The sequence below is a fragment of the Malania oleifera genome, chromosome 2, assembly GCF_029873635.1.
Source record: "Malania oleifera isolate guangnan ecotype guangnan chromosome 2, ASM2987363v1, whole genome shotgun sequence".
Classification (NCBI taxonomy): domain Eukaryota; kingdom Viridiplantae; phylum Streptophyta; class Magnoliopsida; order Santalales; family Ximeniaceae; genus Malania; species Malania oleifera.
In genome coordinates this window covers 128765144-128837232 of record NC_080418.1, presented here as the reverse complement: position 1 = coordinate 128837232, position 72089 = coordinate 128765144, and the positions used below count along the sequence as shown (strand labels likewise).

General features: G+C 36.4%; 4 protein-coding genes and 1 non-coding gene across 5 annotated transcripts; 4 read left to right on the top strand and 1 right to left on the bottom strand.

The window, feature by feature from the left end:
* The first annotated feature begins 7713 nt into the window (after positions 1 to 7713).
* On the top strand, positions 7714 to 19647 carry LOC131147689 (leucine-rich repeat protein 1). Its single transcript, XM_058097208.1, has 6 exons — positions 7714 to 8278; positions 14564 to 14635; positions 14828 to 14971; positions 15671 to 15742; positions 15829 to 15900; positions 19313 to 19647. The coding sequence occupies exons 1-6, from the start codon at positions 8046 to 8048 to the stop codon at positions 19383 to 19385; spliced, it is 666 nt and encodes a 221-aa protein (XP_057953191.1). The 5' UTR covers positions 7714 to 8045; the 3' UTR covers positions 19386 to 19647.
* Positions 19648 to 40038: 20391 nt separating this feature from the next.
* Positions 40039 to 44172, top strand: LOC131148363 (uncharacterized). The gene is made up of 6 exons (XM_058098077.1): positions 40039 to 40158; positions 41928 to 41933; positions 42025 to 42302; positions 42431 to 42911; positions 43464 to 43652; positions 43960 to 44172. Exons 1-6 carry the CDS (start codon positions 40039 to 40041, stop codon positions 44170 to 44172), a joined length of 1287 nt encoding a protein of 428 aa, XP_057954060.1.
* Positions 44173 to 44295: 123 nt separating this feature from the next.
* On the top strand, positions 44296 to 58328 carry LOC131148362 (uncharacterized). The gene is made up of 4 exons (XM_058098076.1): positions 44296 to 44505; positions 54060 to 54141; positions 54517 to 54627; positions 57997 to 58328. The coding sequence occupies exons 1-4, from the start codon at positions 44296 to 44298 to the stop codon at positions 58326 to 58328; spliced, it is 735 nt and encodes a 244-aa protein (XP_057954059.1).
* On the bottom strand, positions 53555 to 53662 carry LOC131150010 (small nucleolar RNA R71). Its single transcript, XR_009135397.1, has one exon. It is a non-coding gene; the product is annotated as a small nucleolar RNA R71 (small nucleolar RNA).
* Positions 58329 to 63788: 5460 nt separating the features above from the next.
* Positions 63789 to 69336, top strand: LOC131149010 (L-ascorbate oxidase-like). The gene is made up of 5 exons (XM_058099044.1): positions 63789 to 64249; positions 64408 to 64500; positions 64778 to 64987; positions 65846 to 66040; positions 68183 to 69336. The coding sequence occupies exons 1-5, from the start codon at positions 63959 to 63961 to the stop codon at positions 69140 to 69142; spliced, it is 1749 nt and encodes a 582-aa protein (XP_057955027.1). The 5' UTR covers positions 63789 to 63958; the 3' UTR covers positions 69143 to 69336.
* Positions 69337 to 72089: the final 2753 nt, after the last annotated feature.

Below are 72089 nucleotides of genomic sequence, written 5' to 3'. Positions count from 1 at the left end.
AAGTAATAAATAAGTAGCCCATTTTCTTTAAAGGACGGTGTCAATACATATAGTAAATTTCGAGGATGAAATTTTTATACGGAGGGGAGAATGTAGAGACCCGAAGAATTATAGTAATTAAATAATAAAAGAGATGAGAGAAAAAGATTTTTCAAAAGGATTTTTAGCAAGGTCTCATTGACGAGTGAAGAAGTGCTCGTCAACGAGCAGGGCTCTGGGCTTGTCGACAGGGATGCATGTCTCATCGACAAGAAATTACCGAGAATACTGTTTCCTAAACCTAAAACTCATCGTAGAGGAGAAGGTGTTTGTCGACGAGCTCCCTTCATTGACTAGTCGATGAGGAGTGTGGCTCGTCAATGAGTCCACGTGGACAACACTCTATATAAGGCCAAAAGATCACTTTTTGTGGGAGAATTTCGCATGCAATAGTTTCTCTCTCTAGAAAACCGTCCTCCTCTACCTTCTCTCTAGATTTTTGGCCCGATTATTCACCGATTTGGTGATCAAAAGCCGCGACGTCGCTTGTGGGAAGATTCTTTACAAATTTGTTGGAGTGATTTGTTGATTAGGCCAACTTGGGCACCATCCCAAAATTTAGGTAAGTTGATTATTTTAAGTTTTATTAAGGTAATTGGTACTTCTAGACTGAGGAAAGGTATTAGATGGGTTTATACTAAAGTTTTGTTGGGGGAAATGTAAATTTCAAGGTGTTGGGCTGGGAACACCACGTGTGCAAGATTGGTAAATTTCTGGGCTTTTCAATAAGCCAGGTAAGGGGATAAATTAAGTCAGTATTTTTCATAAAATTATTTACCATATTACAACATTTATTTATAGAAATTATGTATGTATTAGCACAGTATTTGGGAATACTGCAGTGGAATAGGAAAATGGATTTAATGTTATTTATCAGTAAATATGTTTCCAGATCAGGTTATATGCTTGAAAAATTATTCATATTTGTATGGCATGAGTATAATTTCCATGAAATTATGTTATATCATAATATTATGATTTTCTTAGAATAAGCATGTTTTCTCAATTTTTCAAGAAAACCATGAAACCAGTACAGGAACTATGATTTTATGAATATTATGTTAAACAGGACAAGAATTTCATGTTTAGTATGTTATGATATGCCGGTGCAGATGTCGTGATTCATATTGGCTCAAATGCTGTTATTATGTATGTTATGCAAGAATTCATGAAATATTACACATGTAAGATATTTTTATGATTACGAAACAGTCATGTACAAGTATATGAACATACTATTTGTTATCAGAACCCGAATGATTTAGTTTAGATTTCACGAGCACGGTACCGTAGCTACAAGTTCAAGTTCAAGTTCAAGTACAAGTTCATGATAGTGCTACCACACATCTTATGTAAAGTGTGGGAGATGGTAGTCGATATGGATTTATGGTAGTGCAGGCGCTTCCCTGGAGGTCCGGATTTGGTGGAGTAGGCCTATCGTGCTTACAGACTTATATTTGATCTAGCATGGTCGGCCAACTATTACTAGGTCCCACCTTCGGGCCACACAACCTAATCATGTGACGGTAATACATGACATCAGCTAACTATCCATCTTGGGTATTTTTCAAGTATGTATAGGTATATAAGATGATTTTCATGAAAAGTAATCTAGTAGTTACTTCATGTTATGATGTATTATGTTTTATTCAGATACGATACAAATAGTTTTTACTAGATATAAATTGTGTACCAATATTATGTATAACATGAAAATACTCATGTTGCCATACACTGGTGTTAGTTTATTTCCCTTACTGAGAGGTGTCTCACCCCAGCTTACAAAACATTTTAGGGAATCTAGCTAAACAGGCAGACCGAACCCCGCATCAAAGAGGCTGTTTATACTACCCCGGTGGGAGAGTGAGTTACTGAGCTTGGGTCAGTTAGTTTTTGGATTATGATCCTAGATTTATCTTTTTGGTCTTTTGGGATGTATATATATATTTGAAAGATTAGTAGTACTATTGTATATTGTAACTGTTGGAAGGTATGTATGTCATTTATGTTTTCTGCTGCTTAGGTATTAGAGCTATATAACAGGTATATCCCTGGTACCCATGGGTCTAGGTTGATCATAATTATGTCAGTTTAACAGGTTATGGGGATCATTATGTATGTTATTATAATAATAATAATTAAATTATGGTAAAATAGGCAGGTCGTTATATGTCCTCTATGTCCTAGACCCAGTTCTCTACTACTAGTGGGTCCGCTCCTCTAGCAAAAGACGGGGGTCACATAAGCGTGAACTACTCGTTCGTGCAGCTCCGCTCCCCCAAGCTCCTAGCCATCCCAGTGATCACCTATTGGGTGACGCTACGCAATACTGCGTCAGGGTCTCCACCACCCATACTGGAAGGTCCTGCTCCATCACCTCCCGCACTTGTGTTACTGTTCCCCGGATCCATCCTACAAAGGAAACAACTAATCTCAGCATACAATTACTATCACAAAACCAATACACTTACTATAACTCATTAATTACTCTCATACAACTACTTATCTCCACATTCTTAATCCCCATTTAAGATTCAGTCATACCACTCAAAAACAAGACCCAAAGGTAGTATCCATGGTTTTCCTAAAATCGTCACCCTAGGAAAAACATAGAAACAACTCTGGTACTCCTGTCTCTAGGCCACAAGATAAAATCCTAAATTCTCACCTTATCCTCTAACAATCACTAACTCACATTTCAATCTACTAATCTCCTATTTTTCTCGAAATTCATTCCTATACTCTGACATTGTATTCCACTGTCTACTAAAGTCTGCAAAACCTAGCACCCTAGGTTTTGATACCAAACTGTGACACTCCTTTCTTTCATACCAATTTTTTTATATAAACAATATTAAACAATCATATATCGGCCACGTCATCAACTTTAATACCATACACATAACCCGACTTGCATTGGGAACCGGGTAGATAGTCATTTCATTTATACAACCTAATAGTGGAAGACAGTATATACATAACAATCAGAATACAATACCTAAAGTATCAACATACATTATATATACATTACCATCTCATACCCAAAAACAACATAACCTTAGGGAAATTACACCTCCCTAGTCCAAGAACTCACACTGTATATTAGGGTCTCAGCTCCCTACTGTCTCATAGCTCTATCACCTGACCTATTTTTGTTCCCTAAAAAATTTAGATAATTTGGGTGAAACAAATCTCAATAAGAAGGAATAAATTATTTATAGTGTGTGATAATATGAGTTCAGTTATAACATACTTTTCAAATCATCATTTCATCTGAGAAAAAACACTGATATACATATTCTCATAACCATATAGATATACTACATAAGCTTTTATAAGCTTTAAAATCATTTCTTAAGTTCATTCATTTTCAACTCGTATTTATCTGCGAAGTTCCTGAGAATAGAAAAGATTACTCGCCCATATGGGTAGCTACTCTTTGCCTTAACACGTTATGCAGTCAGGTATGACCACCTCTGATACCTATCAGGGCACTTATCTTACCCAGTAAGCTCTCAGGCGGAGAGTTTCACTTTGCCTTAATTATTTATATTATTAACTCATATGAATCCATTTTTCAATTTTATCATTCTCTATTTCTCAGTTTCCATGATTTCTTTCATTTCTCATTTTAACCCATTTTTATCATTCTTTTACTTTCCATTTCCATTTCACTATCTAGCTCATGAGTATCCTTGGTATCCAGTACCAACATCGCGTCTGTAACTCATTATTACCCCGAGGATCTTTCTTTCCACGCCATGCTTCCTCCTATGGTCAAAGTTGTGTGGCCCGAAGGCTAGATTTAACTGTGGTTAGTTGACCCGGTCAGATCAAAATATCATATCACATATCTCAATTCATCTCAATAAAAATGTTCTCATCATTTTTTGTGCACATTTCATCACCTCATAATAATATATATCGTGTTTCACGTATTTCAACATTTCTCAAAATACTCATATCAGTAATTTACACAATCTCATTTTCATAGAAATCATTTCTATTCACATATAAATACCACATTTTATTATTTTCCACTAACATATCAATAATTCTCATTTCATAATTTTCTAAAAAATTACTCATCATTATATTTCACATTTTTTCAATATGCGTTATATGCCACACAGTTTTAATCTAATATTCATAATATATTAATTTCACAAGGAAAAATACCATAGATTTATTTTTCACATATTTATTCAATCAATAATATCAAAATACCGCTATAATTTATTCCCCTTACCTGACTTACTAAGAGTCTCGTCAAAACCCAGATCCTATGCCCCTGGCGCTCGAAACTCAAATCCTGCAATTCGTGTTTTCCTAAGATTAATTAACTCATTTCTTAAAATAATACCCATATAACCTTCCCTAGGTTCCATATACTCCAAATTAACATTTAAACTAATATTTAACACATTTACCTGGTTTCCTAAACTATGCCTGCAGGGTCCCGAAATTACACCCGCGGCGCTTACCCGAATTCTAAATTCAATAACCCAAATTCAACCTCAGAATACCCAATATTCTAGAATTTCTAAATTTAAATTAATTAAATAATAATTAGTCCCTTAATCACCCCTTTATCCTAATTTTGGGGTTATGCCAACGATGACCCCACGAGAAATTTGCTCTGCTAGACTTGTAGAGAATTATCTCTAGATTTTCGTGGTGATGTCTGATCGTCAATTAGGCTTAAGATTTACGAGAAATTGAGGTAAGAGAGAGAATTTAGCTTATCACAGGAGATATGCCTACGCTGCTCTCACGAGAAATTCGCTCCAATAAAAATGACGGTGGCGGAAAATGAAGTCCATCGGTATTTTCTGATCTTCGGCCGGCACCCGTTTGACCGAACAAATCGAGGTGAGAATGACGCGGTCGGAGACGAGCGCGAGAGCCAGAGGGGGAGGGGGCGTCTCTGTCTGAAATCAATTGAAATGTCTCTTGAAACTGAGATGTTATATATTGATATAATATATTTTATTGTATTATAATATAATAATTATTATATTATATTTATATATTATTATGATTTAATTAATTAATTAAAATTAAATTAATTTTTTTTTTAGGATACTACACCCAAATATTTTTGGGATCATTATAGTGATAGTGATGTGGAACTTTTTGCTATGCTATTTAGGACTACCTAAAGGCTAAATTGAGGTGCAATGTTCTAGAGATTGGTTGTATAATAGCTTTCTTCAATTGAAAGTTTGTTGATTGGGTTGGTAGAAACCTTAAGAGCACATTGAGAAATTCAAATTGGTATAAAGTTTGTTGAGTGGGTTAGCTTAGGCAAAGGTTTTGTTAAAGTGAACACTGATCGAAGCTCTTTTGGAAACCCAAGGATTGCAGAGGTAAGCCATCTAAATTGTAATAATGCGGGAGACTAGCCCTCTAAGTTCTTTATTCATAAAGCAAGGAGCTAGTGTGCTAAATTATGGGCTATTCACATTAGGCTTGAGTTTGCTTGAGTTTTCCTAAATCATCTTGAAATTTCATTATGAAAAGCTCAATGGCAAACTTAAGAAGCCAATAATATTCAACATACTTAGCATTATTCTTAGATGTTTAATCACTTATTTAACGATATTGGATTTGTCTTGTTTGCCATGAGTATTGTGAAGGAAATAATTATATTGATTTTCTAGTTAAGGTAGAGGCCAAGTAAGAAGCCTCCTTAAATCAGCCACATTTATACCTCTAACATTTCTTTTGGGTTGTGAACTTAGGATCTGTTTGGCATCTTTGTTGTTTCTTGTTTTCTAGTTTATGTTTTTGCACAGTAAAGAAACCAATTGTAAAAACGCATTTGTTTATATTACCAATTTCTTGTTTCTATTGTCAGTTTTTGGCTGTTTGCGAAAAAGAATTTAAAAAAAATAGATTTTATGGTTTTTAGTTATTTTGGCAACCTATTGAATAAAATTTTAATATCTAGTAAAAGTTTTTTTTTTTGGATTAAATCATTCATTTTATACAATTTAAAATTAAAATTAAAATAAAAGTATCATATGAATTTAAATGCAATTGAAATAAAAATATTCATAAATTTCAAAAAATAATAATAAAGCAAATTACAAAATAGTTTTATTTTTTTTTCAATTGTCATGCCAAGTAAAATTTTAATTATAAAGTAAAAATTGAAAGTATGACAATTAAGTAAAATAATTGTAATAATTTTTTATTTTAATTATCTTATTTTTTAATGTATATTATTTTGCATTTAATTTTTAATCATTTATAAGATTATTTTTATTGTAATATGTAACTCATATGTTAAGTAGAATGTGTGTACAAAAAGAAAATATAGTAGAAAACAAGAATACTGGTTTGCAGGATCAAACCATTGACGATGGTTTTGCTAGGTGCAGAAGAAATAGTCGCCTATTTTTGTCCTATTACATCGACTATTTGGTATCGGTGACGGTATGTCTGAAACCGTCGACGGTTTTGTTCGGTTACTCAGTATTGATTTTTAAATTTTGAATTGGGAAGTTGTATAGGTTGAGTTTCGGAGGGAAAGCTTCTAGGATGGTTATATATACATGTTGTATGATGTAATTCTATGTCTTTTGACAAAAGATAGTGAAAAATCACCGTTGTTTTAGTCCCGTGGACGTAGGCATTGTCGAACTATATAATTTTTCGTGTCATTGTTTTATTACTTTCATATAATCTGCGTGATTGTGTTTTTTGTATATTTCACTGTTGGTTGCCGTATTGTTAGATCGTTTGTTTCCGTTGCGCATTGATTTGCACAACGATTTGATTTAAAGACGAAGATGAACATATTTTTTTAATTATTTTTAAATTTTTTTTAGTTTTATAAATAGTAATCAAACAGGTTACTAGTTTCTAATTTTTAGTTTTTGTTTCTAATTTTTGATTTTCACTTTTGGTTTTCATTTCTCTAATTTTTGACAATATTACCAAACGACACCTTAATGTTGTCAGTGTGAGATATTATTTTTCTTTAAAAGAAATAAAGATTTTGTAGACCAAAGGTAGCCTAAACATTGAGTTACAAAAAAATAATTAAATTATAAATTAAATACAACATGCATAAAAATTAATCAAATTATTGAAAATAAACACAAGATATGTTACATGCATATAAGTTAGGCTAGATTAGCATAAGTACCATTAGCCAATGCTTTATGCAACATGTCGATATAGCTTGCTAGTCCCCTCCATGGACTAGCAATGGTCGAGTAATAAAATAACTGGATTGTCGGTTTTTTTTTTTCTCTTTTTGGTTTTGTTCTTTTTATAAAAAATATCTTGATTTTTTGGTTAAATAATTTATCTTTTATGCATGACAATTCAAACATAAGGCACAATAAATATCATGATCGGCTCAATCCAACATTTACAATTTACTTAGGTTTGGTGTTGCACCAGGGGATCTTAAGGGCTCGTTGGTGACTGAAATTCCTATGTAATTAAAAAAAAAATATTTACAATTTACTTCATTCTCACTCTTCTTAACTTCATCAACATAAATATGCTCTCAAAGAAAAGCATTTTATTAGTGGAGTGTGGCACCGAAAGAAATCGCAAATGCAAATTAAAATATTAAAAGTGAATATTTAGAAAATTAAAAGCTTAGGAATAGCCAAAATGTGTTGAAATGGAAAGCGTATTTTGACTTTTATTTTTGGAATTATTTTAATGATTTGGGGGAAGGAGGGATGTCTTGTAATTTGAATGTGGAAGGAACGGCCGCAGCGAATCAGCTCCCATAAACAACTAAGAGAAAAGGATTTTAAAATACAAAAGCAGTATAAAAAGAACGAAGAACACGATGTGTTGCTTTTTTTTATATTCCCGAAATCGATCTTCCTCTTGCCCTTCTCGCTCGCTTCCCCCGTGAGCTTTGACTCCCCGGCGCTGTTCTCTCTGTCTCCGTAGCTTCAGCAAGCCCTAGAATCTGAACTCCCAATCACCGGCGCACTCTCTAGGACCACAGTTGGAGCTGCCGTCTGTCTCCCATGGCAGCGCCGAGCTTGTTCTGGAGCTGGTTTGCTCCAGTTACCCTAACCCTAACCCTCATCATCTCCGTAGTTTCAGTGGTTCGGGCGAACTCCGAAGGGGATGCTCTGTACACTTTGCGCCGAAGCTTGTCAGATCCCGATAACGTGCTTCAGAGCTGGGATCCGAACCTCGTCAATCCCTGTACTTGGTTCCACATCACCTGCAACCAGGATAATCGCGTTACTCGCGTGTAAATTCATCCTCTTTCTCTCTCACGCTCTCGTGTTTGCTTCTTGTTTTTATTTGGTTATCATTTTTCCATTTTTATTCTCCGTTTGGTTGCTGAGAAAAGCAAGATATATATGTATGTTTTTAAAAAATGGGACCGAGTGTAATAGTACTGTTTGCAAAACGTGAGATGTTTTTATTTTTTTTTATTTTTTATGTTTTGAGGTGGGGGGGGGGGGTTAAACTTCAAAATCATGTACAGAGGATTTGCAATTTTTAGTTTTTTTTTTTTTTTTTAAATTTTCCTCAGGTGTGTCAGCATTCGTATGGGATCACAATTCCATAAACTATTCTTTCATCATGAAAATAAATATTGCAGGAATATTCTGGGACAAAAATAGATATTTCCTGTGAAATTTATTTCTCCCGGATGCACCGTGTAAAGGTTAACAATAAAGGATCATTGAGTTTTAGTTTAAAGCTGGTGCAGACTGTTATTCCATTGGAACAAGCTGACATTAGCACAGATGTGTCTTTGAGGCCATTTCTCCTATCCCTCCAGGGGGAAGTGTGTTGGTTATCAAATTTTATAATTATCTGTTAAATGCATGGTCCGGAAATGTCAACAGCACAAGGATGACTCTGTTTTTAATTTAAAGCTGGCGCCTAGATCCAATGTATCCACTATTTACAGTTTTCTGCTGTTGTTATAGTAGTAATTATGAGGACATATCTTCATCTTCAGAATCTTTTTTCTTTAGAAGAGTTCTTTTTTGCATATCCTAACTGGTTGTGAGGGAGTCAATTCAACAAGAAGATTTTGAGGGTGAAAATGACCTGGCATTGAATATATGTAAATATCACCAGATTCACTGAGAACTGTGGATGTACAAATATTTATCTGGAAAGTAGATGAGCAGAGCACGTGAGGAAGGTTGACTAGGAAATTTTGATCAACTTGCAATTTATTAGACCATGAAGAGAGGGGATATGGAGATTATGCATGTAAGCTTCCAGAGGGTGATTATTATTCCATCTAGTTGTTGGGAGTTGCCAAAGGACTTGGCTTTTGTTGTTGAATCATTGTGGAAACCCATTTCTTCATAGGGCTTGAACATGCATTGCAATAGAGCATTAGCATTAACGGACAATGTGATCTGCTAGTGAATTAGGTATGGAGCATCGAAGTGCTTTTAAGGGTGTTGTACGTTCACAAATATTTTGATGCAGAGCATAATATTAATAAAATAAAATTGAATTTGTTTGGAGGTTTTGAGCTGTCTGAGGTTTTTTTTGCATTGGATTATTTTAACAATGGGAGAGCATGTGGGTTAACTTTAGAGGTTATTATAGTCTGGCATTTGTGTAGGATTTGTATTGGTTAGATTTGATTGTTTCTTGTATAGAACTCGGAAATTATCTTTTGAGTTTAATTAAATCAATCCATTACAAGTGTAGAAATTTTTTATTTTAAATAAATTAATGTTGTAATTGGTTTCTATGTTACTTTTAGGCTTGTTTGTAGATGATTTTGGATTTCTTTAGAAGTTTCTAAGGGCGTAATAAGATACCTTGTATCCGGATGAGTTTTGGATGATTATTAGAGCATAATTATTTAGTTTTTCCTTCTTCCTTTGTATTACCTTCTGTTTAATTTGCTATGCCATTTATTCTCTGATAAATTTACAACCAGTGTATATTTCCTAATATTTTTACGTACAAGTTCCATTTTAACCAAATGCTGCCTCTCTATGTTATCATTAAACTTCAAGCATGGGAAATTATAATTTAGTTGGTATGTGGAAACTTGATGACTTGTTATCCCTTAAAAACCTGGGCTGCAACCTCAACAATCAACTTGCTTCTTCACAAACCTCAAACTTACATCCTGAACCCTTTGTCCACCATTTGAAAGTTGGGGGCAAAACTTGAAAGTATTAAATGCTCTCCTGCATTCCAATTTGTGATTAGGCATTTTTCCCTCTTTTGTGATGCCGTACAACCTGAGCTGTATTCTTTTTCAAGTTTGAGGTAACATTGAGCAAACACTTGTAACTGACAAAATTTTCTCTTAATCTTGTCATCTATTTGCTCCTTAAATTTGAATGGGCCCATATTTTTCCTCTTGTTTTTCCTTTTTGTTTTTTTTTGAAATTTCTATTTTCTTGGATCACTAGTTATTTGAATCAAAATGCTGATTTTGGCTGCTATAATTTATGAGCTGACTCTTTCTTAACTATCAAGCGTTTATAATCATAGAAAAAAATGTAATCTGTTTGTCCAAGTAAGAATGTCTTTAGTGGGTAAACCATTTTGTTTGGTAAGAATATCCTTCTTTTAAATTATTTATAGAAAAATATTTTTGTATAAGTACAATGTTGTACTGGACAAAAACGTATTTATTTTTAAGTTTGTAAATTCAAAGATATATAGGCTTACTCTAATGACAAAACAATGTAATAACTTTTAAGTTTGTTTATGGCTTTATGCTAAAATATCCTTTTGTGGACCTAAGTGCAATATTGTATTTGATAAAAATGTCCTTATTATTATTATTAATTTTTAAAAAATTGCTAATTAAGGTATTCTTTTGAGTTTAGTAGTATAAAATATGCTTCTACTGGCCTAACCTAGGTAACATATTATATTTGACAAAAAATATTCTTACCATCAAATAACAAGGGAGTCAAAAAATGTTAGTAGACATCTCTTTCTGAATAATTCAGCGACACTGGACATGCTGACGCAAAAGCGTAAACATTATTCATGAGAAATCTAAATTCTATAGAAAAATGTTGAAATTTCACATTACCAATATAAAAAATTTATTATTAAAATTCTTGATCCACATCCAACCTATAAAATATTAAAAAGAATGTGTTTCCAATTAAGCAAATAATTATCATCTGGTACATGAAAGTTTTTCAAGATTTTGGTAATAGTTTAAAAATCAGTGCATAACAGTTGCTGTAGACATTACTAATGGTATCAGTGGCTTTCTAGACTGTTGCAGTGGGGTATCTTGGAGGTCCTTCCATTCACAACCGTAACGGCTATTACAGACTGTTACGGGGCGTTACAGGCTGTTTCAGTGTCAGACTTGCTGTGAATGACTAAAATAGCTTTTTGAGTCCTTTTTTGGCAATTTTCTGTCTCTTTTCCTTTTATCGAAGCTTAGAAACTCAATTTTAAGTAGTTTTGCTTCGTGAGTAATTTTTTTGTACAGAAAATATATTTATTTATTTATTTTCCTTGACATCTAGCATGCAGTTTTTTAATAACTAGCTTTCAAATCACCCGATTTTTTTATCATTAAATTACATATGTTTGTATTCTAAGTTCTTTCAATTTTTTTTGGCTTTTTTCTTACACTAATTTGAAGACAAAAATGCATTCTATTGCTACGCATTTTTTCTCTTCTTTAACACATGATCATTCTGTATTTATTTTTTGGGTAACAAAAATTCCATTAGAGGCTAAAGGAGTATAAAAGATGGCATTCTATATTTTATATTTCTTATATAATGTTTATAATTTTTATTTTTGAACTGCATTTATAATCAATAAAGTAGTGAAAAGTAGCAAATGCATGCGTCTTCTCGCCCATAGCAACTAAAGTCACGAAAATGACATCCAGTGCTTGTAGTATATGTTATATTTAAATTGATAAAATTTATTGAAAATCATTTAAAGCATCAATATGTAGGATTCTGGGATCAAAATATGTGAATCTGAATATTTATAACAAGTTTGCTAATGCAAAAAACGAATTTACGGATGCGGTGCCTGTTACCTGTTACATAATGTCTGTGATGGATGCAACCATTGCACCATAACTGTTACCATTACGCAGACTGTTATCGTTATTTAAAACGATAATCTCTATGTGGACAAGACATGCACTTTACTTGAATAATACTCACCTCATTCATGGTTTATTTTTCTCGTGCATCAAAATTTTCACACACTATATGGATATGAATGTATAATTTGTCAATATAAATATTCTTTTAGACAGTTCAAAAAGTGCCCTTAATACAGAGTCTGTTAAAACTATTTCTAGTCAGCAAAGATATTAGTTCAACATGTTCTCTATGGTTAAGAATTGGAATTTAACAATATATTCAGTTTAAAGAACTTTAATATATTTAGTTTAAAGAGCATTATTCATGCTACATGTGAATTAATTACATATACTTTACTTAATATGAATTTGTGTATTGTTCTTAATTGGCTTATTACTTAATATGACATTGTGTACTGTGCTTAATTATGACTTATTCTTATTATCCAATAGAGCATATCAATTCATAAAATTTAAATAATGAAAATTTATTCACTTACAAAATTTAATGCGCCATCCGCATGACAATTTTCTGGTTTAAAATTAATGGAAGTTCTTAGCTGAGGAGGGCAGCAATTTAGGGGACTTGATGCATTTACTCTTATGAGATTAATGCATGGCTTTCAAATTATATTTTCCACAATTTTTTTTGAATCTTATTGCCATTTAAAATGATTCCTAGGGTACTGGTTTGGACATCTAATTTTATTTTTGTGCTTTGTATCTTATGAATTTCCCCCCTTGTTTCTTTTTCTATATTATTTGTATGTTTTTTCCTCTAATCAGCTATGTGGGAAAAGGAGAATCAAGGGAGTTGAGCTTGCTTTACCAACCAGCTACATAAATTCCCTTGCTCTTATGATGTCCACAAATCCTTATATTTTTGATGAAAAGTTTCATTTCTAAAATCTATATTATGTGTTGTTTTGGGTGAATTTTGCCTTGCTGTAATGCAATTAGTTTGCTGATCACTTTGTAGGGCTTAGATTTGTGGTTTTGGGCACATAAACTGTTTTGGTTTTTTTTTTTTTTTTTTTAATAAAAAATATTTGATTGGTGTAGTCAATGTTTTAAAAGGCTAAGTTGTAAGGCGAGACATTTTAACCCTAAAAAGGCGAGGCATAAGCCTTAAAGCATTGGGGCATAAGCTTTTTAAGAATTTATTTTTAAGATTAAAAAAATGTAAATAAATTATATATATTTTAAAAATAAAGAAAAATTAAGAAAATCACAAATATAATGTAATAAAGAAAAGTTGTATATACTTTGCAATTTACTTGTCAGCTATTAAAAAATTGCTAACTTGAATACATGATATAAATTATGACAAGAGATTGCTATACTATTACATAGTTGAAATTATTTTCATTAGCTAAGATATAACTCTATGTTATTTTAGAAAGATTGAGGTTCAAGAGTTCTAGAAATCAGCTCATGTTATGAGATTCCTTTTATACAAACATGTAGTTAAAATTTTTTAACCAATTTTTTACTTGAGAATCACACACCTAAAATGTGTAAGCCTCAACTAAAAAGGTGCAAAAGGCGTGTCTTTTGTAAAAATGCGTTAGCCTCAGCATATAATGCGTTAGCCTTTTTGGAATTTGGTATTTTAGATTGAGCATCTAGGCGTTTTAGGCATGTTGTGCCTTGATTGAGCCTTTTAAAACACTGGGTGTAGTTATAAATTCCTCTCTTGAATTCTGAACCACACTGTGGAAATGGGGCAGTGATTAGTATGTGCTATTTGAGGCACTAATTTCTAGTGTAAATTCCGTTCTATAATTCCTTCATGAATTCTTAACCACACTTCGGGAATAGGGCAGTGACTAGTATGTGTGCTATTTCAGGCATTTGGTAGTGTGAATTGCATCATTTATCTCTGCTGTTGAAGGTATAATGATTTTTCAGAACATTTGGAGAAATATAATTTTTAATGGTATTAAATAAATGATGTCCTTCTACGACATATTCATAATTGATGTGTGAGAGAGCAGGCGTGTTTATATTTCATTGTCATGTTAGTTTGTTAACATTTTGTGCCTGAAAAATTTTTGTAGTTTAGATATACCTAATCTTCCTTTTCATTTTTACTTCATGGGATGCCCTGCTGTGTTTTGGGTTGGTTGTATTGGATTCTTTGAAAATTGATTGAGAGCATTGTTATGCTTTTCTTTGTCTTCCATTTTAGGTTCATGATAATGGCCTTGCCTGAAAGAATTGCTAGCTTGATGTTGTGTTATGTCATGATTCATGCTAATAAATGTACTGCATCCTCTTGTTTTCTGATCTTTCTTTTTTTTTTTGGGGGGGGGGGGGGGGGGGGGACTGGGGCTCTGGTTTTGTTGGAGAGGATTTGATTGTGTAGCTATTACCATTATTTAATGCTTTGCTTTCCAATATTTTCAGGTAAGATTGTTAATGTTATTACATTATTTACCTTGATATTCTACTTCTGTGCAGGGACTTGGGTAATTCAAAACTTTCTGGTTATTTGGTACCTGAACTTGGGAAGCTTGAACATCTGCAATATCTGTATGTTATTTATTTATTTATGCCTTCAATTTGGTAATTTGAGTGTCTATGGATTTAGAAATAATCTCATGTGCTTTGTAGTGGTTTCTATGGATGGGTTTTGTGCGCTAAACTATTAATCAAGCTTGCTGTTAATATTGATTTAGATATCATATAATTCTCGTAATTTCTATTCATTCACTGTTGACGTAGGGAGCTTTACAAAAACAACATTCAAGGAGGTATACCAACTGAACTTGGGAATCTGAAGAGCCTGATCAGTTTGGATTTGTATAACAACAACATCTCTGGAATTATTCCTCCTTCACTGGGGAAATTGAAGTCTCTGGTTTTCTTGTGAGTTTGGACTAATCTAAGTATTACTCTCTTTTTTCATATCAGCCATACTTGGGCCATGCTCCCTTTTCAGTTATTTTCTTTACTTGTAAAAGTCACATCTGAACAACCAAAGTTGACTTGGGCATTCAAACGCGTGCCAATTAATCTATGCCTGTGTGGAGGTGAGGTGTCATCTGGGCTGACTTATGGCAGGGGTTAGATGTTTCCACTTGGTATGTTTCCCTGCGGTCTGAACTCAGCCCCCCTTTAGTTCAGGGACCTGGGAGATAGTAGCTCGTCCACATATTACTCAAATAAATTGCCCTTTTTCTTCTCTTAAGTAGTGCTGCAATTTATACAGATGAACTTTTGCTTGTTTTATTTTTAAGTATATTTGCAACAGGGCTAGGTGTTGAAGGTACTTCTGACTCATTGGAGTCAATAGAAAAAAAATTCAAAACCGTAACTTCTACTGATGAGCTTTTCATATGCACCTATCCTGTGAGTAGAAGCAGATGTGTATAACTCGTCCCACTGACACCTATCTCCTTATTTTTATTTATCAGGTGTTACTTATATTATATAGGCCCCTGACAAATGATTAGTGCACTTTAAACTAGTTTCCCCTCTCATTTTTTCTGAATTAACTAATTTTTTCCTGAATTGCAACATCTTGCTGCATGCTTCTCACTAGTCACTAGTTCTTTGATGTGGTAGACGGCTCAATGACAACCGTTTAAGTGGACAAATCCCAAGGGAACTTGTTGGTCTTAAAAGCCTTAAAGTAGTGTAAGTATTTTTCCTCCCTGTCTCTCTGTATGTGCTTTACATAGAAATCGCTGTTGGCATGCTTAGACATTATTATCTGTTTTCAGGGATGTCTCAAACAACAATCTGTGCGGAACAATTCCAACCACTGGGCCATTCGAGCACATCCCATTGAACAAGTAAGTTATTTATTTTCATTTGGTTATTGTGTTTACATCTGAGTATTCTCCATTTGGTACTATCATTCTGCAACATTTGGAGGATGCCGCCCTAGATCATGGCAAATGGCAGAAAAGGATTCATATAGTTGATCCCTGTAGTGGGAGTTTGATCTTGGTTTTTATGTTTGTTTTATGCGCCATGTGTATGTTTACACTTACCCTTTTCTGTGTTGATGCACTTACATCACAAGATGTGCTTTTAAGCTATCCATGTTTCTATCTGCTGTATTTAATTCCATATTCAATTTTATCATAATTTCCTTTGTATGTGTGCTGGGGCGCGGGCAGGTATTGGGTCCCATGTATGTGATATTTCTTTTTATATTAGGATTTGAAATCCTGAGCATGTAAAGCTAATAATCAAATAAGTTTCCTCACCCTAGTGATAATCAGGATTATGATTGTTTTAGCTCTTCTGCAGTAACATGGTGAACGAGTCATTAAATATTTCTTACTAATAGCTAGATATGAAGGCTGTTCCTGTTAGCACTCTGCATTTCTATATGCTATCAAGTTGGAGTTTTTGCTGGAAAGAGAAGTTGGAGGCTTGTGAAATTTCCTGCTTTACCTAGTCCCTGTTTTATGAGCCATGGTTTAAATCTGCTCTCGTTATTTATCTCTTAAGGGAGAAGTCTTGGCAGTTATTATCTTCATGTCCTTTGCAAATCATATTTATACAGTTAAGATTAGAAGAAAAGTAAGGTAAAGTTAGTATGTCAAAATTTTCTATGTTTGGAGTTAGCAGTCAGTTTTGGAAAAAAATTAATATGTATATGCTTTTACCATTTTTTTTTTAATTATAGATATTTTTGGCAAATTGTGCCACAATACTACTTGGGAACCTGAAATTAATGGGAATAGACTGAGCAACTGGAATTATGTGAAGATTTGGGGATGAGTGGGAGAATGGATTGAAAGAATTTGTTCAAGTAGCATACCTCTGTTTTATTTATTTGTTGTTTTTGTGTGCGGGTGCATGTGGGGGTGTGGGTGGGCATGGGAACATAGGCATTTGCATTGTTGTGCTTTCTTCTTTGAAGCCTTTTTGGCAGTGCAAAACCAAATAAATTTGTCCATTCTTGTTTGAGTTGGTATAGACCTGGAACTTGAATCAGATAATCCTGCGTAGAGTTCTTCAGTTTTTTGACTTATTAATAAGTTTTACAGCTCTTGTTCTTGAGAATTTTCTGTCTGAATTCTAATTATCATGGACTACGTGAATCATCTGATACTTAAAGAAAACATCTGCTGACAATGCCTTTATGCCAACTGTTTGGGTTCAATGCTATATAACATCTGAGACACTGAAGGCATGCAGTGTCTGCTATAGAATTGGTTGATTGACAACTTGATGCGAAGCGTTGATGCCTTGTTCTACCATGATCCATATGGATTGAGCTGAAATTTTTTTTCACGATTAAGTGGCGATCATCCCATTAAATTGATCACAGTTTTATAGAAGTTGGGACTTAAATTAACAGTTCAGTGTCCGTAGGATGATTTTTCATTGAAAGAGCTCCTTGAAGCAAATTCTTTTGTTGCATGTTAACTGTAATTATAGAAAATTGATTGCAGCTTTGCTAGTAGATCCTCAACTGGAGAACTTTTCTGCTCATTCATTCAACAGAATTATTTTAATCTGATTGCAAATATAGTAGATGAAAGGTGGTGTATATTCTTTGCAACTTGTTCATCATAGAATGATATAGTTAGTTGGCATTAGATGAATCATTTCTGTTTCTTTGGTGTCTACTTTTTGTTGCTATAGCCTGCTTGGATGCTTTATACTTTTTGTTGCTACAAAAAATTCCCCAACTTCTAACACCTGTGAAACAGGGAATGGGGGTATTTTGTTATCACAGATATTCTGAAATCATCAATTTGGCATCCATTGTGATATGTGATTGTCATTCTGTCAAAAATGTAGTGCCCTTCATAATTCTCTATTTTTCTATGGATGCCACCGCGAGACTTTGGTGTCCTTTTCAAATACTTGGACCATCAACACACAAAAATATGAAGATCCAAACAAACACAATATACCTGACCCATCTACAGACTAAGTATTCCACTTTCGTATAGACACCAGAAATTGACAAGCTAATATACTGAAGCTGAGAAGAATGTTAATGCAAATCGGAACCTGTTGACATGAGTTACATGAAAATTGGAGTGATTTGTCATTTGTTCCTTGCCAAGTTGTGGTATATGTTTTTTGACATCTATGTCTATGTATCTCTGGCATGTGTTTGGCCACATATGCTAATACGAAAGAGTTCACTTTTTCTTTTAGCATAAAAAACAATGGCGGAAATGTTTAAAAGTTTCATCCTATTCTCAGGAACTTGATCTACAGTTGTCATTTATGTCATTTTTATATTTCATAATTCTTTTACAGTTATTGACACTATGCATGCCCATCTGTTTCCCGGTCTATGGGTTTGAGGACTTGCTGTCTGGCACAGCATGTGGAGTCAAAATGTGAATTTCTTGCCTTTGTTTTCGATGAATCATTGTGTATTATACTTCCCCATGAGAACCTGAAGACTTCCGATATTCTCTTGAATATTGTCAAGACAGGATTTAACTATTCCGTAATACTCTTGGAAAACTGATTTGCATCAAAAGCAGCATCTCAAACTCATTGGCCACCATTTGTTTGTGTGCCACTTGCTGCACCAAAATGGGAGTACGTGGAACAACATATAGAAAATAGGAGTTAGCCCATTCAGAGTGTAGTTACTGAACAAAATATTTAAATGTTAATGGAGAGGATGCATCTACAGGTTTAGGTAGTGCTGTGATGTTTACCATTCCTCAAGTGAATCTCAGCATTCTCATGCTTCCATGGTCCTTCAAACAAGAACCACATGTGGAGTCGATTGGTTTATGATAAATATTGTCAATTGCTTCTTCCCTATCCTTGCCTCGAACACCACAATGCCAATGAGGTCTGAACAATAGACTGATCCCTATGCTTGTGAAGCTGGTGAAAAGATAGGAACCGTTCTGTACTTGGTAATTGGATTGGGTTTGTAAATTACATTCTGCTTGTCATTATTTATAGGTGGATGTTGCATCTGTAGTTGAACAATTGATATTATACATAGTGATTTGCTGATAAATTGGAGTCAGTTTTCTGCATCATAGTGTCGATTTTGGAATGCTTGGTTTCTTAGGACCATTTCTCGGTAGTCAGGACTGGGATTTGTTGTATACCATTTGCTTAGCAACTCCCTGCATATGCATGCAGATGGTGCTTTTGCATCTCCAGGGCATTCACAAATGCAATGTCCTATTTCCTTTATTTAATTTTATTTTCTGGAGAACGTTCAGTGCAAGGTAGTAACATTTATTTCCTTCGATGTAGTTTTGAAAATAATCCTCGACTAGAAGGTCCAGAGTTGCTGGGCCTTGCAACTTATGAGACGAACTGCTCATGAAGTGAAGAAGGGTTCAAAGGTGATACAGCAAAATCTCACATCTTTCTTGGGGGATTAGGTATGTACTTCAAAAATTGAGTTGTATTATCTAACAATGTAATTTCGAAGTGTATTGCCTTATACAATGTATAATGGAATTGGTTGCAACTCCAATCTTTCGCATACTAATACTTGTAAATCTATACATATTGCTAAAATGCATTGTCATTTGTAACCGCATTGACATTGCTATTTCTGTTAAAGATGTGGTTTCGTTTTGGAACTCTTGATATGGCAGTGAAGGGTTTATTTGTTGTCTGTTAGTTCATGTTTTGGTAGGTGGGAATGGAATGGAACCGAGTTTATCACCTGATTTCTTCATACTTTCTCTTGAAATTCTTTCCATTCCTTTCCTACTCAGATTCCGTCAGCAAACCAACCATGATGGAAATGATTTATTTCATTCCCTTGTTCGTTATAGATTATATTGCCTTGCATGTAATGACGACCCGTTGTTTCATTATTCCAGCTCTTTTGTCTCCCTGCTCCAGTGTGTGTTTTTCCTGAAAAATGAGTTGGTAGCACTAATGATTTGCTATCAGGCAAAATACCAAATTAAACAGTGTCCATATGTTCAGGGTCCATGTGTTATCACTGTCAAAAATTTAAAAAACAAAAATTAGAGAAAAAAGCTAGAAATTATGATGGTTGGTAAATATTTATGAAAGTAACATAAATTAATAACTTAATTGAAAAATGCACATTTTCATTTTAAATAAAAACACAAATAATAAAATTGCAAATAAAGTATATTAACAAAATTATTATAATAAGAATAAAATTTATTATAATTATTTTACTTAATTGTTCTACCTTCAAAACTCACTCTACAATAAAAATTTTATTGAACATGACAATTGAAAAATAATTAAAGTATTTATTAATTGACTTTGTTGTTATTTTTTTAAAATTTATGTATATCTTTTGTAATTATATTGAAATTCATATGATCATTTAATTTGATTTAATTTAATTTAAAAGTGTATAAAATGAATAATTTAATAAAAAAAATAGATATTAAAATTTTTTACAATAGGTTGTCAAAATAATTGAAAATTATAAAATAAAATTTTTAGTTTTTTTTGGCAAATAGCTGAGAATTAGCAGCTGGAGCAGAAAATTGGTATTAAAAAATGTATTCTTATAATTTGTTTTCACTAGAGAAATAGAAATAGAAAATAGAAAATATAAAATAGAAAATGATGATACCAAATAAGAAAAAAAAAAAAAAAAAAGCTTTTTGGTTGTTTCGTATTTTGTGTTCACTCTGTCCACGTGGTCTGGAATTTTTGAGGGTTGGCATATGCCCTTAGTAGGGGGCATGACTTTTGGTAATTGTAAAGGGAAACTTCTTTGGAAGAGTGGTGCTTTTGTAGTTATTTGGTGTAATTGGTTGGTTTGGTCTACGGAATATGCCGATTTTTCTAGTTTCATTTTGGTTTTGGGTAGACAAAGGTTGTGTACAATTGGAATAATATGGTTATAATAAAAGAATTTGATAATTTAAAAAAATGGTCCTATGACAATCTGAGTTTTTTAATGAATCCATAATAGTGAATAGACATCCTAGGTTAAAATGTTTGTTGCCAACCCACTTACCCTGTGTGTTGGAGCCTTGAATGCGATCTTTAGATTTGAATTTGTATGAATTTTTTAATAAAAGGTAATATAAAATTATATGGAGTATTTTTAAATGAACATGAATTTAAATTTAAAATTTGAAATTCATTCTCTCAAACACTATTTTAGAGGTTTCATGCTCATAAATACTATTAAGAGAAACCTTACTTGTTGCTGCCAAAAATCAAATGGCCTTTGTGGATCGTCCTCGACTCTTGAGAGGAATCAAATAATAATGACTTGGAGGATTCAGGGTGTACTTCAGGGGATCTCCGATACCTAAGTTAGGGAATGAGAGATTCAAATTACAACAGTAAATGAAGAGTACGAGTAAGTGTAAACCTCCCATTTCCTAACTTAGGCATCGGAGAGATTCATCATGGGCGGATCCTCCAAGCCATTATTATTTGATTCCTCTTAGGTAATTACGGTCGAAGGGCGATCCACAAAAGCCGTTGGATTTTTGATAGCAACATTACTATTAAGAGAAACTAGTTGAGGTTGGTGAATGAAAGTTCTTGACCTCCTTTGTGGAATGGTTTCTATGCAAAAAGAAAATTGAGCTTCAGAATGACAGGTTCTTTTGTTCTTGGTATGATAAAAGGATCGTCGAGGGTGGGTGGGGGTGTCATTACAACTTGGTGCATGAGAGCTCAACATAGAGTGGGCAGCTTAATTCCTTTTGCTGGTGGGGGAATCCTTTCTAAAGGCAAATGGTAAGCTGTTCATTGAAAGTTGCTTACAATTTTTACATATTTCCAAATTTAAAATTTAAATTTTCTGGCTATCCTAACCCCTAAGAATTCCAGCATATTGGATCAGGAACTTTATTCCCAAGTGGAGCAGGATATTTATATTACCCATCTTTAACCCAAAAACACAAACCTAAAATAATCACCACAACTACTCGGATCGAGTTCATGAAAATAGCATTGGCTTTTTCAAAATCTCGGACATCTTAGGGTTTATTTGCCATCGTTTTTATTTTCTGTTTTCTATTTTTATTTCTATAAAATAAAAGTAAATTATAAAGATGGGTTTACTTTATTGTCAGTTTTTTTTTTTTTTTTAGTTTTTATAGTTAGTTTTCAGTTGTTTGTAAAAAAAAAAAATAAAGAATCAAATTTTATGACTTTAAGTTGTTCTGACAATCTATTTTCAAAATTTTTTATATCCACAAATAATTTTTTAGATTAAATTATTTATTTTACGTACACTTTCTAATTAAAATCAAAATAAAATGATCATATGAATTTAAACATAATTAAAATAAAAATATGCATAATTTCTTTAAAAAATAATTAAAGTTAATTATAAAATATTTTTATTAATTTTCAATTTTCATGTATAATAAGATTGTCATTGTACAGTAAAGTAAAATTTGAGCATAACAATTAAGCAAAATAATTATAATAATTTTTATTTTTATTATAGTATTTTTATAATTTATATTATTTTTTAAAATTTTTATTTAAATAATATTTTTATAACATTATTTAATTTAAAAGCTGGAAAATGAGTATTTTTAATGAAGTTTTTAATTTGTTTTACCTTCACAAATACTACTAAAAAATATATTTTCATTAAAATTTTCATTTATTTTATCTTCACAAATATTACCAAACAACTTGCTTGTTTTTCATTTTTTGTTTTTTGTTTCTTATTTTTAGTTTGGATTTTCCTAATTTTTAGTAGTGATGTCAAATGGTCCCTTAATTAGTTGTGGAAAATAATTTAAAGATGTTTTTTAATTTTAAAAAATAAATAATAAAGCCGTATTTTGTAATTATTTAGAAAATAAAATTGCTTTTTGCTTACTCAAAAAATGATAGTTCTTTGAGGTTTTCATTTAAAAAATTAAGAGGTAACATGTTGTTTTTATAATTATTTAAAAATTAAAAATAAAATTAACAGGGCTCTTGAAAAGTTTTACTTATGCCCTATGTTTTTTAGTCCTAGCCAACCTTTTGTAAATTTGTACAAAGTGCGTTATAAATTGTATTGACTTTAACACAATCTTGATCTTGAAATTAGTTGAATTAGGTTAGAATTTCTTTCCCTAAGTGGGAGAATTAAATTTTCTTTGTTTGTTGATTACAAAATTGTAAAATCTAATACTAAGTAATGATAGGTGATCAATTTTTGTATTAAAAAATCAAGATACTCAACTGCTATGAGAACTCTACTTTGCTAGTAGTTTGTCCCGTCATTATTTGCAATATCGTTTATGTATGTTTGTACTTTGAAATTTAGACATTGAATTTAAATTTGTATGAATTTGATAAAATGTAATATAAAATTATAATGAATTTGATTTAAACCAACACAAATTTAAACCAAAAAGCTCAAGTTCATGTTTCCAAAGCGCAACATTAGTTTTATGTATATTCTTACGAAGATTTTTCAAATATAGTTGTATAAATATACTTATTAAACATGGTAAATTTATTTATTTATTTATTTTTCGGTAATTTTAGACGTGGTAAAGTCGCTAGTAATATTACCAAATACATGTGTGAAATCATTTGCCAAGTTATCTAATTTTGGATATATAAAAAAATTACAGTAGATTATGATTCTCATTTGATATTCTTTCTGTGTGATATTGTTTGTTTAATGAGCAATTATTGAATGTTCCTTTTCAACACGAGATGTCTGGTGTAATTATTTTGTCATTCATGTGATGCAATTCATATATTTACGAGTATTGTAGTCTTTTTTTTATTTTTATTTTTATTACATAGGAACTCTAGCCACCAACAAGTCCTTCAAACCCCCTAGTACGGCACCAAACCTACGGATCAGCGTCCTCCCCCTAGGTTTCACTGATCAAGTAAAGTTCAGAATGCGAACACGACTTCCGTGCATCAGTTGGACGTTCGGCCAACCCGACTCCTGGGACACATCTCCATTACCATCTATGATCCCTGCTGACTCACAGAGAACTCTCACTATCCACGGTCCCTGTTGGCTCATAGAGCAAACTCTCACCATCCACGGTCTCCGCTGGCTCACAGAGTAAATTCTCACCATCCACAGGTACCGCTGGCTCCGTGAGTGTATCTACGTGGAATTGAATCCCCGATGCTCCTTCTTACTTGCTGATGCCTTTCCACCGTGCCATGCCTGTGGGGCTAAGTATTGTAGTCTTTAAAGAATATTTTCGTCGAAAGAGTTTTAGATTGATTTTTATTTCAGAGGTTTCAAGTTTGAACTTTTGGAGGGTGATAACTAATGTATGATAGGAGATGATTTAACTCTCGTTGTGTAGTCTTCAGGACTCAGTGTTGATTTTCAATAAACTTAGAAAAAAACATGATTATGTTTTGTCACAATTTGATTTGATAATTAGCACTCAATATAAAAACCCGCCCTTTACTAGTTATATAACAACATTTCAGTGGCCTAATTGTTACAAATCAAACACTGAAGATTAATTGGTTTTGTTAATGCACTTCGAATGCTAATTGTCCATTTGATTCAATTTTTAAAAAAAAGTGAAAAGGGGGGGGGGGGGGTGAACACTTATATTTTGATATTTAATTTTTTTTTCTTCTATATTGGCTTGACATAAGTCTAAAAGAAAAATTAATATCGACTATAAATCATGCTTGGAGGAAAGGAATAATAGGTTGTGTTAGAGACTTATCCACAGCAACAACCAGCGGCTCTTCACAAAGCAGTTATACGAAGATCAGTTCAAATATTTCCCAGAATTTTTGATATGCAGTTGCACGAAGATCAGTTCAAATATTTTCCAGGATTCTTGATATGTTTGTTTAGATATGTAATCGGTTTCAATTCAAATGTTTAAATTCAAATGTATTCCTTTGTTCCTATCTTTCTGTGATTCAGTTGTAACAAGAATATATTTTACATCTCTATAAATACACACCTATACCTGTGTTTAAGGTAAGGCAGCAATTCTCTAAATATTTGAGCTTTCACATGGTATTAGAGCCTAAGTGACTAACGTCTGATCCCAATGGCCTCCTCCTCCTATGCTCTCGTTCCATCCCCACCCACCTCTCTTACTCCTCACTCCTTTATCACCGTCAAGCTAAGTCGTGACAACTACTTACTTTGGCGTGCCCAAATTGTTCCCTACCTTAAAGGCACTCGTCTATTTAGCTATGTTGATGGCTCACTACCGGAACCACCTACTTATATTTCCGAAAGTGACAACTCAACCCAAATCATTCCAAATCTTGCCTTCCACTCTTGGTACCTTCAAGATAAACTCATCTTGAGTGTTCTTACCTCCTCCCTCACATAAAAAATTCTTTCTCATGTAGTTAAGTACACCACCTCGCGAGAAATATGGCTTGCACTAGAACACATGTTTTCCTCCACCTCTCATGCCCGGATCACCAATATACATTTCTCTGCAAATATAAATCTATCTCTGTATAATCTCATATGCTGGAAAACCATATCAAATGTATATACTATCTATATCTTTGTATTTAGTATAGTATGATGTTTCATAACAACTATATAAATTCATTCTTCACATGAAAAGTCTACTTAGGCCACACAAACATTTATGCTTATTTTTTATAAAAACTGTATAATAGAATGACATAAAAATATGCTTATGAAATCTCTATTAACTCTATTAAAACTCCTAGCATAGCATATTTCCCTTACCTCAACTTTGAAAAGCCCCTATAAAAATCTGACTCTATACCCGCAGGATTCCTAACCCAACATCCTGAAAACACAATGTCCCAGAATAAAACTTTAGTATTTCTTAGTCGACATCATTTTCTATAACTGTCAGAAAGTTAAAAACTCAATAAAAGATCTTACCCAGAATTTGGAATGAAATCCAACTTCGTTATCTCGACGATTCGCTCCGGCAAACTTGTAGAGAATTCCGCCAGGAGCGTCGTGGTAGCTTCGGATCATCGATCCGGCGACTGGTGGGACCGAAAACAAAGAGAGAAGGGAGAGAAAGTCGTAGGGAGAGAGAGAGAGATTTTGTAAAAATGAAAATTTTCCCCGGATTCCGTATATATAAACAGGGGATTTCTTCGACGAGACCTTGTGTTCGTCGACGAGTCCTTCACAAATTTCATTGACGGGACCCTGTATTCGTCGACGAAATTCAGGCTGCCTCAGAACCCCTCTCGGTATTTTCTTGTCGACGAAGCCCTGTGTTCGTCGACGAATTTCTTAAAGCCTTCGTCGATGAAACCCTGTGTTCATCGACGAAGCTTGGTAGCTTCCTTCTGTTCTTTTTGTTTCTATTTTTCTCTCTCTTAATATTTAAATATCCATATTTTTTGGGTCGTTACAGCTTTGGTGTATGAGGAGATACCCATTTAGATTCTGGACCGTAAAGTTTAGAAGCTGCGTACCAAGGAGATACTGCAAGTGAAGGTACTAAGGCGAAATCACACGGTTGAGGAAGCTTCTTGGGAGTTAGAGATGGAGATATACCAGAAATATCCACAGTTGTTCTGAGTAGTAGTTTTGGGGTAGCAGGATTGGTATGGGTATGTATGCATGTAATATTCTGTTATCGTAGTAATGATGTCTGGTTAGTCTTTGGGAGAGTATGTGATATTGTGAGCTTTTGAGACAGTGTATGTATGTAACCGCGGTATTCCTCTGCCATAAGTGAGGGTATGTATGTATTTGGGACAGGCCTGTTATGTGGGTGGCCTCCGGCTCTTCCTATAGTCGGGTATGCGTTGGGTATGTAGTTGGGTGGGTAAATGAAAATTACAAATTTCGAGGACAAAATTTCTGTAAGGAGGGGAGGTTGTAAGAACTCGATTCGAGATATGTAGATTGACTAAATAATGAAAGGGTAAAAAGGTAAATTTTGCAGGCTTCATTGACGAAGCCATTGTTCTCGTCGACGAAGGCCCTCGTACTCTTCGTCGCCAAAATTCAGAGCCTCGTCAACGTAGACATACCAAACGTGTGGTAAAATATCGGAATAGGGTTCGTCGCCGAAGGAGTCGATTTGTCGACGAAACATGTGGATGACTCGTCAATGAAGGCGCCATTTCGTTGATGATGTTGGCAAGGTCAAAGGGTTTATAAATATCTGTTTCACTTGCTTCATTGCGAAGAAAGCTAAAACACACACACACACACACACTCTCTCTCTCTCTAGAACTCGAATCTTCTCTCTCTCTCTAGGATTTCAGGCCGTCTGTTGCCGGAATCAACGATTCGACGTTACTGTGTGGATTAGGAGAGGAATCTCTTCGAGAATAGTGGATCAGATATTTTTTTTCGGGAATTTTTGGGTTTTGACCCAAAACCGACGTAAGGGTCCAATTTCAGTTTCGTTTTGGAATATGTGTAGTAGTACCAATTATAGTGAAGTATAGTTCTTGGATGTTTAGGTTTTGGTGTCTCGATTCGTAGTTTTGGAGCTGTAGAGTTTGTATTTTGGTACTCGGAAAAAGGTAAGGGGATTCTGTTTACATCAATTTATTTTTGAAATCAGGATTGGTAAACCTGTAGTTTACGATTGTATGTATGTTTTGATTACTTATTTGGAAAAATTTATTGAGTGAATACGCGGGATTTTCTGGTTACAGTTTTTGAGAAAATTTGGGGGTTTCGGGTATCATCTCTATTTTGTTGGAGAAACTGTATGTTGTATTAAAATTGTAGTATTGAGATGACCGTAACCATATTTGTATTAATTAAACTGTGTTCTTGAACTAAAAATGATAGGATTTTCTGTATACCAAATAAGTGTGGAATGAATTGTTGTATGTAAAATATTCTAGGTTTTGTAAAAACAGTTAGGGGCGGCTAATTACCGTATGCTGATGAGTACAGGGACATGAGTTCCAAAATTGTTTCAGGTTTTGTAAATCAGTTGGGGGCGGCTAATTATCGAAAGCTGAATCAGTTAGGGGCGGCTAATTACCGTATGCTGATGCCATGTCTCGGCTAATTACTGTGGATCTGAATGTCCAGCTCTATATCTAAGGGTATGAAATATCGCCTGTTCTTTTCGGCTTGTCACCGATGGGTGTGAGCTACACCGTAGTGGCAACGATATCGCTGTGAGGCTTCAGTTATCGCAGGTAATCGGGTGCTCATATTGGTAATGTTATCGCTATGAGGCTTCGGTTATCGCAGGGTAATTGGGTGCTTAGTGTGACGACACTGACCGTATTTTTGGGTATCGTATGTACTAGAATTGGATTGTGAAAAATACTGGAACTGTATTGAACTGTATTTTATTGTGTTATGTTTTATACCGAAATAATACTCGTATGCCACACACTGATATAACCTGCTTTCTTCCTTATTGAGAGGTGTCTCACCCTGAATATACAAATGTTTTTCAAGTCCTTCGGGTAGCCGAAACTAGAATCCTAGCGTCCGGAAGCATGGGTGTCGGTTAGCTGCGTTTAGTACTTGTGTAAGTATGGGTTTTGTAACCGGGTTGTCATTGTTAGATTTTGTAGACACCCGGAGTATGTATTGTATTTTGGGAACGTATAATCTAGCTATGTATAGACTCTGGTATGGTATGATGTATGTATAGAAAGAATATTTTCGTTGCGTATTTGATGCATATGAATATGTATGTGAATGTGTATAGGGTGTATGTGAACCCCATGGGGTCGGACCCTCATTCAGTTTAGTATCATGTATGTTTTAATTGATACAGAGACATGTTAGGTTACTATATTCACACTTGGGGCCCATTCGCAAGTTCGGGGCATGACAGAGCAGGTGAAAGGCGAATTTGAAGCTAGAGAATAGAAGATGAAAAGGTATCTGGCAAGGGCACAGGAATGCATTCAGATGTTCCTTTAGTTTGACATCCAACACATACCCCGAGTAGAAAATACAAAAGCTAATGCACTAGAAAAATTAGCCTTAGCTTCAAAACCAGATTGGGAGAACGTTGTCTACCTATAAAGAATAGGGAAACCAACTTACGAGGAGATCGGTGTTAAGGTGGCGGTAGCCAAAAAAAATGAAGAAGACTGGAGGATCATCTTGATACCGTATCTTCGAGACGGGTCTCTTCTAGATGACTGGAAGTGGTCTCTAGGGATCCGATAAGAAGGAAAGCAGTCAGGTACACACTTATAGACCAAGAGTTGTATAGGCGATCCTTGACACGACCCTATTTACGATACTTTGGTATCAAGGAAGGGGAATATGTACTAAAGAAAATTCACGAAGAGGTATGCGGGAACCATCTGAACTTTGAGGAAGACATTGATTTTGAGGAAATATTTTCTCCCATTGTTAAGATGTCATCTATCATAATGAATTTTAGTTTGACTACAAGTTTAAACATGGAGCTTGAATAACTTGATGTGAAGACTATCTTCTTACATAGTGACTTGCATAAGGAAATCTACATGGAACAACCTAAAGGATTCGAAGAGAAAGGTAAATAGCATCTTGTGTGCAAGCCAGAAAATAGCTTGTATGAACTAAAACAAGCTCCACGAAAATGGTACAAAAAGTTTAAATCTTTTATGTCACGACATGGGCATGGTAAGAATTATTCTGATCATCATGTTTTTGTTAAGAAATTTTCTAGTGATGATTTTATTATTCTCTTGTTTTATATGGATGATATGTTGATTGTCGGTCATGATGCTAAGAAGATAGTTAAGCTAAAGCAAAAGTTGAGTATGTCATTTGTAATGAAGGACTTGGGGCTGGGAGAACAAACTTTTGACATGAGATTATCTTGTGACAAGAAGCACAAGAAGCTTTGGCTTTCTCAAGATCAGAAATGTATATTGAAAGGTGTTGGAAAGATTCAATATAAGTAATGCGAAGCTAGTGAGTTCTCCGCTTGTAGGTAACTTCAAGTTAAACTCTACAAGTAATAGAGAAAAGAAGTACATGGAAAAGGTTCCTTATGCTTTTTCTGTTGGTAGTATAATATATGCCATGGTATGTATAAAATCATATGTAACTCATCCAGTTGGTGTGGTAAGTCAGTTTCTTTCTAATCCGGGTAAACAACATTGGGAGGCAATGAAATGGATATTTCGATATCTCAAGGGTACATCTAAAGTTTGTCTATATTTTAGTAATGGAAAGCTTGAGTTAAATGGTTTCACTAACTTTAATGACTTTGTAGGTGGCGCAGTGTCGTAACAATCAAAACTGCAAAAATGTGTTGCTTTGTCAAGTACAGAGGCTGAATATATCACCATTACCGAAGTTTCAAAGAAGCTTTTATGGATGAAAAAATTTCTAAGGGAGCTAGACATCAAACAAGAAAAATATATGTTGCATTGTGATAGCCAAAGTGCAATTCAACTTAGCAAAAACTTAACATTTCATTCGCGATCAAAGCTTATTAAGGTGAGGTATCATTGGATTTGAGATGGACTAGAGATGAAGTTGCTACAACTTGAGAAAATTCACATGGATAAGAATGGGGATGACATAATGACAAAGGTGTTGCCTTAGAGAAAGTTTGAGTTTTGCAGGTGACTGTAGGTCTTCAAGACCTCTCTCCGTGAGTTAGGAGGGGGAGAATTATGGGCATGCCTCTTCACAACATTAAGAGGATGGGCAATTTTGTAAATAAAAAAAAACTTATGCATTGAATTTCAAACCAAAACTTATCATAAAAACTACAGTTTGGTTGTGCATAAGTTAGACATGCTTATCCACGAGTTTTAATTTTCACAAGAGATAAAAATCAAAATTTATTTTTATGTATACGATGATGAATGATTGGAAAAAGATTCTGATACCAATTGATAAGTATTTACGGTGAAAAATAAACAAGAATAACAACAGTCTCTCAGTCAATCCAGTCATATGAACATGAAATTAAATAAACTAACCTCATATTTAGAGAGATCTTTGATTTCGATTTGTATTGGGTTTATATTGGATTTGGATAAAATATAGTACAAAATTGTATTGAAATTTATCTAAATCCACCATAATCAAAATCTGAAGTCCGAAATCCATGTTCTCAAACTCAGTGTAAGGTTTCGTCATGTTCGTCTTGCTCCTTTGACTCTATGGAATGAACCTTTTTTGAACTTGAGATATTTCATGTGTGTAGATAGCGAATTATCCTCCATTTTTCCTTCACTTCGTGACAAAACAAGAAATCACAATAATGTTCGGATGAGGTTAGGAACCTCTCTTTATCTTAGAATATAGCTACAAACAAACTCTCTCCATCATAGCTAGGCTACCCAAATACAAAATCACATTAATTTAATTCTAATTTTATTGCATAGAATATAATACAAAATATGACAAATCACATATAGTCATAAATTTTTCTTTTCGTGCTTCTAAAACAGACATTGATCTGTATGTAACTTATATTCTAGTACATATTCTCTTAATCAACCTAATCCTTCCTTTTCCATTCTATCCTTTGAATCTACTGTTTAATTTCTGTCTTCTGCCTAAACGTTTTCCTTTTAAATTTATTAGCGTACTTATCCTATCCTATTTTATTCTCACCAACTCTAATAATGCAATTCTGTTGGCCCCCACAGAAAAAAAAATAAAAAAAAATTCCCATAGTGCATCTCAGTATCCCACATGTCAGAAAGGTTGTGATTTTTGCCTTTCTTTCACACACACACACACACACACACACATATATATATATTTGATAACTTAGTGATTTCAGTTACTATTGCGTCACTTTGGACACTATGGTGCCGCATCAAACCTATTAGGACTGGAGGAGCCTATGGGTAGGCTTGATATACATGCGTGAACACCAACTTGACCCGAAAGCTTAAGCCTATTGGATTTTGGGCCTAGTCATGTATATAAGCACACATCATACACCCTAATTTTTCAATGTAGGATAAGCTCACAAGTGAAATTTTTAACAATCCCCCCCTTGAACGGAAACCATCTCCCTTATGGGAGTAAGCCTAATTCTCCAATAGTTGCTCAAGTGGACCTTACCACTGACACCTTACATGCCTTGGATTGCATTCCACGTGCCTCCGAACCAATCCTACCTCTTACATTTTGAACCTATTCAGATCCATCCCAAGTCTAGATGATTCTTATTAGCCTCGGTCACACACTTGGTCCTCCAACTGTTAGCACGTTAGCAGAATTAGTTTCATGTCTCGACTTTTACGACATCGCTGACCCAGAGTTACGAACCGTTGGCTTTGATACCGCTTGGTAGGACCGGAGGAGCCTATGGGTGGGCTTGATACACATGAATGAACACCAACTTGACCCAAGTCGATCTACAAATAAGGGTTGAAAATGACTTAGAAACTTCAAGGGATGAACCCGTACTAGATCAAACACATCGCCAAACTCCATCATATTACATTTCATCACTTTATTTGCAGGGTTAATATATATATTATGCCAAATTAAATATATAATATATATATATACACATAATACTAAAAATTCTGGCCATGTGAAAATGACACATTTAATATTAGATTGTATTCAAATAACTATATTACTTAATATATATATAATAATCTCTATAGACTATATATTTTCAATCAAACATATAAAATACATATATTAAATACGACTTTTTTTTTTTAATTCTGGCCATGTGAAAAATGCATGTGATCTTATGGATAATAATATTAGAGTTGTCATTCGAACACTAAACTTATATTTACTTATCATTTAATTTGTGTGATTTCTAATTGTTTCATACACATGCATAGGGCAGTTGTATTAGGTGTGTAAATATAAAATAGGCTCTTTCAAAAAAAAAAAAAAAAATGAGCAGTATCGTTTTTTTTTGTTAGTAATTTTTCTTTTTTAAATAATTAATGTTCTCCGCTTTAAAGTCCCTCCTCGACTTGATTAATTTACAAGATAAAGAGGGTTTTCCTTAACTTTTGCATTTATCTAGGTAAATGCATACGATTAATTTAAGGCGATTTGAAAATATGACTAATATTCTAACCAAATACGATGATTTCATTAACTTTAATAACATTAACCTTAATTTAATTATAAATTCTTTTCTTTACAAAGGGTGAGAGGACCATCCTCTACATAAATATCTATTAAGATGTTTGTCAACCAAGAGAGATTAAACAGTTAGTGATAATAAACCACATTATCATCACTATATTTTTATAATGCTTATCACTGTTCTCACGATCACTTATTTTAGCATGTTTCTGTGGATTGCAATTTTTTGAAATCGAAAGTTGCATTTGATTCACCAAAATGAGATAGGAAAAATAGGAATTGTATAGGGAGGAATGCAAGTTTTATTAAGACCAATTCTCATATAAAGGCTAATTATTTATTTTTGATGAACTGAAACTTGACAGGTTTCTTTGTATGTGTTGTTTGGAAAGATGAGGACTGAATGGTTATTCATTTAGTCAGAACAAAAAGTCAAAATTTTAGTAGATATAGATCCCATAAAAACTTCTTTCGAGGGAATTGGACATAGCAATGTATATGCCATCTCGTATCCTTTTTCACACATAGCTCGCGCTGAACAATGGTAGATGTGAACTTGATGTTAGCGCCGGAGGAGTCCATCGGTAGACTATACTAGGCATCATGGGCTGACTATTTTCACACCTTTGTGAAAGGATCGTACGATGCTAGCTAAAACATAGTCAAGTGTTCTATCATATGCAAGGCCGCTAACTCAGCTTTCCTACTCAGTGTATCATCGACTTGGTTCAAATGCCCCGCCTTGTGCTCAAAGGAGAAATCAAATTTTGCCAAGAATTCCTATCATTGGCCCTGCTTGGATGTCAACTTCGGTTGTGTGAAGAAACAGATAACTCCTCTCAATTTTTTCAATGTATATAAACACCCATCGTCCACTCAATTTTTCTAATGTAGGACAAACTTACAAATAAAATTCTCGAACACTTATATACACATAGTATCATACTAATATGTATATAGAGAATGTTTCTCGAGATCCCTATTAAGTGTAGGATCCTTTATTGAGAGGCAAACACTTGAACATCAATTATGAACTCCTTTTAAAGAAATCTAGAAGGGCAGAAAGTTGCAATCAGCACATGGGGCATCATATTCCTTTTGTCCTTAATTAATTAAAGTAGATGATAGAAAATAAATTTCCAACATTGGATTTGCTTTATAGATTATTAATCAACTCAAAGAGGGAAATTTACAGGTCGGGTTTGTTTTTTCATTCTTTTCCCCGCCAATCAATACAACTAGTCTAGGTGTAATTATTCTTCTTAGTTGCTTTTAGTTTATTTAAAATAACGACTAGTTTTATTATTTTTTTCAAAAATATTCACTACTATTTGCTCAAAAATAGTTTTTTATGAAAATATTTAAAATAAAATAAGAAATACATAAGTAGGGTAGTTGGGCCAAAATTTATACAAATGTACCCAACTGACTTTTGAAAAGTCGATTTCAATATTAAAAAAAAAATTTGAAATGTTAGGGAAAAAATGATTGACAACCGAAACTTCCTGCAAAGCAAAAAAAAAAAAAAAATCCTACTCAGGTAAAATAAAAAAAAGTATCCACGCATCGGGCGATGCGTGTCCCTACCCTCCCCGTACTCTCTTGCGCTCCCTTTCTTGCAAAAATAGATTTTAATTGCAACATAAGAATTACTTTTTTTTTAAAAAAAAATATTATTTTTATCTAAACAAATATTTTATAGAATTACTTCTTTAACAAAACGTTACTGCTTTTGAAATTTTTTTTAACAATTATTAATTTCAATTTGAAACAAATAACTGAATAAAAAATTTCTCAACAAATATTAATTCCTATTTGCTTCAAATAAACATTATCGTTAGATTACTATTTTACCTAAAAACTTAAACTGTTAAGTTGTGGACTAACAATGTATATCAAACTTTAACACTCCCCCACACGTGCAACCCGACAACACATGGAAAGATAAACAAATGATAAATAACACCATAAAATAAACAAACGAGGGCAACAAGACTAGAATCCAAGGCCTCATAGTAATTAGAATTCTGATACCATGTTAGATTATCACTTTACCTAAAAGGTTAAGCTATTAGGTTGTAGGCTAACAATGTATATCAAGTTTTAATAGTTATTTCTAACAAAGTAATACAAACAATTATTTTCAAATCAATTAGAACTATTATTTTCATAATAAAAATCAAGGTTAAAAAAATAACTACATGTGTAATAATATTGAAAAATTATTGAACGAAGAGTAGTATGACATGATTAGACTAAGAGTAGTATGACATGATTAGACTATAAGCCTAACAAAGAAAAATTTCATTAATTAAAAATCACTTTGCATCATAGAATTTTTTTCCAAAGTTAGCAACTAATTAAAGAGTCAATAATTAAATTACATTTTAGAAGTAAAAATTTGATTTGAAATATTAAACAACTCAAGGAGAAAACTTTAATTATAGTAAAAAATTTCTTTAAAACAAAATTTGGATCAAATGTCACACTTCTTAACTAAAATAATGGTTACATGTAATTAGCTTAAAAGTAATTTTAAATAGTCGGTTGAAATATCACCTTAATTAAGGACTTTCTTAAGTCATTATAATCATCAAAATAAGATTTCTTTTGCTTTATCGGTTGTGATGAATATTTTGTTTTGCTTTCATTTGTCTCTATACTTAAACCACTGCTAAAATTTTATTTCAAATATTTTTAACTTCATCAAAGTGTAGACCTTATTATTATTTAATGTAAAAATATATAAATAATGACCTAACTTTTATGTCTGTATTTATTGACTTTTGACATATACATAGTTCCACCTAATACTTGTGAAATATCTAATAGGTATTATTATTGATAAGAATATTGACCGATTAGTCCTCCAAGTCAACAATTACCAAAAGAATTTTTTTCCTTTTTGGCTCTGATTGACTTCATGTTTGACCGCTATCTTCTTAACTTAATCTCATACATGCATTTCTTAAATGTGGAATGAATTACATAAATTTTCAAGAAGATGCCAATTATGTAGACAATTTTTTTAGTAAAAAAAATTATATATTCCTTACGACCAAAGAGGTGCTTTGACCCAAATGTTAATATCATACTTTGCATTCAAATTACGAAAATAGTCATAGAACCTAATTATTGAAGTAATTAAATAAATAAATATATATATATATATCAGATCCTCTCGAAACTTCAATATGTCGTGAGAATTTGGATATTGAGCGTTATACTTTGTGTATTTCATGTGACCAAAAAATTATGAAAAATTAATTAATAATTACTTTATGCCATATAGTTGGGAAAACGTTTAATTAAAAGTTAACTTGCATAATAAAATTCTTTCAAAGATGTTATAAGTCAAGGCAGAAAAGTTGACTATTTAGTTGTTAAAAGATTTTTTTTTCAATTTTTTTTTGAAATAACATTGTAACATGTAATTAGCTTAGAAGCAATTTTGAAATGTAAGTAGAAATATCATTTTCGCTCAAGTCAAGTAGGCTGGTTTCCTAACAAATTTATTGACCTAGATTGAATTTATTATATTTTTAATTAATTACATATGTTAATTGTGGATTCAAGTAACATGTGTGTTCAGTTACAATCTTAAAATTTAGAGCTAATTAATAGTGAGAATTTGTTCATCCAAGTGCAAGTTATGATTCAATAATTTGTCTAGTTTTGAAAAACAATTTGTTTAATATTGATTTAATTTTATAACATATTTTATAATAATTGTGATGGTTATTATTTATCATCTTAGTTGTATGATTTATTTAATAATTATAACTTGTTAATCAATTTGATTTTATGTCTGGGAGATCTACCACATAAGCTATTTATTTTTTAAGAAGTTTAGTGGAAAAGTTTAGAGAAAAGAAGAGGGACTTACATATGATATTTATTGACCTTGAGAAAGCATATGATAGGATATTTAGGAATGTTCTATGGTGGGTTTTAGAAAAAAAAGGTGTATGTTGTAGGTATACTGATGTCATTAACGATATGTACGATGAAGTAATGACTAGTGTAAAGACTATAAATGGTGAAACTAGAGAATTTCCAATTACCATATGTGTACTGCTTTGAGTCCTTATCTTTTTTCTTTAGTGATGGATCAATTGACTAAGAGTATTCAAAAGGAGGTTCCATGGTGTATGTTGTTTGCAGATGATATTGTATTAATTGACGAAACAAGGGACGAAGTAGAGGCTGAGTTAGAATTATGGAGAGAAACTTTGGAATCTAGAGGTTTTAAGATAAGTAGAAATAAAACAGAATATATGAAATGTAATTTTAGTAATGATAGGAGGAATATTGGAGACAAAGTTAAAATTGATGAAGAAGAAATAAATAGCACTTGTAGATTTCGATACCTTGGATCTATTATGCAAGTTGAAGGAGAAATTGAAGATGTAATGCATAAAGTTAAAGCAGGTTGGGTAAAATGGAGAAATGCTTCAAATGTGCTATGTGATCATAGAATACACTTAAAATTGAAAGGAAAGTTTTATAAGACAGCTATAAGACCAGCTATGCTATATGGATCGGAATGTTAAACAATGAAGAAACATAATATCCAAAAAGTAAAAGTTGCCAAGATGAGAATGCTTAAATGGATGAGTGGTATAACATTGAAAGATAAATTAAGGATTGAATATATTTATGGTAATGTGTAGCTCCTATAGAAGATAAGATAAGGGAGGGACGACTTAGATGGTATGGACACTTGCAATGTAGGCCTTATAGTGCACCTGTGAGGAAGAATGACTTAATTACTATAGGGGGTAGTAGAAGGAGTATGGGTAGACCTAAAATAACTTGGGAGGAGATAGTAAGTAAGAACTTAATATCCTTGAATCTATCAAAAGAAATGGTCCATGATTGCATAAATTGGCGGAAAATGATTCATATAGCCGACCCCACTTAGTGAGACTAAGGTTTGGTTTTGTTGTTGTTGTTGTTGTACCAAATACTCATCTATGAAGGTGTTGTTAGCTGTGCAAAATTAATATGTGAGATTTAAGTTTTCTTGTTTGATTTCTTGACTATAGTTGAGATAGGGTTTATTTCATAGGCAGTAACCTTTTAAAAAAGAGTTGATGAAAAAGGAGTTTTTTGATGTTATTATAAAAATATTTCGCTTCCTGTGAAAACGGGGCCGTTAAAAAGAAAAAGTTGGTTGAGTGTTTAGCAAAAAAGTTTTAAGGTACTTAAAAAAATTTAAAATGACTACAATAAATATGTATTTTTAGAAAATATAACTAATGTATTGATAGTTTTGTAATATTTGAAAAAATTAAGGATTACAATGGAATTGAATAATTTGTTGGAGAAAAAACTACGTTTTAACTTTTGAAAGTTTCAAATCTGTAACTTTTAAAAGTTGGTAAAAAAAATAAAAATAAATAAATAAATAAAAATAAAAGTTGATTTTTAAAAGCCGGAAAAGTTGTTTATCAAATACGTGTCACCCAACTTTTGATTTTAAAAAGGAGAAGTTGAGGCAAAAGGGGGGGATTGGATTTGAAATGCCTACTGCCCTGAAGTAGTCACAAAATCGTTTTAGGTTGTCAAAATTTTTTTAATATTGAGCACAATGTGTACAAATTATATTAAAAATAAAAAATAAAGTATAAAGTAAATTTATAATGGTAGTTCACAGTAATAGGATTGGAAAGTAGAAGCATAGTGACATATTATGCTAAAATTGAATTGATTATTTAATATTATCAATTAAATGAATAAGTTCCCCTTTGAGGCATTATGCCCGTAAATTATTAGAGGTGCGTTAATGGGCGGACGACTTTCATCCCTTCGGATTTGGTGTCGTACCATAATTTCCAAAGTGGCGCAATGATGACTAGAGTCCCCGGGTTATCAATATATATATGTTGATATGCTCTAAAATATATAAGTTTATAAGAGGAAGTCAACACCTAGTCATCACTCCCCAAGTCAGACCTACTGACAGGAGCAATTAACTCCAATCCAATAAAGAGGAGGAGAGATTCACGTCGGCACCTTAAATGGGCGGAGTAATACACGTGAGAACTTCATGACCCAAGAGCGATTCACGCCCCTACACCATAAAGACAAATTGACTCCGGGGTCAACCCTAGCCACTATAAGAAGGGATGTGGGAAAGAGGCCAAGGTAAGTCATTCGAAACCCATTCTTACTATTGCATTTAATCTCTCTAAAACATTTCCCTTACTTAGGCATCAGAGTGATCCCCCGGAGTACACCCCGGGTCCTCCAAACCTTTTTTCCTTTCCCATTTCAGGTCACGAAAGTCGAAAGAGTAGTCCCGCTGATTTTATCCCTCAACAGTTGGCGTCGTCTGTGGGAACTTGCTTTTGAGAAGTGATAATCTTGCTCTAAACCTCCGACATCCAAACAATGCCAACCACACGTAGTTCTAGCTCCAGTCCTGCCATCGGAAAGGAGTCGCTCTAGTCCATTCACTCCACACCTACACAACAATTAAAGTTCACCAGGGAAGAATTCCTTGCTTTTCAAAAGAAAATGGAGGATATGTTCAACCTGCTCTTACAACAGAAAAGTTAGGAAGGGCATGTCCCCCATCAACACTAGGTGAACCCCGACGCAACCAAGAAAGTTTATAAGCCAAAGGAGAGCGAGGATAAAACCTACCCCACCAAGAACCACGGAGCTGGAAGAGAGGATCGAGAAAATAGACCAAATAGAGAAAACGATGACATAAGGCAAAATGAACCCCTTCTATGGGGAAGTATCTCTAAGATCCTTGGAGCCGCCATTCACCAAAGAAGTGATGGAGGTTCCACTGCCGAGCAAATCCAAGATGCCCACTTTTGAAAGGTACGAGGGTCTCTCCGATCCAATCAACCATTTTGACACCTTCAGGGTGTTGATGCAGTTGTAAGGCGCTCCTGATGCCATCATGTGCCGAGCTTTTGCAACAACCCTTAAAGATAGTGCCAAGGATTGGTACTGGACCCTGCGACCTGGATCAATTGGTTCCTTCTCAGAGATGGAACAACTATTCACCGGCCACATCCTCAGTAGTTAGAGAATCGTCAAAACATCAGCCCATCTAATGAGCATGGTCCAGGGAGAGAGGGAGATGCTAAAGAAGTTCATGCATCGCTTCAACACCGCGACCCTGGAGATTCGCCACCTAGACATGGGGGTGACTTTGGCAGCTCTGACCACGACCCTTCATGTAAGAACTCGAACCGTGATATATATGCTTAAATAAATAAGAGAGGGGTAAAATTGGAATTTGAACGGGCTTTGTCGATAAAGCCAGAGTTCGTTGACGAAGGCCTTGCATCTCTCGTCGACGAAGTTCAGAGGCTCATCGACGAGGAGAAGCCGAGGGGTTTCAGAAAATCGGAGATCCCAGACTCGTCGACGAGGTCTTGGTCTCGTCGATGAGAAGACTATAGAGCCTCGTCGACGAGGATACAATTCGTCGACGAGAAGGAGCTGGGTCAAAGGGCTATAAATAGAAGTTTTCATTACTTCCAAGCTAAGAAACTCAAATATCTTCTCTCTCTCTCTAGAACTCTCCCTACTTTCTATCTCTCTAGATTTCCTCATCGTTCGTCGCTAGAATCGTAAATCTAAGGTTACCACGAGGATTGTGGAAGGATTCTCTACAAGTTCTACGGATCGGAATCCCGTTTCGGAGATTTTTGGGTTTTTGGCGTAAAATCGAGGTAAGACTCGGTTTTCAATTCTGATATAGTAATTGTGTTTGGAAAATTTTAGTGAGTATATTTTGTACTATTGATTGTAGGTTTTGGAACTTGATTCGTTGTTTAGGGGCCTTAGAGTTTGGGATTTTCTATTCGGGGAAAAGGTAAAGGGAATTGTGTTTATATCGGTTATTTGTGAAATCGGACTCTGTGGAACTGTGGTTCACAGTACTGTGCATGTTTTGACTACTCATTTGGGGGAATCTAATGGAGAAAATTATGGATTTTTCATGATTACATTTTTGGGAAAAAAGGGATGACGGGCTGCATCCTTGGTTTTGTTGAAAATCAAGCGTATATGTTGATTTATACTATGTTATGGGGATGGTCGTGCCTTGACTTGTTTTAAATTGTATATGTTGTAAAACCATGATTTTAGATTACCAAATGAGTATGGTTTGTTTGGTTATATGAGCATGCACGTGTGTGTGATTGGTTGAAATGCTATTAGGAACGCGGTTCCGAATTGTTCTAGGTACTAAGAGTGTCCGACTCTATATTCGAGGGCGTATGAAATCGCTGGCCATAGATTCGTAGAGGTCCAACTTTATATCTGAGGGCATGAGCCTATTCCGGCAGATCAGGTCGAAGGGTGTGGATCCACCAGTTTAGCGCCGGTACGATGCCATGGGAGTCGAGGACTAGCCATGTACCGGTGCCGCCGTGTTTGCGGGTTGGTTACGGGCCAACGCCATATGTCGCAGGCTGGCTTCAAGCCGATGGGTGTGACAACACTAGGATTTTTGATCATGTGTATGTGTGCGTGTATGCAATGTGTAAAATTAGTACTGGACTGCATTTAACTACGTGTATGTTGCATCATAATAGCACTTAAATGCCACACACCGATATAACCTCTGTTCTTCCTTACTGAGAGGTGTCTCACCCCTACTATACGTATATTTTTACAGGTCCTTCGAGTAACCGGAACTAGCGTCCTGGTGTTGGGAGCATAGTGACCGGTGTACTGCGGTTAGCGCTTGGGTAAATGCTAGGACTGTGTCTTGATGGGTTGCCATTTTGGGATGTGTTGGGCACCTAGTTGTACGTTGTATGATAGAACCTGTTCTGCTCTTATATAGACTTTGGTATGGTACTGTATGTATATAGAATGACAGTATTTCCGCTGCGTATATTCAATTGTGTTTGGATGTGTATAGGGTGCTTGGAACCTCACGGGGTCAGACCCTCGTGCTTTGTCTTGTATCTTTGAATGTTTTGTATGATGCAGGGACAGGTTAGAATACATTTTCACCCCTGGGTCCCATTTTCGGGTTTGGGACGTGACACTTTAGCTCGTAAACTTCTTGTACTCTCCTGGGGAGAAGCTGTCGGCTGATATGGGAGAATTGATGGCCCGAGCGCAGAAGTACATCAACTTGGAAGAAATGAAGGACACTAGGGGATATCGCATTGAGATGAAAAGGAAAGGTAATAATTGGGAGACGGGAGAACCCTCCAGATCCACAAAGAGACAGGAGACCAGTACGCTGCTTACCAACTCTAAAATGAGAGGGCACTCCAGTAAGTTCTCCACCTATACACCTCTAAACGCACCGTGTTCTGATGTGCTAATGCATATAAGGAAGAAATACTATGTCTCGTGGTCCGAACCTATGCAAACCCCTTCATATAAACGGAACATTTCCAAGTTCTATCAATTCCATAGGGATCATGGGTACGATACAGAGGAATGTATTCAGCTAAAGAACGAGATTGAACCTTGATCAAAAGGGGATACCTGTCGAGATTCATAAAGAAGGAAGATCGGCAAGGGGAACCTCGCGAGCAGAATAGGCTCAACGGGGACGAGAAGGAAGAACAAATCATAGGGAAAATCGCGGTGATCTTTGGAGGATCCGTTAGTGACAAATATAGCGGAGGTGCTCACAAAAGATATGCTAAGCAGGTACTCTCAACGGAGAGAGGGGAACCAAGCAATAAAGGGAACAAACAAGATGATGTTATCATATTTGACAACGGAGCCGAAGTAGGGGTGCAACAACCGCACGACGACGCATTAGTACTCTCCTTACTAGTGGAAAATTACAAAGTAAGACGTGTATTGATAGATAACGGGAGCTCGGCCAACATTATGTTCTGGTTGGTGCTCGAAGGAATGAAGATTAGCAAGGAACGACTCAAACCAATCTCAACCTCCCTGGTCGGGTTTGGTGGAGACGTAGTTAATCCCTTGGGAACAGTCACACTATCGGTAACAATGGGAATGACCCCATAGCAAGTTACTTCACTAACGAAATTCTTGGTGGTCGATCGGCCATCAGTGTACAACATCATACTAGACCTCCCCTTGCTTAATGTGGTCTAGGCCGTAAGATCAATGTACCACCTCAAAATGAAATTCCTTACTCCGCATGAGACAGGGGTGGTCAAGGGAGATCAAGCAGCGACTTGGAATTACTACGTAATAACACTAAAAGGGAAGACGGAAGTAAGGGAGACCTTAACTGTAGAAGACTTAGAAATAAGGGGGGAATACCCTCAAATTAGCACGGTGGATAAAGACATCACGCGCATACCCCTAAAAGGCAACTAGGAGAGATGCGTGTAGATTGGGAGTCACCTACTTGACACCTTAAGAGCAGAACTAGGCGAGCTGCTTGGTGAATTCGCAGATGTGTTCACTTGGTCAGCCAAAAATATACTGGGTATTAACCCGACAATCATAGAGCACAGGTTGCAGGTTTACCCCAACCACTGACCTGTGAAACAGAAGAAAATGAGTTTTGCGATGGAGTGAATCTAGGTAATTGATGAAGAGGTGACGAAGCTAGTGCAACCCAAGTTCGTTAGGGAGGTTAACTATTCAGAGTGGCTAAACAATGTGGTTTTAGTAAAGAATCTAAATGGAAAATGGCGCACCTGCATAGATTTCACAGACCTAAATAAGGTGTGTCCGAAGGATAGCTTCCCCCTTCCCCGAATTGATCGGCTGGTAAATTCAACCTCAGAGCATGAACTCCTTAGCTTCATGGATGCCTACTCGGGATACAATCAAATCCCAATGCATCGAGCCGATGAAGAGAAAACATCCTTTATCACCGAGAGAGGGCTATATTGTTACCGAGTAATACCCTTCGGACTGAAAAAAGCAGGGGCCACGTATTAGAGATTGGTGAACAGGATATTTAAAGACTAGCTCGGAAAAATGATGGAGGCATACGTAGACGACATGTTGGTGAAAAGTTTAGAAGCCGGGGGCACTACAAAGATCTGAGGGAGACGTTTGAACTATTGCGCAGGTACCAAATGAAACTAAACCCTTCGAAGTGCGTGTTTGGTGTTTCGACAGGAAAGTTTCTTGGGTTTATGGTGACACACAGAGGTATAGAAGTGAACCCAGAAAAAATAAGGGCGCTACTAGAAATGGAGGCCCCACGGACGAAGAAGGAAATCCAAATCTTGACAAGAAGGATAGCCTCCCTAAGGAGGTTTGTCTCCTACTCAGGGGATAAAGGCCTACCCTTCTTCAAGGCACTAAGGAAGAAATGAGGATTTGAATGGGGGGAGGAGAAGAATAAAGCTTTTAAACAACTCAAACTGTATCTCGGCTCCCCACCTCTATGACAAAGGCGAAAATGGGAGAAGACCTCTACTTATACATAGCTTCGACGGCAAATGCAGTCAGCTCGGTCCTAGTTCGAGAAGAAGGTAGGCAGCATAGACCCATATACTACACTAGCAAGGTGCTGAGTGGAGCCGAAAAGAATTATAGTACGGCTGAAAAGGCAGCTTTCTCCATCATTTGTGTCGCACGAAAGCTAAGGCCCTACTTTCAGGCCCACAAGGTAATTGTGTTGACTGACCTACCACTGAGGCAGATTCTTCAGCGGCCGAAGAGTTCGGGGAGGATGATGAAGTGGTCCATTGTATTGGGAGTTCGATGTACAATACCTACCAAGGCCTGCTATCAAGGTCCATGTGTTAGCCGACTTTACAGCCGAAAGACCACCTGAGATAGCAGGAAAGTCAGACGTATGGACACTACACGTTGACGGGTCCTCTAATGCAGCCGAAGGAAGAGCGGGGTTTATCCTCGCAACACCGGATGGTACAAAGACTCTTTATGCATTAATATTGGAGTTTTCGGTGACGAACAATGACGCTGAGTATGAAGCTTTGTTAGTAGGACTATGTTTGGCAGAAGCACTAGGGGTAGCATAGATTAAGGTATCAAGTGACTCTCAGTGTAACGACCTCAAAATTCATACCACTTTAAATATATATATATTTGTGTATCAACATTCATACTTAAGCAGTGGAAACACAAATCATACCATCATTTACATATGTACAAAACAACACCAGAATCTAGTGTCTACAAACCATAGCCATACAAAAATGCCTTTCTATCATCATCTATTCATAATATACCCAACTCTGTCAAAAACTCACCCTAAACCAGGGTGATCAAACAATCTCTCTATCCGCGAGCCTGATCTGCTTACCTAACTGGCTCACCTGAAATTGTTAGAGTAATGGGGTGAGTCGACGCTCAGTAAGTAGAAATATGCTATTATTAGTGTGTGGCAGCTAAGTTAAGAATACTTAAAAATAGCAACTAAACTGTAATGCAATAAATAAACTGTAAAGCATATCTTTCTTTCTCAATTTAAAATATACTGTATCGTCTGTATTTTCTACTTTTCATACTGATATTATCATACTATACTCATCATATACTGTAAAACTGTATACATATATATAATTGTACTTATTCCCTGGGACTCTGTACGGTATGATTTGACCCCTCATGATAGGGTTGTGCGGCCCGTAGGCGGGACTCTATCTGGTCGGCCCTCCAGATAAGTCAATATACTCTACATTAGGTGCGGGACTGGCTGCTACCTCGTCTAACTAGCCCCCTTTATCCAGTGTACTGGGGAGCTGCATCCTCTCCGAGCACAGTTAGATGGTGCCCACACACTATCTGAGATATGTGGTTACACTCTATCTGTATATAGCAATGGTACCGTGCTCTGTAATCTATATCTGTATTGTATCTATCTGTAATCTTTCCACAGGGATCTGATACTATATACATATATACATATATACTCATTTACTGTTTTTGCCATGTTTCCAAAATTACCATCATACTATCTTTCTAAAATGTAAATACTATAAACTCTGTATACTGTATCTATAGCATCTTGATGGTACCTCTATATATATATATATATATATATATATATGTATATAGATATATATATATATATATATATATCTATTTCATGAAACTATTCGTATAAAAGCTGTGTATGCATGTACAATTCTCGATATAATATTATGTGAATATATATCTGTATCTGCATATTCTGTATAACTCCATACACTGGGAAAAACTATGTAAACTGTATATACTGTCTACTTTCATGCATTCAGTATAGTATGATATATATATCTATATTATAAAAGCTATATAAATTGCATTGTCACATAAAAGTCTACGTAGGCCACACAAGTATTTAAACTCATAATCTGTAAATACTGTATAATAAACTGGTATAAACATGTGTCAATAAAATCTCTAATAGCATTATGAAAACTCCTAGCATAGCATATTTCCCTTACATTAATTTTGGAAAGCCCCTTAAAAATTCTAGCTCTATACCCGCAGGATTCCTAGATCAATATCTTGAAAACATAATCCCCCAGAACAAAACATCAGTATTTCTTAGCTTACATCATTTCCTATAACTGCCAGGAAGTCAAAAACTGAATAAAAGACCTTACCCTGAATTTGGGATGAAATCCAACTTCGTTTTCCCGACGATCCGCTCTGGCAGACTTGTAGAGAATCTCGCCAGGAGCGTCGTGGTAGCCTCAGATCTTCAATCCAGCGAGAAACGGGCTTGGAAACGAAGAGAGAAGTGAGAGAGAGTCGTAGAGAGAGAGAGGAGAGAGAGAGAGAGGGGCGCTGAAAATGACGAAATTTCCCAGTTTACCTCCATTTATACTGCTAGATTCGTCGACGAGACACGTCACCTCTTTGATGAGTCTTTCATTAAATTCTTCGACGAGCCCCTGTATTCATCGACGAAATTCAGGCTGCTCCATACCCCCTCTTGGTATTTTCTCGTCAACGATGCCCTGAATTCGTCAACGAATTTCCTTATGTACTCGTCGACAAAGCCCTGTATTCATCGAAGAGTTTCCTTATGCACTCGTCGACGAAGCCCTGTATTCGTCGACGAGTTCTGGCAATCTCTTGAAATCATTATTATCTTCAAAATGCGATGTCATCGACGAACGCGACTGCCTCCTTCTGTTTTTGTTTCCATTTTCCTCTCTCTTTAACATTGAATATCAATATTTTCCGGGTCGTTACATTCTCCATTCCTTGCAAAATTTCGTCCTCGAAATTTACTAGCTGGATCTCATCAATACACTTCATCATTTTATAGAAGAAAAAGGGGTCTACTTATTTTATTTCATGCCCTCACTTGTGGCGGAGGAATACCGTGGTTACATTTATGTTCTGGGAGATTACATATATAAACTAAAAACTATCTACTACGGGTATCTCTGTCTAATCTGCTCCTCAAGCTCCTAAGAGGCTTCCTCTATAGCATGGTTCTTCCACGAAACTTTAACTAACTGTATTTCTTTAGTGCGTAAAGTCTGAACTTTTCTATCCAAAATATGTATTGGTATTCTTCATACGCCAATGAATCCTTAAGCTCTATCTCTACATAGCTAATGATGTGGGATGGGTCTGGGACGTATTTCCTTAACATGGTAACGTGAAACACGTCATGAATACTAGCTAAAGCTGGCAGCAAAGCTAGCCTGTACGCAACTGATCCTATTCTCTCAAGTATTTCAAAAGGGCTAATATACCTAGGGCTCAACTTGCCATTCTTCCCAAACCTCATAACTCTTTTCAAAGGAGCTATCTTCAAAATACTCGATCTCCCACATCAAATTCCAACTCTGGCGGTGAGTATCTGCGTAATTTTTCTGCCGACTCTGTGTTGTATTAATTCTTTCTCTAGTTAATCAAACTTTGTCGGACGGCTGTTGTATTATCTCAGGACCCAAAACTCGCCTTTCACCTACTTTATCCCAAAAGAGAGGAGAACGACATCTCCTTTCATATAATGCTTTGTATGGAGCCATGCCAATACTAGCCTGATAGCTATTATTGTAAGCGAACTCAACCAATGGCATAAACTGAATCCAATTGCCCCCAAAATAAAGCACATAAGCACAAAGCATATCTTCTAATATCTGAATGGTCCTCTCCGTCTGACCATTAGTCTGGGGATGGAAAGCAGTGCTAAAAGCTAGCTGCGTACCCATAGCTTCCTGAAAACTTTTCCAGAATTGTGAAGTAAACCGAGGATCTCGGTCTGAGACTATGGATACTAGTACTCCATGAACACGAACTATCTCTCGAACATATATCTCTGCCAACCTGTTCATGGAATAACCAATTTTAATAGGGATAAAATGGGCGGTCTTCATCAAACGATCAACAACTACCCAAATTGCATTCAATCCCTACCGCACTGGTGGTAACTCCGTAACAAAATCCATAAAAACGTGGTCCCACTTCCACTCCGGAATAAACAATGGCTGCAACTGTCCTGCTGGTCTCTAGTGCTCAGCTTTAACCTGCTGACACGTTAAGCATTGCTGAACAAACTCAGCTATCTCCCTCTTCATTCCACTCCACCAGAAATACTCTCGCAAATCCCTGTACATTTTAGTATTTGCCGGGATGAATCGTGTATAGGGATCTGTGTGCCTCCTCCAGTATAGTCTTCTTGATCTCAGTATCTGCAGGAACACATAGCCTAGTACGAAATCACAGAGCTCCATCATCTGATATGCTGAACTCCTCACCCTGTCCATCACGTACTCTAGCCCTCACTGTTGCCAACTCTATGTCATCATCTTGAGCTGCCTTAATCCTCTCATAAAATGTAGGCTGAACCACTAAGCTGGAAATAACTGCCTGAGGACTCTCCTCCACCAATTCTATACTGAGCCTCTCCAAGTCCACCAGAATCAAGTGCTGAATCTCCATAGCTGCCAGCACGGATCCCCCTGATTTCCTGCTCAGGGCATCTGCCACTACATTTGCTTTTCCTAAGTGGTAGCTAATTGTGTAATCAAAGTCTTTAATAAGTTCTAGCCACCTTCTTTGTCTCATATTTAACTTTTTTTGAGTGAAGAAATATTTCAGGCTCTTGTGATTCGTGAAAATCTCGCACTTTCCACCTTATAAATAATGCCTCCAGATCTTGAAAGCATACACCACTGCAGCAAGCTTTAAATCATGGACAAGATAATTATTATCATATTCTTTAAGCTGTCTAGACGCATAACCAATGACCCTTCCGTGTTGCATCAACACGCATCGAAGACCCTTCAAAGAGGCATCACTGTATATCACAAAACCATCCTCCCCTGATGGAATAGCCAGTACTGGAGCAAAAACTAACCGCTACTTTAACTCTTGAAAGCTCTGCTCACAGTCATCAGTCCATTCAAATTTTACATTTTTCCTCGTAAGTATAAATCGCATTGTCACATAAAAGTCTACTTAGGCCACACAAGTATTTAAACTCATTATCTGTAAATACTGTATAATAAACTGGTATAAACATGTGTCGATGAAATCTCTAATAGCATTATGAAAACTCCTAGCATAGCATATTTCCCTTACATTAATTTTGGAAAGCCCCTTAAAAATTTTGGCTCTATACACGCAGGTTTCCTAGATCAACATCTTGAAAATACAATCTCTCAGAACAAAACATCAGTATTTCTTAGCTTACATCATTTCCTATAACTGCCAGGAAGTCAAAAACTGAATAAAATACCTTACCCTGAATTTGGGATGAAATCCAACTTCGTTTTCCCGACGATCCGCTCCGACAGACTTGTAGAGAATCTCGCCAGGAGTGTCGTGATAGCCTCAGATCTTTGATCTGGCGAGAAACAGGCCCGAAAACGAAGAGATAAGTGAGAGAGAGTCGTAGAGAGAGAGAGAGGAGAGAGAGAGGGGCGCTGAAAATGACGAAATTTTTCGGTTTCCCTCCATTTATACTATCATATTCGTCGACGAGACATGTCACCTCATCAACGAGTCTTTCATTAAATTCGTTGACGAGTCCCTGTATTCTTCGATGAAATTCAGGCTGCTCCATACCCCCTCTCGGTATTTTCTCGTCGACAATGCCCTGAATTCGTCGACGAATTTCCTTATGTACTCGTCGACAAAGCCCTGTATTCGTCGACGAGTTTCCTTATGCACTCGTCAAAGAAGCCCTGTATTCGTCGACGAGTTCTGGTAATCTTTTGAAATTATTATTATCTTCAAAATGCGATGTCATTGGCGAACGCAAGCCTACTGCCTCCTTCCATTTTTGTTTCCATTTTCCTCTCTCTTTAACATTAAATATCAATATTTTCTGGGTCGTTACATTCTCCCCTCTGTGGTAGAGCAGGATAAAGGAGAATTTGAGGCTAGGTATCAGAAAATGAAGAAGTATCTAGCCAAGGCCCAAGAATATGCTAAGACATTGATTTAGTTCGATAACACGTTCCAAGAGCCAAGAACACCAAGGCTAATGCGCTCACGAAATTAGCCTCAGCCACTAGCTTGGAATGGAGAGCTGCTATTTACCTAGAGTGAGTCGGAAAACCCTCATATGAGGAGGGCAGTGTCAACTTGCTGGACTCTGAAATCAACGAATGGGACTGGAGCCTCTGGTGCAATACCCCCACGATAGATCCCTACTAGAGGAAAAAAAGGAGTCCCTAAAGGTGAGGAGGAAGGTGGATAGGTACACACTCATAAACCAAAAGCTATATAGATAATCTATAATGCTTCCATATCTTCGGTGTCTGAGTAATAAAGAAGGAGAGTGCATATTAAGGGAAATCCACGAAGGGGTATGTGGAAATAATCTAGCCAGCAGGGCTCTAGCTTACAAGGCTTTGCGGCACAGATTTTACTAGCCCACAATGAGGAAGGACGCGGTCGAGTTCGTCAAAAGGTGTGACAACTGCCAGCGGTGCGAGGGAGTACCTTATGTGCCGTCCAATCCTCTCTCCCCTTTAACCAGTCCTTGTCCCTTCGCCCAGTGGGGATGGGACATCTTGGGACCTATACCTCCAGCCACCGGCCAAAGGAAGTTCTTGTTGGTGGCAATCAATTACTTCATTAAGTGGGTAGAGGTCGAAGCCCTGGTCGACATAACCGAGCGAAACATCACACGCTCGTTTGGACATCAGTGGTTTACCGGTTCGGAATCCCATTGGCCATAGTCACTAATCACGGGAGACAGTTCGACAATGAGCGATTCAAAAAATTATGTTCTGACTTGTCCATTAAACTCTGGTTTGGTTCAGTGGCACACTGATTATGCGTCAAAACTACATAATTGGACACTTCAACTCGGTTTTTATGACTTATATTTTTAATTAAATATCCAAATTTGTCCAATATTTTAATAAAGTCTCAAAATTATCATTCTTGAGTTTTATTGTGCAATTTATGAATTTTTGATAATTTTTTAACGCAGGAAAAGTCCCGAGAATCAAAACCGACATCTATTCGTATTTCGTGCATAACTTTTCGTTCGAGCTCTGATCGAGACGATTCAAATTTTTAGAAAAAAAGGAAATGATTATCTACAACTTTCATGTTTCTAGCTTTGAGAGATACGGACGTTTACTAGGTCAAAATTGGCTTTGAAAATTCAAAATGGATTAGGTGTTAACAAAAAGAACAAAGAAGAAAAAAATAAAATAAATAGATGAGTTGATTTGACCCGGCCATGCAGCCGAGTCATTCTTTTGAGTGCTGGGTGCTAGGTGTGTGGGTGAGTTTGTGTTGTTTCTTTTTTTTCTTTTTTGCTTTGAAAAGTCAAAGAAAGGGGCTAGAAAGGAAAAAAAAAAAAAGGAAAGGAACTAGTTTTTAGGTTTTCTTTTAGGGGAAGTCTTCAAAGGAGTCGTGTGGGGGGCTGCTGCGGGTGGCGGACTGCTGCACAAGGAAGATCACAGTAGCAGCAGCTGCTGTGTTGGAGAGCTTCTCACGGCAACCTTCACTCTCTCTCTCTCTCTCTCTCTCTCTCTCTCTCTCTCTCTCTCTCTCTCTCTCTCTTATGTTTAGATTTTTTTTTTTTATGGTTGTTTCAATACTTTATTTGTCTAGTTTAATATTAGATTGAATATTTTTCTTCACTTTATTATTTGAATAGTTTATGGATTAATTAAATTCTTGTTCTTTTTATTTTTTTATTTTGAATGATTCAAAACAGCTTTAAGTTGTTTAATTTAGTATACATTGAAGCTAATGTTTGGAATGATTTTAGGTTAGATTAATTAGTTCTTTAGTTTTAGTATACAACTAGAATATTATTCTTTTAATTTATTTTTATTTTATTTTATTATTGCAATGGTTTATTGTGGAATTAATTTGACTCGAAAAATTGGGATTGCAAGCATGAGTGGTTAAGTTCGGTAACTCGGGTTGTGGGTCAACGTCATTTGTTTTCCATGGTTTATTAGTTCTCCTAAGATATTATTGATAAACTTTTATTTGGTTAAAACCGAAAATTGAAGGCATAGTTGATAAATCGCTGGCTCTTATTTCTTGTTTTGTTGTTGACGTTAGACACATAAAAACCTTGATTTAATCTAGGATTTTAATCAACTAATTTTTACATAAAATTCGGTTGATGCTTAATGCGAGTTTTTATTTTCTTCCGTTTGAATGTGGCCAATTTACTCGATCTTTAGTAATAAAATTTCATCTTATTAATGCCTTGATTGGATTAACAAGAAGAGGAGTAAGACCTAGGAAATTAGTAAAGGGTGGAAGCAAACAGATGTTGAACCCGTAACCCGAGTGTTTGGTAAAATTGTTTCAGTTAATCTGTTTAGTTTTGGTTGCGTTATTAGATTTACATTTTTGGAAAATTGATAAAATTTCAGTTTCATTTTGATAGTTTACTCAAGCTTCTCTCACTTTTCAAAATCGTAAAAGACTAAAATGATTTTCAAACCCCATTTTTCAGCAATAGAATTTCACTAAATTTACATAAATACTTTGATACTCAGTGGTCCCTGTGGAATACGATCCTGGACTCATCCTTGATACAACTTGACACTTCTGCACTTGGAAGCACAACTCAGAATGAGTCAAGTTTTTGGCGCCGTTGCCGGGGACCAATTGGTGTCATCAAAGTATTTCTCAGATTTCAGAGAGGGTACTTATAGAGCTGTGAATGTCTTCAGAGCCTGGGTAACATCTACTTCCTCTCCTTTGACCTGTTTGCTTTTATTGCGTTTATACTGAGTTTGTATGACTGGTTGGGCATGAGATAACACATTTAAACTAGTTAGGACAAACTCATCCATCTCATCATTGAGTGAACTTATTTCACTTGAATCACTTGAATCACCATCTGACACACGTAGCACCATGACTGAGAATGAACCTCATGATATGGAGAACCCTAATAGGACACTTAGAGAATATTTTCAACCTATTAGGACCAGTACCCCATCCTGCATTATTCTACCTTTGAATGCAAAAACTTTTAATCTTAAACCTAGGATGATTCCATTGTTACCTCATTTTCATGACATTGAATCTGAAAACCCATATTTGCATATTAAAGAGTTTGAAGAAGTGTGTTCCACATTCATGGATAGAACATGCACTGAAGAGGTAATAAGACTGAAATTGTTTCCCTTTTCTTTAAAAGACAAGGCAAAAACCTGGTTTTATTCCTTAAGGCCAAGATCCATTGGGACTTGGTGAGAAATGCAAACTGAGTTTTTAAAGAAATTTTTTCCCATGCAAGGAAGTAATGCTTTGAGAAGACAAATCATGAATTTTTGCCAAAAGGATGTGAAAACATTTTATCAATGTTGGGAACGTTTCAAAGAACTCTTAAATGCATGTCCTCACCATGGGTATGAGAATTGGAGGGTCATCAGTTTTTTCTATTAGAGGTTGCAACCAAAGATGAGGCAATTTGTAGAAACAATGTGCAATGGTGAGTTTTTCAATAAAGGGCCTGAAGAAGCTTTTGACTATTTTGATTATTTGGCTAAAAACACCCAATCTTGGGTTGTCTCTGATGTGTATGATAGACCTGAAAAGCAAAAATGTATTAGTGGGGGTGGTAAGTATCAATTGGAAGAAGTTGATGATTTGAATGCTAGGCTTGCATTGATGTCCAAAAGGTTAGATTCCATTGAGCTTAAGGAGGTAAATGAAATGCATGTTTTACCATCATCTTCTAAAAAATGCAGCATATGTGAGGATCTAGGGCATGTGACTGATGCATGTCCAACTATTCCTGCTCTTAAGGAAGTTTTTCTTGATCAATCTAATCCGGTGTATATGGTTTCTGAGATTTCTTCTGAACCTTATTCTAATAGTTACGATGCAGGTTGGAGGAGTCATCCAAATTTCAGCTGGAAAAATGACCAAGTGGGGCCATCTCCATAGGAGCAAAGTTAATACATTCCTTATGTAGCATCTGGCCAAGACTCAGGACCCTCTTACTTTGCAAATCAGCCTCCTCCAATGCATTGAAGGGAAATGGCAGATCCCATTTAGCAGCTAACTATTAGCCTGCAACAGTTCATGGCAAGTTAAAATGTGATCAACTCTCAAACTTCTCAAGCCATCAACGAGATAAGCATCGATTTGACTAGGCTGAACACATTATTGAATGCTTTGGAGATAGATGAATCCAAATTTCAAGCCCAGCTAGATACTCAAGTGCATATTGCAATAATGGGACCGTTATCCTCTATTTAAGCAAATGCCAATGATTGCAATGCCAAAGCAAATCTCAACAGTGGTAAGGTGACTGGTGCATCAAATGAAGAAGTTGAGCATAATGGTGAGCGTTTAACCTTCAAGGAACCAGGTATAAATTTTAATGTTAATGCTTCTAAAGAACCAAAGGTAACTATTCCGAAAACTTTTCCTCAAAAACCGGTTCTTAAAGAAGTATATTTCCTGGAAACTATACTTGATAAGGATCCTTTCTTGTTAAAACAAGAAAGACAATTTGAAAATGTGTTGCCTGATATTGTGGAGAGCATTGATTTATTCAGAGATCATTTCTATGCAGATAACAAAACTTACCCATTGTGGCGGCACAAATTTGGAGACCCGCGAGTTCAATTTATAAATCTACACCCACTGGACGAAATTCCTCCTACGCCTCCTCCAGACACACTATGATGTTTTGCTTTCCTTTGTTTTCATTTTGTTTCATTCTGTCTTATTTTCAGTTTATTGATAGGAACATTTTCCTTTAGTTCAGTTTTCCTTTTCCATTATTTCTCCACCTAGGTATGCCCTACTTTTCCCGTGCACAGTTTTTCTATTTCCCCTATACTTTCACATTGAGGACAATGTTCCATTTTAGTTGGGGGGGGGGGGGGGGTGGAAGAGAAATTATCCTGTGGTTTGCATGTTTTAAACATATGTTGGTTTACCTTGGGAAAATACTGTTATGGAGCTCAAAGCATGCTAAATTCCTTATTTGTGAACGTTACATGCCAAGTTTTTTTTTTTTTCCTTGAGGATATGGAACATGTAGGATGTAGTGCAATCAAAAGGTTTAAATCAAAAGAGATTTTTATCCATTTCACTTAGTTTCATCTAAGGGAAGGAGGTTGAAAGTCTTACTACACACACTACACAGGTTAGAAAACTTAGAACGACTACCTTAGACCATTTTTGGTCGATATACACTTCAATTGTTTGGGACTCTAATGAACCATATCCTAATGGCTTAAAAAAAAGGGGGGATTGAAGCAAATGAAAATAAGAAACAAGCTAGGGATTGATTGAAAAAAAAAATCAAAAAAAGAAAAGAAAAAAGGGAAGCAATTGTGTATTGGAAAGGGCTACCTATTACCGGGGACCTAACTAAACAAAAAAAGTGGGTACCTTTTGAAGCGTAGTAGCGTGAAAGCCACCGTTATACATTTATGCACTGGAAATGGCTACCTACTACCGGGGTCCTAACTAATAAAAAAAAAGTGGGTACCTTTTAAAGTGTAATAGTGTGAAAGCCGTCAATACAATGATTTTGAATTAGAGTAAGACCGTGCGGTTGTCTTTGACTAATTGTTGTGATTGAAACCGTTAATGCCTATTGGTAGTCAATTTTGGAGTTCTGACCATTTCGTGTACACGTAAGCTGTGTTACACTCCATTACCTTGGTTGAGTTACTTAGATGGTGTATAAATTTTTTAGTTGATATTTAACTTGGGTTAATTAGTGTCCTGTGCTCCTAAACTCATTGAGCATATTTTTCATGGCATGTGATTTTCATAAGTATTGAAATTTTAGTTGTCACTCCCTTGGTTTGAATGCATTCATGTTATTTGTTAGAGACTAGCAAAACGTTAGTTGGGAGGTGTGCTTACGCGTCAAAACTACGTAATTGGGCACTTTAACTCGGTTTTTACGGATTATATTTTTAATTAAATATCCAAATTTGTCTAATATTTTAATAAAGTGTAAAAATTATCATTCTTGAGTTTTATTGTGCAATTTACGAATTTTTGATAATTTTTTATCGCAAGAAAAGTCCCGGGAATTAAAACCGATATTTGTTCGTATTTCACGCATAACTTTTTCGTTTGAGCTCCGATCGAGACGATTCAAATTTCTAGAGAAAGAGGAAATGAAGATCTACAACTTTCATGTTTATAGATTTGAGAGATACAGACGTTTACTAGGTCAAAATTGGCTTTGAAAATTAAAAATGGGTTAGGTGTTAACAAAAAAAAGAAAGAAGAAAAAAATAAAATAAATAGATGAGTTGATTTGACCTGGCCTTGCAGCCGGGTCATTCTTTTGAGTGCTGGGCGCTGGGTGTGTGGGTGAGTTTGTGTTGTTTCTTTTGTTTCTTTTTTGCTTTGAAAAGTCAAAGAAAGGGACTAGAAAGGAAAAAAAAAAGGAAAGGAACTAGTTTTTAGGTTTTCTTTTTAGGGAAATCTTCAAGGGAGTCGTGTGGGGGGCTGCTGCGGGCGGCGGACTGCTGCACAAGGAAGATCACAGCAGCAGCAGTTGCTGTGTTGGAGAGCTTCTCACTGCAACCTTCACTCTCTCTCTCTCTCTCTCTCTCTCTCTCTCTCTCTCTCTCTCTCTCTCTCTCTCTTTTATGTTTAGGTATTTTTTTTAATGGTTGTTTCAATACTTTATTTGTCTAGTTTAATATCAGATTGAATATTTTTCTTCACTTTATTATTTGAATAGTTTATGGATTAATTAAATTCTTGTTCTTTTTATTTTGTTATTTTGAATGATTCAAAATTACTTTAAATTGTTTAATTTAGTATACATTGAAGCTAATGTTTGGAATGATTTTAGGTTAGATTAATTAGTTCTTTAGTTTTAGTATACAACTAGAATATTATTCTTTTAATTTGTTTTTATTTTATTTTATTATTGCAATGGTTTATTGTGGAATTAATTTGACTCGAAAAATTGGGATTGCAAGCATGAGTGGTTAAGTTCGGTAACTCGGGTTGTGGGTCAACGTCATTTGTTTTCCATGGTTTATTAGTTCTCCTAAGATATTATTGATAAACTTTTATTTGGTTGAAACCGAAAATTGAAGGCATAGTTGATAAATCGCTGGCTCTTATTTCTTGTTTTGTTGTTGACGTTAGGCACATAAAAACCTTGATTTAATCTAGGATTTTAATCAACTAATTTTTACATAAAATTCGGTTGATGCTTAATGCGAGTTTTTATTTTCTTTCGTTTGGATGTGACCAATTTACTCGATCTTTAGTAATAAAATTTCATCTTATTAATGCCTTGATTGGATTAACAAGAAGAGGAGTAAGACCTAGGAAATTAGTAAAGGGTGGAAGCAAACAGACGTTGAACCCGTAACCCGAGTGTTTGGTAAAATTGTTTCAGTTAATCTATTTAGTTTTGGTTGCATTATTAGATTTACATTTTTGGAAAATTGATAAAATTTCAGTTTCAAGTTTACTCAAGCTTCTCTCACTTTTCAAAATCATTAAAGACCAAAAAGATTTTCAAACCCCATTTTTCAGCAACAGGATTTCACTAAACTTGCATAAATACTTTGATACTCAGTGGTCCCTGTGGAATACGATCCTGGACTCATCTTTGATACAACTTGACACTTCTGCACTTGGAAGCACAACTCAGAACGAGTCACACACCCCCAAAGTAATGGTCAGGTGGACAACATGAATTGAATGATATTGTATAGCTTATGGACATGGCTCGACTCAGTGCAAGGCAGGCGGGTAGAAGAATTCCCCTGCATCATCTGGGCATACCACACTACCCAACGAGCAGCCACAGGGAAAACCCCATTTATGCCCGCGTTTGGTGTGGAAGCCATCATCCCTGTAGAAGTGGGGATCCCCTCTTGGCAAAGGAAAAACTTTGATGAGAAAAACAACAGTGAAGAGCTCAGGGTGGAGATAGACTTACTAGAAGAGAGACAGGAGCAGGCAAGCTTGAAAATTGCCACATACCAGCAAATGGTAGCGAAGTACTACAATACCCGCGTAAGAGTGCGGAACTTCCAACCCGAAGACCTGGTCCTCAGGAAGGCGTGAACTAGCCCACTAGAACTAGGGCCGCACAAGCTAAAACCAACATGGGAAGGATCGTACCGGGTCACAACAAAAATAAAATTAGGGATGTACAAATTAGAGGACGTAGAGGGAACAAAGATTAAAAATAAGTAAAACTTTGATATGCTAAAAAAAAATATTACTCTTGAGCGTTTCGGACAACGTAGTAGTAGAATACCCAATACAACAATTGTAACGTCAATAAACTAAAAATGCATTACATCATGTTGAATAAAGCTACAGATGAAATTATTTCAATAGATCAGCTTGCCTTGCTCCCCTCTCCAGGTTCCTCTTCCTTCCCCTTGCCCTCCTCGCCCATCTCTTCCATGGAATCGAAACTCTCACCACCGTACCAGTGTGAACACACACCATCCAAGGGAAGGTGAGGGTGCATAGTCCTCACCTGCTCTCGGCACCTCCTAAACCCTACTCGATAAGTTTTGGCAGTGTCCATGACAAACCATGTTGAATCCTTATACTCCATTACTGTAGCTCAGGTGGCATCAGCAGCAACAACAGGTAGCTTCTCCCTATGGATCCGTTTGATCTCTGCCTGAAGGGCCTGCACACGGATCTCGGCATCGCAGAGCTCATTCTAGGAGACAACATACTTTTCCTGGGCATCCAAGGTTTGTCGATACATCTTGGCAACCTTCTCTTCTTGTGCCAAGGCCATCGTCTCCAGTTGAGGAAAAAAAAAGGGAAGAACAGGTTAAAAAATAAAAATAAAAAACTCCAAGGAGAAAAAGAAGAGTGCAATCAAAAAACATGAATTAAATAGATTCCTGGTAGGTGGTGTGCCAAATCTTCGTTGAAAGGACGTCGAGTAGAGAACACTGGGCCTGCACAAAATCTTCCACATGGACCGCCTTGCGCAGCGTGGGAGCAAAATGGGTCGGCTTGTGGAAAATTACCTCATTATAAACTATAGGGATCGGGGGGATGCGCTGCTGTAATGTTCTTCACAGCATGAGCCTCACTGTCGCCTATAGCGGTCACTTCCCTCTAAGACGACTCTCCTTCGAGCTCCATTCTCTTCTTCTTACTCCTGCTCGCCCTTTGCTTTTTGGCTGCCCCCATGAGAGATTCATACTTGTTAAAATCCATATCTACAATGGTAGAAGAGGAGATAAGAATACCAAGAACAGTGAAAATATTTGGATATATCTATATATAAAAATCAAAGGCAAGATAAGAATTGGGGAAACGAGGCTGATCCCCCACTGCACAAGGACTCGCTCCTTGAGCAGCTCCTCGTGAGGGACTATCCCCTGCTGACAAAGGGCTTGTAGTTCTTTCAAGATGGCCTGCTCGCCGGGAGAGAGTCTTGGAGGAATATGACGCACTAGAGCTAAAATAGAAAAAAGAAACAGGTAAGCAATAGGGTACCCTACACATAGCCCCTGCATATGCAATAAATAAATAAAGGGGAGAGAACATCGCCATCAAGAGGAGCATACCAAATGCGAGAGCTCGTATAATTCAACTCCCCAGACACAAAGAAGTACCAGGACTTCCAATTGTGTATGGAAGAACTGCCTAGAGTAAAGAGTTTATAGCCAGATAAAGAGTTGAAGTAGTATAGTTCCTTCTCTACAGAGCGCGTTCTCATCTTGAAGTAACTCCGAAAGAGAGGCACCATGGGCTAATAACCTTGTCTGGTAGGAGAACGAAAAAACACACAAGAGAGAGGTAGGATTTCGAAACAAGTTGTGAGGGGGCTATGCAGTAAAAATGTAGTACATCAGAAATGAAAGGGGGAAAAGGAAGTCTAAGACCTAAGTCCAGGTAGTCCATGTACAAGAAGATCTCATTGGGGCCCGGATCAAGGGGTAACTCCGAGATGGTGGGCAGCCTAATAATAATGTTTGCGGGAATAGCAAAAAAGTACCGAACATTTTGTATGTCAGAGGAAGATAGGTCACATCGAGCGCTCCTTACTGTGGCTGGAGCCCTCGATGGGTGCGAGGAAGACTCCATAACAAAATCGGAATGTGGAACAAACGATATGAAGAATTTATGCAAATAGATCAAACAGGAGAGCCTCCCACAAAAACAAGGAAGACAATGTGCCAAACAAGATCAAACAGATAGACTTTGCATGAAAACAAGACATACACTATGCAAAAACAGATCAATAAGGCAAAATTCTAACAAGAACAGTGAAGAACATGAAGAGCAAAACAAACATACAATTCAACACAAAAGTGGAGAAAAACAACCAAGGAAAGGGGCCGAAAGGGAGCATACCTAACGAAAAGAAGGAACCCTTTGGGTGAGATGAGAAGCAAATGAAGGAGCCCACACCTTTATATAGAAAAACTTGCACGGATCCCTGAGGACGTTGGCATCTTGAGGAGGTTCGCCTGCAGAAAAGGGATGTGCGTCTCGAGGGAAAAGATATGAAAAATCCCCGTACATATGCTGACGTGGTGCTAATTCCAAGAATTCGCGACTTACCGAGGTATGGTCGATTTAACATGCATTCATTACACTTTTGCAAGAAGGAAGACGTCGCGAAAAGACTACAACGTCGCTTCGAAAAAGCATTAGACTGACACCCCCGTAAATGAGCACAACTTATTAGGAAAGTGAGGCCAAATTGAAGACAGTCAAACTAACACCCCCATAAACGAGCATAGCTCATTAGGCAGATGTAGCCAAATTGAAGGCATTCAGACCGAAAGCCCCATAAATGAGCACAGCTCATCAAGCAGGTAAGGCCCAATTGACGAGTACGACTCGTGAGGTCACGCAAACGCTCAACAAATGAGCACAGCTCATTAGGAAGAACATGCCCAACTGACGAGCACGACTCGTGAGGCCACCAATAGCCCAATAAATGAGCACAAATCATTAGGCAAAATAAGCCCAGCAGACGAGCACTATTCGTGAGGCCACCAAACAGCCTAACAAATGAGCACAACTCATTAGGCAGAACAAGCCCAGCTGACGAGCGAGCATGACTCGTCAGGCCACCAAATAGCCCAAGAAAGGAGCACAATTCATTAGGAAGATAAGGTCAAACCAATGAGCACGACTCGTAAGGCCACCCGAAAAATGAGCACAGCACATCGAGCAGCTAAAAAGCCTCGAAGCAACAACTCAGCAAAAATTGCTCCAAAGAGTTGTTAGGAAAAAACTTGCTCGTCAAAAAGCCTCTGAGCAACAATTCGGTAAAGATTGCCTCAGAGAGCAGCTCGGAAAAAAGCCTCAGAGCAACAGCTCGGCAAAAATTGCTCCAGTTAGTAGCTCGGCAAAAACTTGCCCGGTGAAAGGCCTTGGAGCAACAGCTCGACAAAAAATTGCTCCAGAGAGCAGCTCGACAAAAATTGCTCTAGAGAGTAGCTCAGCAAAAAATAGCTCGGTAAAAATTGTTCTAGAGAGCAGTTTGATAAAAAACAGCTCGACAAAAATTGCTCCAGTTAGCAGCTCGACAAAAACCTACCCAGCGAAAAGCCTCGGAGCAATAGCTTGGCAAAATTGCTCCAGATAGCAACTCGGCAAAAATTGCTCCAGTTAGCAACTCGGCAAAAATTGCTCCAGTTAGCAACTCGGCAAAAATATGCCTGGCGAAAAGCCTCAGATTAACAACTCGGCAAAAATTGCTTCAGAGAGTAGTTCGGCAAAAAACAGTTCGGCAAAAATTGCTCCAAAGAGCAGCTCGGTAAAAGGCTCAGAGCAACAGCTCGAAAAAAAGCCTCGGAGCAACAACTCAGCAAAGATCGCCCTAGAGAGTAGCTCGGAAAAAACTTGCTCTGCAAAAAGCCTCGAAGCAACGGCTTGGCAAAGATTGCTCCAAAGAGTAGCTTGGCAGAAAAACAAAAATGCCCCGAGCAGCGGCTCGGCCACAAACGCTTCGGAGAGTAGCTTGGGTGAATCTGGTCGGGACGATCCATCCGGCACGAACGAGCAAGCTGAGTTGCTCGAGGATATCTACTCGACACAGGTTCTCGAGAAGGGCAGTTCGGAGACAGCCAGCTCGGCATAAGTTGCATGTCGATATGGCTCGGAGCAGCCATCCTCCCTTAGTTTGGCTCAATAGACCATCTGAACCCCATTAACGGCTTGGATCAGCCGTCCTCCCTCGGTTCGGCTCGAAAATGCTGCACCACACCCTCCTCGACTTGGCAAGCCATTCGAAACGCATTGTCTGCTCGGATCAGCTGAAGCAGGTTGGAATTAGCCAGCTGAGCAACATATACTTCCAAAAAAAATAAATAAATAAATTATTTTTGAAGATAAGGGAGGAACGATTAGTATGTATGAGAAGAGGACACAGAAACTTTCAAAATTCCTTTTAGAAATTTGAAACTAGGGGGGGACAACTGATGTGCCCCAAAATATATTAGTTTATAAGAGGAAGTCAACACCTAGTCATCACTCCCCAAGTCAGACCTGCTGACAAGAGCAATCAACTCCAATCCAATAAAGAGGAGGAGAGATCCACGCCGGCACCTTAAATGGGCGGAGTAATACACGTAGACACTTTATGACCCGAAAGTGATTCACGCCGCCGCGCCATAAAGACAAATCAACTCCAGGGACAACCCTAACCACTATAAGAAGGGACATGGGGAAGATGCCAAGGAAAGTCATTCGACACCCATTCTTACTGTTGCATTTTGCCTCTCTAAAGCATTTCCCTTACTTAGGCATCAGAGCGATCCCCCGGAGTATACCCCGGGTCCTCCAAGCCTTTCTTCCTTTCCCATTTCAGGTCAACGGAAGTCAAAAGAGCAGTCCCACTGATTTTATCCCGCAACATATGTATATATATGTAATCCACAATTAGAAAATTATTTGTTATCATTTAAATTAAATAATTAATTGATTGAGTAAAATCAAATGGTTGGTTTCCTAACAAACTTATTGAGTTGGAGTGAATTTATTATTACATTTTCGTGATTAGTTATGCATGATAATTGAGAATTCAAATTTGGGGGTTTTTTTTTTTCTTTTCTTTTCTTTGTAACCCTAAATTTAGGGAAATGAATACTAATAACAAAGAGATTTGTGTAGAGAATGGAGGATAGTTATGAAATTATGAACAACTTTTGAAAGAATATTAATTCCTTAAATAACTCACTAAGAAAATAAATATTTTAGTAGTATTGAATAAAAAAAAATGTATGGGATCAATTTCTTCAATTAATAATATTGATAAATGAAGGTAAAGTGATGATGAAGACAATATGGATAGTATTTTTGGTCTTTTTTTAATTGTTTTTTGCTTGGAATGTTGGCATTCCAAATGGAAAGACATGGAAGCTCACACGCCAACGACCTGGTCCCAATGTCCCAATCATGCACTATGAGTGAATAGAGAAGAATATATACCCATAACCACAAATTCAAAGAAAAAAAAAGGGCAAATCAAGACGTACAAAATAAAGAAGCAGGCCTAATATAAAGGTAGCTGGCTTATTTTTCTATATTAACTCATTCAGCGCCTCGTCTGTTCCATCAAACGCCCAGTCCACACCACTTCAATTCACACCACTGTACAACTTTTGCTTTTTGTTTTTTGGTCTGTTCTTCCTTGCTCCGGCCGATCGCTTTGCCGGTAGAGGGCGGAGGAGGAATTGAAGGAGGTAGGGTGAGAACTAATGGGCATTCTGGGAAGTGGAGGCGGCTACTGGGCTTTGGTTGTGGGGGTGTGTGTGGCGTCGTTTTGGTGGCAGTCGTGTTTGTGTCTGGGGCAGCAAGAGAGGCACTTCAAATGGGAAGTGGAGTACATATTCTGGTCTCCGGACTGCTTAGAGAATGTGGTAATGGGCATCAACGGCCAGTTCCCCGGCCCCACCATCAGAGCCAAAACTGGGGACACCCTCGTCGTTGAACTCACCAACAAGCTTGACACCGAGGGCGTCGTCATTCACTGGCATGGCATTCGCCAGGTTCTTCATGTCATTTCCTTCTTATTAATATATTCATCCCTCCCTCTCTCTCTCTCTCTCTCTCTCTCTCTCTCTCTCTCTCTCTCTCTCTCTCTGTAAAATTGATGATTTATTGTTTTGTAATTAAGTCGGTGTACATTGTGTTTCTGTGTTTTCAGTTTGGTACGCCGTGGGCAGATGGAACTGCATCCATTTCACAGTGCGTGATCAATCCTGGAGAAACTTTCGCTTATAGGTTCATAGTTGACAAGGTAAAGTTAAGGGTTTACGGTAATTAGCAGGAAATGGAGTAGTGTTGAACGCACGTATACTCATATAATTAGGGGTAAAGGCCACTTACGGCTTGATTTATAGCTGTCTGGCTCCATATAATATATATTACTGCAGTGCATTACAGCTGGGGTTTCTTGTTTCTTTGATTTTTCCTTTTTCTTCTTCTTTTTTTTGATCTTCACCGTGAACTCACATATAAAATATCATTTAATTATAATTATGAACAAATGGGAATTGGGGTGGTGGGTGGTGCAGCCGGGAACATTCTTTTACCATGGACACTTGGGGATGCAAAGATCGGCAGGGCTGTATGGGTCGCTGATAGTAGAGGCCGGACAAGGAGAGGAGCCATTCCATTACGACGGAGAACTCAGCCTCCTCCTCAGCGACTGGTGGCACAAAAGCTCCCGTGACCAAGAGGTCTCCCTCTCCGCCAAACCTGTCCGCTGGGTTGGGGAACCTCAGGTACCGATTATGCTTCTTTAATTAGCTTTACATTTGCTAATTAATCCAGATTTAATTTGCAATACACCCAATATATTTATATTAACTATCTTAATTATGGACATTATAATTAGCCTTCTCGAAAATTTGTACCTCAGCTTGGAGCATCCCAAGATATTAGATATCATATCAAACGCTTAACTGAAAATTGACCGGTTCTTATTAACCTAAGTACATAGGGTAATTATGAAATCTCCTAGCTGGTCAATTCATTGAGGAGTCTTTTCTTAATTATGACTACTTGATTGTCTACGTAGCCTATGAAACCACGTACAATCTTTTTTACTTTTTGAATATCGTCGGGTGTCACGTGTGTTTTACGCTCTGTGACTATTCCTGTGCCCTGTGGAGCTGACCCCACAATATCACAAGAAAGGTAAATTCAGGAGCGGCAAGACGAGAATCGAATTCGTGAGATTTTTTACAAGCTAACCGTCAAGCGGCACTCTTAGGAAACACCTTGCCACCTTAGGAAACGCTTTGTCACTTGAACCACGCCTTGGGGCGAAACAACGTACAATCTTGCACATACGTTAAGTATACGTGATTAAAATATATAATACATACATAATTTTACATTGACAAAAGAGAAAAATCTATGATACATTCTTTTATTTACGCAATAACTTTTTGACTATGTGATCCTAAATGATAGGATCATCAAAAGTTTTTGACTTTTTTTATCCTTAATGATAAAATAATCAAAAGAGTCAACATTTATTGCCTTGCCTATAGGGTTAAAAGGGCTGTTGACCTGTTTCTCCAATTTCTCATCAAGTCTTTTTCTCTTTTTTCTTTTTTCCTTGCTTAATTATTCAGAGTATACTGATCAACGGGAGGGGGCAGTACAACTGTTCCCTAGCGGCTCACTTTAGCAACTCCTCGTCCAATCAGTGCACGTTTAGCGGAAGCGAACAATGCGCACCCTACATCCTCACCGTCCTCCCCAACAAGACTTACAGGCTCAGGCTGGCCAGCACCACGTCGCTCTCTGCCCTCAACGTGCAAATCGGGGTAATTCTTTTTTTTTTTTTTTTTCCAATTATTACTTTACGTGTCTTATTAATCATTTCTTCTTCTTAAAGGGGCTTTAATTTTATATGATAATTATTATCTTCACATGCCTGTCACTCACAGCTGCCTGTTGGGTAGGGCCACATAATAATATTATTATTATTCCATATCTTAGATATTTCTTCTTGTCTTTTGAAAAGTGGAGTCCTTGTGGAAGTGGTTGATGTACTATAATGGCGTTTTTTCTTAATTTTTTTTTAAAAAAATGACATTTCCACGGGTCTATCTTTCATTTCAAAATCTATCTTTGCCTCTCCTAAATAATTATTAGTAAGTTAAAAACGCGTTTTTACTTTTGAGAGAATTGAACTTTTCAAATGTGTCATTTGTGAGAATTTTGAGAAAGAATAGACTACAAGTGTATGTAAAATCAACACTAGGCATGGAGTCATCTATATTATTTTTCTTTGTATAATATTTCTGAGTGACAAGTTCAAAAAGGATAGATTTTTTTTTTTTTCTTCTAATTAAGGTGAATGACTAAATAATGAGATGTGACAGTATGATATATAATACTATGTAATCATATAATAAGTAGTCATGATAAAATTAGATTTCAGATGTCTTATTTACTTGTTTCGAGGAGAGAGAAGATCTTTCTCTCCCATCGGATTTTGAAAGTCTTAGATTGCACTAACAATCAACAAAAGAATAGGGAAAAAAACAAAAAAAAAAAGGAAACAAGAAGGAATAGCACTCTCATATCCCATCTTAATCATCATTATCAATTACGTTTCTCTTCACTAATTTATAATATTTTTTAAGTTGGGTTATTATTTGATATTAAAGGAAGATGGAATGACCAAACTCATAGATTCATTCAAAAGTCTTTTTTTTTAAAAGTAAATTCATTGACTCAATTTCGATGAAAATTTCCTTTTTAAGGAAAGGAAAATAAGCAAATTCGTTTTTCATTATATTCTTTCTCTCTATCAAATACTATTAATTAAAATATACAAATTTTTTCTAATATAATTAAAATGTTTCCTAAGAACCCCATATGTGAATGTAAATCAAAATTTTATTGATTGATTTGATATATTAAAAATTTTTTCTCATTATTCTTGATAACCAATCAACATAAAGGTAGATCCTTTCAAAATTTTCTTTTACTTTTATAATATTTTCTAATTTCACCAAAAAGTATTAGCCAGGTCCCCCACTAGATCACTAAGAGAAGTAACAAAAGTTTAAAGTGGTGACCGTAGCAATAAACGGACTTAGGTAGCAAATTAAAAGAGAGAAGAGATGTCAAGAAAAGAAAAAGAAAAAGGAAGGATAGAAAACCAAGCAATGATTAGGGGTTTTCATATGTTCATTGTAAAAAAATCAGCCACTGTGGTCTAATTAAGCTGCGCATAATGTATTCATATAGAGAGGCCGGAAGATGGAACTGTGTTTTCAGAGGATCGTCAAATCACGGGGTTGATCTGGCTGAGATTATGCACATGCAGCACCCCAAATGGGACAACTGCATGTGAAAAGAGACCCCTGCTTTAGCAGGCAGAGCCCTGTTACCCTTACACTTAAAATACACATGCATGCAGACAGCTTCAACAGAGTACTTCATATGTTTATATAGCCCTGCCTATCTTTGCTTTTCCAAAAGCTACTATCTATAAGAGTAAAACCCTTTTCTCTCTCTGCATTTGCTTGGGAAGGGACTAGCTAACTCCTGCTCTGCACTCTGGAGTTCCCGCCTTGCCTGCACCCTCCTGAATTTCTCAGCTAGCTGCAGCCTGCAGGTTATTATTGCTGGCATGCAAATGTATAAAATATTTTAGTAATTAAAACTGAAAAATAAGGCGATCTTTTAGTTTTTGTTTGTTTTGAGAAGTTTGGAAGTGGAAAATCGAAGCATAATCCGCAACAGATGATCGAACATGCCCATAGAAGTCACTTTCTGGTTTTTTAAGTCTCTGACATTTTTATCTATAAGAAAAGCTGAAAAGAATAAATGATTATTTTGAGTATTTAGTTTTTAGCTGTTCTATAGAATTTTGGGATATTAAAAAAGAAGATAATTAATGTTTTTTTTTTTTTGTCATTCAATTTTTTTTTTTTTTTTTTTGACTTTTTCAGAATCACAAGATGGTGGTGGTGGAAGCAGATGGGAACTATGTGCAGCCATTTGCTGTGGATGACTTGGACATTTACTCTGGACAAACCTACTCAGTGCTCCTCAAAACAGACCAAAACCCTTCAATGAACTATTGGGTCTCAGCGAGTGTGAGAGGAAGACAGCCCAACACTTCTCAAGCCCTAACCATCCTCAATTACAATTCAACTCCACCATCATCACTCCCAACATCACCCCCACCAGTGGCACCTCGTTGGAATGACTACAACCACAGCAAATCATTCTCCCACAGAATCCTAGCCCTAATGGGCTCCCCCGCCCCTCCGATCCACTACAGCCGTCGGGTCGTCCTGCTCAACACCCAAAACAAGATCGACGGATACACCAAGTGGGCCATCAACAATATCTCCTTAGCCTTGCCCCCCACACCTTACTTGGGTTCAATGAAGTTTGGCCTAAGAAATGCTTACGATCATCGAAGACCACCCGAAAATTACCCTATCGATTACGATGTGATGAAACCGGCTGTAAACCCTAATTCCACCTACGGCAACGGGGTTTACGTGTTTAGATTCAACACCACGATCGACGTGATACTTCAGAATGCGAATGCACTGTCGGAGAATGTAAGCGAAATTCACCCATGGCACTTACATGGGCATGACTTCTGGGTGTTGGGGCAAGGGGAAGGGAAGTTTTCGAAGGAGGATGAGAAGAAACTGAACGTGAAGAATCCACCATTGAGGAACACTGAAGTGATATTTCCTTATGGGTGGACAGCTTTGAGGTTTGTGGCGAATAATCCGGGGGTATGGGCATTTCACTGTCACATAGAGCCTCACTTACATATGGGCATGGGTGTGGTCTTTGCCGAAGGCATTCGCTACATCAAGAACATACCTAACCAAGCTCTTGCATGCGGCTTGACTGCAAAGCTGCTAATGGACAAAACCGGGAATTGATAGATCGAGGCAAGGCGAGGCAATTTAAATATACAGTACCACTAGCTAGTTTGATGCCATGTTTAAATTTTTTGGATTCATCAAGTTTCATGCTTTGAAACTTTTTATATATGTATTGCAATTCAGAGTGATAGAAATATTGTTTAGGAAATAAAATTGAGTGACTGTCAAAGAACGACTATATATTGAGAATATATCTGGCTATATCTTTTCGCTTCGGCCTTCCCTTTCTCTAATATATACTAGTGATATGGGATAAGAATAGCAGAAAGAATTCTTAGCATCTGCCATGCATGATGTTTTTGTCTCCAGATACATGTTGGAACTTTAATTCAATAAAATTTCGCAGCCACATTCACCCTAGTGTTCAAAATTAGCTTATATTTCCTTGGCCCGTTCCCCACCCTCTTATTACCCACAATGGAATGTCACATCAATAATTTTCATAGCCTATATTTATAGCCCTTAGCTTAATTAAGCGTTTGGGTCCATTTCTATGCAATAATTTATAGTCCTAGTATTTTACATTCTTAATTACCATGTAATGACATAACATTAATGTGAGGTAAATGAAGTAAAATCATTTTAAATGACGTTTTTGGTCAAGTAGGTGACAATAAAAGTTTTAATACATATGTGCCAAGCACTTCATGTGAACCCCCAAGGGATATTTCAAGTGTGGAACGTGCATGTTAAAGGTTCATGATTCAAATATCTTGTTAGTGTGGAATTTCAATGCTAATTAAGTAGTTATGCCTTTTATTATTTTATCATTTAAATGAAGCTATAAAAGTATTTTAATTTTTAATCTTTCTAATTTTAAAGAGCTAATCCGTAAACAATTAATTGAGAAATCAATATGACCATTACTTTTATTTTATAACATATTCTTACTTAATATAATCTATAGACACGTCATTTGTTTGGCCATTGTATAACAAAATTTTTTGCTTTAAAAATTGTCAGTTTAAGGAAGCAGGTCTTTTTCGAAGTATATTCTCATTTAAATTTTTTTTGAAATCATCCAATTAAGTTTTTGAAAAATGTTTTTAAGAAGTGGGGGTGCATTCTAAGGTCTTCACCTAAGCAGAAGCTCCATAATCTGTTTTGATTTTCTCCCTCTCACCACCTTGATATGAATATCCATCCACTAGGTTTACATTGCAAAATATTAGTCACATTCACCTTTTTTGCATTATATGTGAAACATAACCAAAAAGAGCAAAAAACAACAAAAAAACAAAAAAAACAAAAATGAGGTCTTGAGCTTCACTCTCGCCAGGGCCGGCTCTTCATAATATGGGGCTCTAGGTGAATGATTTAATCAATACCCTTAATATTTTGTTTAATTTTTATTTTTATTTAAAATTAATTTTTCTAACTTTTTGAGATGCAAAATCACTAATTATGGGAATAGAGCATAATAAATAATGCTAATATTATTTAATTAAAAAAAAATTTGGGACCCAAAAACGCGGGCGCCTCAACTGCCTAAAGGCAGAGCCGACCCTGACTCTCGGGTTGCTTGCATCAAAACCTCCTTCACCTATATTCATCTCCAAACATGTGACATATTCCAAAGTTAGTTTCATAATCGGGGTTTTTAATTTAAAATTGCAGCCTAATTTGGCCTAACTTGTGACTCATGCCTGTTGTGGGCCTTTTTGTTAATAGGAGCCCAATTTGGGCCATTTCTCATTTTGAGGTCCATTGTGGGCCTTCTTTTTGTTTGCAGCCCATGTTGTGCTAGCTCACTGGTTCCCACTCTCCTTCCCCATTGCCAAGTGAAATCTCCCAAACAGCCTCATGCTCCACTACCTTGCCCCCTTCCAACCTTACTCCCACGATTTGGCTCCCTTTGGCCGTGCTCCACTACCTTGCCTCTAGCAGAGCCTACTCCCCATAGCTTGCTTCCATTACCCTTCTCCCCACTACCTTGCCCAAAAGATCCTATGCAACCCTAGAAACCTAACCTTGGTTGTCGTAAACTAAACCCCAAAGTAGCCCCAAGATCTCCACGCTTCAGCCCTCCAAGCTAGCTCCAAAACCCTAACCAACATGCTGGCTTTGTTGCTGTTGCTTCTGCTGTTGTTTGCAGCCTTGTGCATGCCCCTAAAACCACCCTTAAACTCCCCATTGCTCTCCCCTTTTGCTGCACTTCAGCCCTAAAATTTATCAAAAAAAGAAACCAATCAAAACACCTTTTAATTGCTTATCCCCAACAAAACCCTAATGATAGCAGACCCTAATGTTAATGTATATAACACTTGTCCCACATCTAGTTGATAAACAAACCTTTCCCGTAGAATAGATTATAAATAGGATACTCCTCTTGTATACAAATCACACCATTCAATACAACTCTCTCCTCTTGTCTCCTCTCTCTCTCTCTCTCTCTCTCTCTCTCTCTCTCTCTCTCTCTCTCTCTCTCTCTCTCTCTCTCTCTCTCTCATTATGGTATCAGAGCCACTATTTCTTTTTTTAGTGGTCCTTGGCCTATCAAGAGTTGAGTATGCTCTATGATTGCCACTACAAGTGGATCTTTCACATTAGAAATACTTCTTGTGCAACCTTGGTATATCAAAAGTTGAGCATGCTCGGTGATTGCAATAATTATTAGTTGATCCTTCACATTAGAAAAACTTCTTGTATATCCTCTCCATACCTATCCGGCTACCTCTAGCCACTACCCACCCTCGGCTGCCGCCACCGCCTTCGACCTCCCGTCTCTGGTCACTACCTTCGACCGTCCGTCTTCTATCATCGCATTTGAATGCCCGTCTCCGGTCACCCCTCATCTTTGGTCACCACCTCTGAGCACCTGTATTCGGTCACCGCTCATCTCTGGTCACTACCTTTGACTGCCCATCTTTGGTCACCGCCTCCAATTGCAGTTGCTTGTTTCCAGCCGCCACCGCCCTCCTTCAATCACCGTCGTCACCTCAAC

What these genes read in the sequence shown, in the direction of transcription:
- LOC131147689 (XM_058097208.1), top strand. Translation starts at nt 8,046, where the DNA reads ATGGCAGCGCCGAGCTTGTTCTGGAGCTGGTTTGCTCCAGTTACCCTA. An exon ending in GATAATCGCGTTACTCGCGT is followed by an intron (nt 8,279 to 14,563) that starts GTAAATTCATCC and finishes ACTTCTGTGCAG; the next exon opens with GGACTTGGGTAATTCAAAAC. An exon ending in CTTGAACATCTGCAATATCT is followed by an intron (nt 14,636 to 14,827) that starts GTATGTTATTTA and finishes CTGTTGACGTAG; the next exon opens with GGAGCTTTACAAAAACAACA.
- LOC131148363 (XM_058098077.1), top strand. Translation starts at nt 40,039, where the DNA reads ATGGTCCAGGGAGAGAGGGAGATGCTAAAGAAGTTCATGCATCGCTTC. An exon ending in AAGAAATACTATGTCTCGTG is followed by an intron (nt 42,303 to 42,430) that starts GTCCGAACCTAT and finishes CTTGATCAAAAG; the next exon opens with GGGATACCTGTCGAGATTCA. An exon ending in TTCCCCGAATTGATCGGCTG is followed by an intron (nt 43,653 to 43,959) that starts GTAAATTCAACC and finishes ACTATTGCGCAG; the next exon opens with GTACCAAATGAAACTAAACC.
- LOC131148362 (XM_058098076.1), top strand. Translation starts at nt 44,296, where the DNA reads ATGGGAGAAGACCTCTACTTATACATAGCTTCGACGGCAAATGCAGTC. An exon ending in CCTACTTTCAGGCCCACAAG is followed by an intron (nt 44,506 to 54,059) that starts GTAATTGTGTTG and finishes CCTGCTCTTAAG; the next exon opens with GAAGTTTTTCTTGATCAATC. An exon ending in TTTAACCTTCAAGGAACCAG is followed by an intron (nt 54,628 to 57,996) that starts GTATAAATTTTA and finishes GGCTCGACTCAG; the next exon opens with TGCAAGGCAGGCGGGTAGAA.
- LOC131149010 (XM_058099044.1), top strand. Translation starts at nt 63,959, where the DNA reads ATGGGCATTCTGGGAAGTGGAGGCGGCTACTGGGCTTTGGTTGTGGGG. An exon ending in GCTGGGTTGGGGAACCTCAG is followed by an intron (nt 64,988 to 65,845) that starts GTACCGATTATG and finishes TTAATTATTCAG; the next exon opens with AGTATACTGATCAACGGGAG. An exon ending in CCCTCAACGTGCAAATCGGG is followed by an intron (nt 66,041 to 68,182) that starts GTAATTCTTTTT and finishes TGACTTTTTCAG; the next exon opens with AATCACAAGATGGTGGTGGT.